At 29.3% G+C, this 72089-nt stretch overlaps 5 protein-coding genes and 1 long non-coding RNA gene across 6 annotated transcripts; 4 read left to right on the forward strand and 2 right to left on the reverse strand.

Annotated features, from left to right (window-relative positions):
- Positions 1–216: 216 nt before the first annotated feature.
- Positions 217–3041, forward strand: LOC137818563 (uncharacterized). Its single transcript, XR_011082086.1, has 3 exons — positions 217–2450; positions 2527–2642; positions 2784–3041. It is a non-coding gene; the product is annotated as an uncharacterized lncRNA (long non-coding RNA).
- Positions 3042–12001: 8960 nt separating this feature from the next.
- Positions 12002–12355, forward strand: LOC137818046 (auxin-responsive protein SAUR32-like). The gene has a single exon (XM_068621266.1). It carries the CDS (start codon positions 12002–12004, stop codon positions 12353–12355), a length of 354 nt encoding a protein of 117 aa, XP_068477367.1.
- A 22303-nt stretch (positions 12356–34658) lies between these two features.
- LOC137818428 (auxin-responsive protein SAUR32-like) lies at positions 34659–35626 on the forward strand. The gene has a single exon (XM_068621863.1). It carries the CDS (start codon positions 34942–34944, stop codon positions 35266–35268), a length of 327 nt encoding a protein of 108 aa, XP_068477964.1. The 5' UTR covers positions 34659–34941; the 3' UTR covers positions 35269–35626.
- An 8705-nt stretch (positions 35627–44331) lies between these two features.
- Positions 44332–51769, reverse strand: LOC137818521 (CDPK-related kinase 3-like). Its single transcript, XM_068621993.1, has 11 exons — positions 50961–51769; positions 48469–48599; positions 47919–47960; positions 47728–47836; positions 47510–47588; positions 46898–47194; positions 46212–46321; positions 45560–45667; positions 45236–45298; positions 44858–45025; positions 44332–44746 (listed from the first exon to the last, which is right to left on the reverse strand). Exons 1-11 carry the CDS (start codon positions 51480–51482, stop codon positions 44609–44611), a joined length of 1767 nt encoding a protein of 588 aa, XP_068478094.1. The 5' UTR covers positions 51483–51769; the 3' UTR covers positions 44332–44608.
- A 10957-nt stretch (positions 51770–62726) lies between these two features.
- On the forward strand, positions 62727–65210 carry LOC137818047 (uncharacterized). Its single transcript, XM_068621267.1, has 5 exons — positions 62727–62888; positions 63068–63258; positions 63361–63458; positions 63666–63886; positions 64722–65210. The coding sequence occupies exons 1-5, from the start codon at positions 62727–62729 to the stop codon at positions 65208–65210; spliced, it is 1161 nt and encodes a 386-aa protein (XP_068477368.1).
- Positions 65211–68260: 3050 nt separating this feature from the next.
- On the reverse strand, positions 68261–70623 carry LOC137818564 (large ribosomal subunit protein uL18). The gene is made up of 9 exons (XM_068622062.1): positions 70493–70623; positions 70150–70219; positions 69971–70062; positions 69686–69812; positions 69518–69597; positions 69328–69444; positions 69113–69247; positions 68846–69015; positions 68261–68564 (listed from the first exon to the last, which is right to left on the reverse strand). The coding sequence occupies exons 1-9, from the start codon at positions 70493–70495 to the stop codon at positions 68459–68461; spliced, it is 900 nt and encodes a 299-aa protein (XP_068478163.1). The 5' UTR covers positions 70496–70623; the 3' UTR covers positions 68261–68458.
- Between the last annotated feature and the right edge of the window lie 1466 nt (positions 70624–72089).

Genomic DNA, 72089 nt, shown 5'->3' on the forward strand with positions numbered 1-72089 from the left:
TTGAAGAAAACATTTGGTACATTTATGAAATACATTTAAGGGTGGATTGACCTAATAAAGAGAATTTATAACTCCTCTCACTTTATACAAATATCGCACTGCGTGTTCTTCCGCTGACTGAATTGGCACCTTGGTATTCTCAAAATCCTACGGTCCACAATCAATGTCTGTGTCTGTGATTAGTATTTTAGTTTTTGTTTGTTTATATCTGAAAACATTGAATTGAATGCAAAGCTAGGATGTGAGGGTGCACATAGATCCCTCTCTGGATGACACCATCATCCACATCACGCTCAATTTCACGAAATCAGATGGTCGGTCTCGGTTTTGTGGAAGGTCAGTGCGGTACTATAGGTGCAGTGAATGGGTGTAGCAGCAGGACATAACACCAGAACACATGATCTGGCATATCCAACGGTGGATGTGGATGACTTCACCACACTTCACAATTGATCCACACAGAAAACACAATAAAAATAAAAATGTTTTGGCATTAATATTAGAAAGTAGTAATTTTGGAAATTAAGAAGGGTGCATGGGGTCGTGGTCATTTCTGGAAGTGAGAAGGCAGCTGGTAGGGTCTACCTGCACCAATTCTTTGTCTTTTTTGACGTTGCCTTTCTTCTCCTCCTTTATTTTTACTCTTGTTATAACCCCCTCTCTTCTTTCTCATATCATTCTCATTCACCCATTCATCATCACAACCACTCTCTCTCTCTCCCTCTCTCTCTCAATCTCAGACCCCCCTTGAAGATAGCCGAAACTCATGGGGGACACACTGAGAAGAGAGTAGAAGTGGTGAGGGAGTGAGCCATCAAAACAAAGCCTCTCTCTTTCTTTCTCACACTCTTTCTTTCTCACACTCTTTCTCTCCCTCTTTCTTAGCAGTTCAAGAAGAAGGGCCATTCTTGGGAAGCTTTGTCTTTTGAGGGGAATGTTGTCTGGCTCGAGGACCCTTCATCTTCATCTTGTGTATCTGCATCCCTCTCTTTCTAGAGTGATATGCTTGTGCTCAAGGAATGTATAGTGTTGTCGGACCAGGCTTCATTCCCCCCAATTATATGCTTCCAGAATAATTTTCCGGCCAGAATCGAGGTATCTTTATGTAGATTCGTTCACAAACTGGGTTTCTCAGCATATGTTATTTCCTCGAGATCGAGCCGTGGCAATATAGTAACATAAATTGTGTCTGTTGCATCTGCTGATGAAATGCTTTATAGGTTTGTTTGCTTGGTGTCCTCCTCAAATGTTTTTTTGGAACTACGGATTAGTGTAAAAGTTTTGTTTTTTTCTTAAATATAGGTAGATCTTAGTCGTGGGGTTGGGTTTTTGGATGAATTAAAGATGGTGGTAGTTTGCAGATTGGTGTAATGATGAACATTTTGACCCGGTTTTCACTTGGCAAAAGTTTTTCATCATTACCTCCTTTTCGTTTCTTTCTTTTTCTCTGATCAAGTTATGATGGTGTTTTTGTTGTCAGGAAGCAACTACCTTTTTTTTTTCATCTTCATCATTAGCCAGATCTTCTCCCAATTATGTTTTCCAGTATCCGATCTGTCTGTCTCTGCCATGTTTTCGCAGATCTGGCCACCTTTGAAACTCAGTTAGACATTCTCCTCTTTTTCAAGTCCCCCTCCTCCCTTTTTTTTCCAATTTTTTCTTTCTCTCTCTACCTAGTTCCTCTCTCACCCTCTCTTTAGGGTTTCCTTGCCTATGTTCTGTCTCTGATCTCTATCACTTAGCTGGCCCAGGAGTCTTTGATGAAGAAGAACCAAGTGGATGACCCCTTTTCTTAGTATTATTATTATTATTAGTCCTTTCACCATTGTAAATCGGTGTGGTCAAATCGAGGCCTAATTTGGTTAAATGTGCCATGTGTTACCGGCATGCATATGACTCAGGAGCCTTGTAGACTCCGCCCTCTCTTTATTGGCTTCTTGTGCTTCTGCTGGTCAAACATTTCTTTCTTAATTCTCCTTTTATGTCCCTTAACCATTTTTCTATCATGTGATTTTGTTTCATCTATGTTCGATTGTAAACTATCCTTGTTATTGTGGATAGCATTTAGCTTCCTTCTATGGGTTCACTAATGTCACAGATCTACACTTTTCTCTGTTTGCTTTGTCATTCTTTTTCATATCAATTTGTAATTAAAAACTAATAGATCTGAGCACCAACAACACCCAATAGAATCAACTTTTACAACTTTGGCTGTATTTTCTTGTGTGTGCTGCTGTACCTTGGAAGTTTTTTCAACGCACAACTTTCCAATTTCCCTGTCTTTTAATATATCTCATTTGTTAGCTGAAACCCTAATTTCCTGCACAATCAAAGACACAATGTACAAGATACTTCCTTTTGTATTGCTCTAGTTTCAATGTTGTAGGCAGGGAAGAAGAAAGACAAAACGAAACTCCCATCATCAATAGTTTCAGTTCTTCAAGGAGAAGGTAATTAATTTTTTTTTCATTAAGGATAATGAATCCTGATCATGAGTATAATAAGCATTACAATTGTGCATTTTAGCTCTCCCTCTAATCATGTAGAAGCAGCAAAAGAAAGTGAATGCTTCTTTAGGAAGCAAAGATATGCAGGTCAGTGTTTGAGCAACTGTACATTGTCCCAGCAGGCATCACTGCAGTGTTAGTAAGCTTTTTGATTTTTTATTATATGCTTGATAATTTGCAAAGATGGGAATCAACGATTATTTAATTACTAACAAAGGAATTTTGTTGGGGTCTCTTTTGTTTAACATTTTTTTATTGTTTTCCTCATGTGCTCAGGGATTTGGAGGAGACTAGAGCATCATATTAAGCTTGATTCAGAATAGAAGACAAAAAGAGTCTGCACATAGCAAGGGGCATTGGGGAATACAAATGACATAATCACAGTGCTCAAAGCTCATACAGCTCTATTTTTCTTTGTTACAGTTGTTGTTCATACATTCATACTTGCACGCAAATGTGTACACTTTATTATTTTCAACGCAACTCATGTATCCAAAGTCTCTTACTAGAATATTATTTGAATTTTCATATCAATTTGAAACCATGACCTCGAATTGTCATAAAATACAAAACACCATACTATGCTTGGAATACACTGTCCTTGTTTTTTTCAAAATTCATGGGGGTAAAAGGCGTTCATTTGACTATGCATGATCTCACTCTGTACCTTTGCTTGTTTTTTGTGTGTACAGAATTCTCAAGCATAAAAAGTTGTGAAAAATTGAGCTTGATTTTAATGTTTAATGTAATGGTCATTGTGATTAAAGGGATTGATTGTAATTCCACTTTATGTATATGTGAATGCTGTCTCATAAAGAATTGCTTTTGGGAAATTGAAACTTTTTGACCTTTTGTAAAGTAGCATAAAGTTGAAGCCCTGGAGGGTTTGCTTTGTGTTTTCCCATGCATGATATGGTTGAGAGGGAGAAAGAGAAACTGCTTGCTGGGTCATGCTTGTTGAATTCCCATACAGCTAGCTTTTATGGTCACAGATATCTTTTCCATGAATAATTGGAGAGCGAATAAAATTATGTAACCCCAAAAACTTTTTGGAGTCTTTGTACTATTTGGATATGAAGTTGAGGACCTCGTAGTCTTTCCATGCATATATACACACACACATAGATTAATTAGGTGTACCATCTAATGAAGTGATTGCCACAGGTAGGGTATAGCAGAATTAGACCCCTTTGACACATTCTAGTGGGATCCAGAGAAGACTTTGGATCTCCCTTTTCAGCCATTCATCCCTCTAACTTGGAAACAAACATGTGCCATTGCTACCTCCCTCAATCTGCTAACAACCATTTTTTAACTCCTCACTGCTACTTAAGTTGTTAAAAACTCTTTTGTCACCTAATGGCTCCTTGAAAAAACTACAATTTGTATCTTGCTACATAAATCTTATAGGATCACCATGATATGATACCATTCATATATAACTTTGTCTTTTACCTATGTAGTCAGAGTCTTCTATTTCATTTGTCATCAATTCCTTAAATACTTCACAGTATCTTGAGAACTTAGTTTTTAATTAACTCTTTCACTAGATGATATTCTAGACTGACAAAAAAACCTCAATAGATTCAAATACAGAAAGAAAACAAAGATTTCTTCTTTCCAACACTACTACCATGGTGTCCTGGACTTGCTAAAAAGGGGACCAAGTAAGCTGGCAATCCCTTATCAGAGATCCCGGATCCTCTTTGCAGACAAGCTAACAGTTTTTTTTTTTCTCAGTAGGCAATGCTGTGAAATGAAACTGTCATACATATGTTAGTGTTTTTAGGGGAGACACTATATACTAATGAGTAATAAAATCTATATGAGAATATTTTACACCAAAACTCAAATAAAATATAGGATGTGATGTTCTATCCAGAAACTTAACATGATAAATTCATAGATTTTTTTTTCTCTTTTGAACAGATACATTCAAAACATTCAAGTTCAAAGGATTTGTTGTGTCATGTGTGATGTATGATAGATGATAGGGAGGTTATTATTTGTGCCCTTGAAAATGCTAAATGTCTCTTTTGAAGGAATTTATAGATGGAGTGTGAACCTCAACTTGCTTTTCTTGCTTTTTTCGATAAAGATAAAAATATTATATGTTTGTATTAGAGAACAAGATAAAGATACCTTTAGAGAAAACAACTTCTATACGAATAATTGGGCTAATTTTAATTTTTAATGGATTTTTCAATGTTTGACAAATAGATAAATCCTCCAAACGACTTTCTATCATGCCGATGTTATCATAAAAAAAAATTGCCAAAATACAAAGATTTAAAAATGATAATATTCTCATTTACTTTATTCAGATAAAATATTAAGAAGATTTATAAAAAAGTTTTAGCATATATTATTCTGATAAATATGTTGATATTTATTGTTAGCAGAAATTGACTAAAGTTACTTAATTTTAAAAATTAAATTAGTTAATATTAAAAAAATTATTTATAAATTATTATCATAATTATTTCTAATAATTTTTTTATTATTATTATATTAAATTAATATTTTCATTTTGTTATATATTCATATAATTTAAAATGATTATTATTAATGATAATATTACTTTAATTATTATTATTATTATCATAATTATATTAATATTTTGAAATTTATCAAATTTTTAAATAATATTACAATCCGTATCAAATATTATTAATGAGTATTGATTTATGTTTCTTTATCAATGAATTTTATTGATGGATGAAATATAATGATAATTATTTTTTATATAGTCATTAATTCTATCCATCGATAAAGTTATCGGTAATTAAAAAATTATTGATAAACACAGCTCTGTTGATAATATTCTGTCAATAAATTAATGTTTTGTATTTTGGTCTTCTCCGTTGCTTCCTACCTACGCTTCAAAATATTAGAGGCTTCGATAAAATATAGATTTCAAATACTTATAACTTTTGGTAACTTAATAAAAATTTAAGGATTTATAATTTACGAAAATAAGGTTTCAAAAGTTTTTTTTTTTTGGTGAAATGAGTTTTTTGATCAGTATGTTTTGACAAAGGCAATTATTTCAATAGAAAATTATGCTTCGAGAGTCTTACGAAGATGGAGAACAATAAAAGAAAAACCAAATTCACTTTAAAGAATATTAGTTTTTATGTATTATTCATTTAAAAAATCTGTCAATTAAAAATTAGTATGCAGAAATTTAAATAATTATAATAAAAGGAAAAAAACTTATAACACATACCATTTTATAACCAGAAGGAGTGTCCAACATTATTCATACAATCAATAATTACACTATTTATTGTACCTTTAAAATAAAAATCCAAATAGGTAAAAAAAATAGAATGTCAAAGTCTCATGAACAAAATCAAAATATGGAAAATGTGTATGAAATCTTCTACCAATAATTTATATAAAAATTAATTTTAATTTTTATGGAATTTGAGTTTTCTTTTTTACATGTTTTTGTGAGAATTTTTTCAAATATATTCTCTAGGTAACAAAACCTAACGATTATTGCACTTTTAACCAAATTTGTTTAACTCATCAAATCTTAACCCAATAAAATATACAGAAGATATTATGGGCTTTTATAGAATAAATTATGATGGATCCAAGCACCTCCATAGGTTCTTCTCATTCTTTTGTCACCTCTATACATAACGTAAAAATACATTTTTATCCTTTCTGTGTCACCCCCATAGAGTATCTTCTGGATTATGTAATTCGGACAGAAATTTTAAAAAAAAACTTCTGGATTACATAATCTGAAAAATAATCACACATATGAAAAAAACTTCCGAATTATGTAATCCGGAAACTAATTACGAATTTGAAAAAAGACTTTCAAATTATGTAATCCAAAATATTACAAAGGGTATTTTTGGAAAAATAGAAATTTATGGAGTGAGAGAAGAATATATGGAGGTGCAGGAAGAAACAGATTGGATCCAATGTTGTTGGATCCCAAATAAACGAATGAGTTTGCTTCCTGCACCTCTATTATAAACAAAAAGGACTACACTACTATCCTAGCTATATCACACCATCCCATCACCTTTATTGGTGCTGCTATAGCTGTGGCTGTATCATCGTCACTGAAAAAAGAAAAAGAGAGGGAGAATACCGTAGAAGAATAAGAAAGAGAATGCGTTTTGAAAAAAGTTTTTTCTAGAAAATTGATTTCAGAAAACTTATTTTAGAATGTATTATATACATTCTCAAAGTTTATTCTGAAAATTCTAATATAAAGTTTGTTACAAAATGCATTTCATATTTTATATTTCAAAAACTAAAAAAAAAAAGGTTTCGGAAAATATACCAAACATGTGCTATTTTTAAATTAATTTTAAAGATAAAAATAATTAGTTATTATATTAAACATATTAGATTTTATAGAGACTAGAAAAATTATTGGTATCTAAATTAGTTTCTATTATTTATAAAAAGTTTTTAAATTAGTATTTAATTATCTACCTAGGTTTTGACTACCAATTATATAGATTTTAAAGTTGATATCTAAAACCTTAGTAGTTAATTAGATATCAATTTATAAGTTATTTTAGATACTGATAATTTTTTTAATCTTTAAAATTATATAGTGTTGGATAGAAGGAATCAAACCTAAACTTATAGGTAAACTATTGCTAGAACATATTCACCATGCATCTGTCTAAAACCACATGGTGGATTAATAGCATTTTGAAAGTGTTCGTTATGAATTCAGATTTTATTAGTCTTAAATTATTTACCGTTAGTATTGCATTAGTGGTAGGAGTGTTAGTATTCCTATTTTATAGCTTCTAGTAATTATAATTTTATTATTTGAAGTAAATCAAAATGAAAGTATCACTTCATCAGTTTTGCAATTTCGTGCAATTACATTCATTCCGTTTCTACAACTATTTGTCTCCTGTTATTTTTTTCAATTATTGTCTACAGAAAAGGTGATGGTTGTGATTATAATTAATTAATTTCTTATAAATAATTGATATATACTAAAAATTAATTAAATGTATGTATATCTAGTATGTCATATTATTAATATAAATAGACTATATTATTCATATAATCTATTTAATTTATTAAAAGGATATTTTATATATATATATATCACTAAAAATAATTATTAAATAAAAATTAATTTTAGAATTTAAATATAATTAATTACAAATAATAACTAAATTAAATATTATTTTATAAATTCAAAAAATATTATTTTCTATTCTTAATAACAAATTATAAAATAATTTTTAAATTTAATATTAACTATTAAAGTAAAATTTTATATTTTAAATTTATATTTAATTAAATTAGTGATTTGGATTTTGTTATGTAAGGTTTTGTGGATCCTTAACTGGGTAAGGAAACTTGTTTGGTTGGATACCCTAAAGTACCTTATTTTATTTTATTTATTTTTTGCTGATAAAAAAAAATTTAATTAAATTAGTGATTAATCAATAGTAGTTAGTAACTATAGTTACTTTTATTTTTTAATTTAAAAATTTTTTGAAATTTTTTTATTATTATATTTTAAATATCAATAATTTTTTAATTTATAAAATAGTATTTAATTTAAGATAGTGATTAATTATTTTTATCGTTAAATTAGTTGTTATGTAATGATTTTTATTGTGTCATGATTTAATAAATAAATACTACAATAATGAAATTTTATTAAAAATTTAAAAACTAAAATAATAAAATAAATATATTTAAAAAATTTAATGATATATTTAAACTTTTATAGATGGTTGATTTCACCACTTTTTTTATCGATATTACGTCCTCTATGTCGTCATGCTTTCTAAGAAAAATATATAATATTTCGTTTTTTATTTTCTAAATTCTTAAATTATATGATTTTTTTTCAAAAACGAAAATTTTATCTTCTTTTTCTTTTCTATAAAAAATCCCTCCCTGCATGTAAATAACTGGCACTTCAAAATGAACTAATGCACTTGTGATATATTTTCATTGCACACTAAATTGGATATTTGGTGGATGCACTAAATTACGTATAAAACAACACAAATATTAATTGTGAGTCGTTGATTTAATGCTGAAAGTATGAAGTCAACTTAGAATGTAAGAAACATGGTATATAGTATTGGAAGATTAATTAAATTGGATTTGTAATTCTGAATATTCTGAGTTGACAAAGTGTTTTAGCCATTACTAGGTGAGATTTTTATTTTGTTATTTCAATTTTTGCTGGTTTTATAATGGGAAATGACTTTAATGAACATTAATACTCAAGTCAATCCCAATTTTGAACACAATATAACATAAAGTTACCAAATATCTATCTATTTTATATGGATGCCCTTGGAGTCCAAGTTGCATTTCCCACTTCATATAGGCATAATTGTGAGAATTTTCATGATACAATGCAACTTCAAAATTTCTACCCATCTAAGCAAATGCATCAAATATTGGTAACATAGGTGGGGTGAGTGAGTGTCCCATGCCAAAATATCTTTGACAACTAGTGAGAAAATTTAAGAAAATTACTTAGTTTAGTCTACCATTTATGCTAAGTGCCTAACTTAAATACAAGTTGTATAAATTTATATATATATATATATATATATATATATTATCAAATTGGTATTTTATTTTGATAACTACTATTATATTTCTTGGTAAGTAAAATTGTAGATTAATTTTATGTATTAGTAGAGTAAATTTCCTTACATTATTAATCAATCTTATGTATAATGATATAAAAAAAGTAATGTATATAAAGGAGGAAAGTTCTTTATTAAGAATTCAAGATGAGTTTTGAAAGTAAGTATTTAATAAAAATGAGTATATAATAGAAATGAGGTGAATAATATATAAGAAAAAAATATAAATCTCATTTTATCAAAGATTATTGTATTATAAGATTTTATTCCGTATCAATATAAAAAATAAAAAAAAGTCTGTTTGAACATATTAATAGTGATACGATTGATCTTTTCAAGTTTATTAATTAGATAATTTAATAATATTTAAAAAAAAAATTTGTTAGATCAAAATTCAAGAAATTTTTTAATTTATTTTTAATAGTGTATGTAACAACAAAATATAATTTCATATTAGTGTTAGATATTGTCAGATGAAGACATATTACTGTCATGTCATGCCATGTGACCGATCAAACACATGTTTATAGTTTTATTGGACTTGATTATCAACATGACATGAATTATATGTAAATTAAATATAACAATGTTGATATATTTTCATACGAATGACATATTATTGAGTTTGATGCTCAACACAATCATGGACTTCATTAACAAAAGACATATTTTCTACCTCATATTGCACCATTACTACCTCATATTGCACAATTACTAAAAAAAAAGTGAAGATCATATACATATGTTGAAAGATGAAGGTCTTCTTATGCATAAATTATGCATGTGATTGAGTTAGAAAAAAAAACATTCATGGATATATTTCTTTTATCCCAAAAGGACCTCTATAATTTGTTTACTAATATCCATAATATTGAAGAAAATAATGATGTTGTTATCTGTTACACAAAGAAAAAAAATATAACTTTCAAAAACACTTATAATTTGATGGAGAAACAAAATTAGAACACATTTTTTATCACTAGCTCGTTGTTTTGATTGGTAAAAAAAATCTAGAGATGTTATGACCTGTGATATCATATACAAAATGCATATGATATGCCCTTTGGCATTTTTGTTGGGATTGAAGGAATCATTATATGGCCCCAAGTGATTGAAGTTTTTAATAGACAAATAATAAACATGTGTTAGATTAGAACTTTATGAAATAAGGCACAATTAGGTTTACCATGTACGTTCGTGATTTTTTTTTTTTTCTAGAATGACAACAACAAAGAGATATGAAATGTCAATTGTTTTATGAAATGATTCACTAGTTTTCTTTTTTCTTGAGTCGATTCATTAAAAAATCAATATAATTTTGTTATATTCTTTCTTTATATTTGTTTTATTTACTTTTATATCATAGGGAATTTATTTATCTTTTATATTGTTGCAAACTATTTCATATAGCCATTTATATTGAACAGAATCAATTGCATATGATACTCTTGGATAAATATAGGGATCTTATGAACTTTATTTCCTTTGGAACATCAAGATGTTGATATCTTCATTACTTTGCAATTCAAAAAGTTTGAAGAGAAATTTAACAAAATTTCTCAATATTTAGTGTTTCTTAAAGTAATTGGTGATTTTATAATGCATTATTATAAGGAATATGAGACTAAAAAGCATAAATTTTATTAGGATAGAGAAGTACAAGGTTGTTAATATAAACATTTTGAGTTTTAAGGTACTTTTTATTGTAATATATTGAGTGTTTTCATCTATGAACATGTATTTAGAATTTATTTTCAATATTTTTCATCATGTTAACATAGTCCAGTGTCACTTATAAAAAATGTTTATTCGAAACAAATGAAAATAATATAAATAATATAGAAAAAGACATATTTCACATTTTATAATGTCCTCCAAAATCAATGAAGGGTGCCGATAATAAATTTTTCTTAAGATTGTGTAAAGAATCATTCATCGATAAACATGAAGAAATATCAATTATATAAACATGTTAATTATAACTTCATTTTTATCCTTTTATAGAGGATATGGATCTAACTTTAAATGACGAAAGAAATATAAATTATGTAAACATGTTGACCATAACTTCCATTCTTATCCTTATATAAAAAATATGAAAAGAGTTTCTAACTTTCAAGAAGAATATTCAAGCAAATAATATAATAAAAAATAATCTTTAAATTAATATTTCACTTAAATTAATAAATATCATTAGATATTTTTATTTTGACAACATTTTATCTCTTAGAGTTTATTTGATATCCATAAAATTTTATAAATTTAAGATTATTATATTATTTAACACAACTTAGTACTGAATTTTATTTATTGTGATGACAAAAAATAATTAACCTAATTCTTATTAAGAAACAAGTATAAACTGATATAATTTTTCAAAATTTCTTAAATCCATGTAAAGAGTAAAAATATAAATTAGGAGAGATGATTAAAAATAATATAAAAACTAGGGTGAAAAACAACTTGTAATAATGATTAAAATATACTTAATAAAACCAACTATGAAAAACATGTATAAATAGTGACTTTAACTAAAAAAAAGGAAGATAATGCATCATTAAAAATAAAGACTTTTTTGTAGCCTAGCTAGAATCAATGAGGTCCTCTCCCACTTGTAATAGGAGCTCAAAGTCCTACTCATTCATATTTACCATTAAATAACCGACTTAATTAATTTGGCAATGGATTGTTCCACTTCACCTCATCCTCTTCTATCAATCATGACGTTTTTTGCCGCCATATACGCCAATAATCTACCGTTTTCTGACGTTGCTACATTTAGAGTTGATTCTTGAAAATAAAACCCCCTTCAACATTCATTGTTTTCCACGAAAAACTTCAGAACAAATATCTAGCTCAAACCTTTGTTCTCTTCTGATGTGTGAGAGTGAAGAAAACAACTTGGGAGAAGTTCCAGTGGCAAATCGTCCATGCCCTGATCATCACCCGCAGAGAAAGAAAGTGGTGTTTAAAGAGATTCCAAAAGGGTTTTTTCCAATCAAGGTAGGGCAAGGTGAAGAGCAAGAGAAAATTGTGATGCCTATTATGTATCTCAACCACCCTTTGTTTTCTCAGCTACTGAAAGAGGCAGAAGAAGAGTATGGTTTTGATCAGCAAGGCACCATAATTATCCCTTGCCATTTGAAGGACTTTAGGTACGTTCAAGCCCTCATTGATAAGGAGATTTCCACCCAACACCATGCCATTAGCTGTTTTAGGTCTCCACGTTAGCAATTTCTAACTCACATATATGCATCTTTGTTCATGCTATCGCCAAGTATAATAGTTATATCTCATGAGAACAATCATAAGAACTCTCTTCCTTGCATTTCTAATTTTTGTGTGTTGTTTTAGCAAATTTTAATGTGAAAAGTGAATTATTGAAGATTTCACATCAATTAAAGATTATGACATTTCATTATATATAAGTGGATGCAAATCTCATTTCATAAGTCAGTTTTATGAAACAATCTTATGGGATTGAATTAGGATTAAAGTCTACTTCATAATATGAATAGATAAATTAATTGTTTTTTTTTTCTTTTTTTTATTTTACGCTTTCTTGTAAAGAAGAATTTGATGATGACAATATACCTTTTGTTAGAAGCTAAAACAATTACTATAACTTATTGATAATATATTTAAAAATGAAGTCCAAGTGGTGATGATCAATTTGATAGCAGTTTATATGAATTTTTTTTATGTTGTTATTATCATTATTATTCTTTTAAATTGTCTTATGGTACACAAAATGCAAAGCATGTATCTTTCTTCTGGGTGAAGTAATCGGAAAAAATATCAAATTAAAGAATGCTTCCATTCGTACATGGCGTAAATCATTAAAGCGAATGGCTCCTATTATTAAATATTAGATGTGAACCATTAACGTTTGAATATTTTGATTTTTGAAATAGAAGTGACAATGAAGTATGTTGATGGAAAACTCAAAATGTGCACAACGGATTTTTAATTACACGCCATTAGTTTTCGTTGTTGATGTACAAATTTTATAGTTGCCAACATGTATTAATTATTTTTCATTACAAATTTATTATATTTGTTAAAAATTATATATTACTAGTATTACCTAATTCCAAAACTGGTGTAGGAGAAAATGAATAGTGATTGGAGTACCATTTTTTCAAAATTATAACTAACACCACCAAGTTTTTGTCATTCACATAAGTACAAAATGAGTCTTCACGTCATAGGTTTTATATTGGATCCAGAAGAAAACAAGAAAAGAAATGTATCATAACATTTTCTAATTAAATAGAAATTTTTCCGTTAAATTGTTTGGTGTACGAGGTAAAATTCGACATTTACATTAGATTCACATACAATCCGACATAATCATCCATTTTTCCTTGTTATTTTCCCCTTTCTTGTTTTTTTTTATGACGTTATTTGTTGGTTGGAGGGTGTTTTGCTATTTTGAATAGGTTGGTGTTGGTCGTTTATTGTGGTGGATATTTTTCTCTGATTGAATTGAAGTTTTTGTGGGGGAAAGTGCATCATTATTGAGATATGTGTTTTATATATTAATTGTACTATTAAAATTATTATACCTGGAACTGAGGAAGTAATTATGTTACAAACATAACAAATGTGTATAAGATGTTTGGCTGTTAATTGTTTTTTATTACTACAAAACAATTCATAGCAATTTTTATCATAAGGGTATGGTTTAGGCCAACTTTTGGACCAATTTGGAATGTGAGATCCGGAGAACTTTTTATTTGAAAAGATTACTCATCCTATTTTATATAAAAATGAAATATCTATTCGGTTTTTTTAAATAGAAATTTTTATGTTAGTCATTGATATATGAGTTATGCTGACACCTCAAATAACAACAATCATTTGTCATCGCATGAAAAAAATATTATTAAAAAAAATACAAAAATATGAAAAATTAGAGCAAAACTCATATATTAAAAAAACTATACATATTTAATTTGAAGCTATGATTGTTTTTTTAATCTTGATCACAATCATGGACAATGCATGAATATATCTATTGAATTTTTTTGTTGGTGTAATTTTTTTTAATTTAAATTGTGATACTTAGTTATATCTAATTATTGAAATTACTTTTTTTTAAAAGTGAATAATAGTATATGATGAATAAAATTATACAAAGAAATTAAAGAATAGTAGATTAATTATTTTAGTTCTTAGGAGCAACTTTATATTTTAATCCTTTAAAATGATAGGGATTATTAAATTATAGAAAATTTATCCATTATTATAGTATTATAAAAAGATTAAAAATATATGGAGAAAAATTTAGGAATAGAAAAAAATATTGGTACTAATGAATTAATGAATTATTTTAGTGTTAATGACTTAATATTTTAGTAATCACTATCATAAAATGATAGTGATTAATCAGGTTTAGGGTTACTTATATTTTGTGTGAATGAAATGTGTGTGCTGATAAGTTGACTAATTTAGAATTTATTTAGAATCATTTCATTGGTATAATAGATTTTCTCTTAGAATTCTTTATGAATAAGTTTAACTATGTATCGATGTTGTTAACATATGGATTTTGGCTTATTTCACCCATATTTTTGTATTTTTTTTTCTTTTTTTTAATAATACATTTTTCATGTGATGACGAATGATTGTTTTTACTTGAGGTGTCAGTGTAGCTGAGATGTCAAGTTGCATAATGATGTCTAACATGAAAGCATTTATATAAAAAAAATTATAAAAAATTTATTCATAAGTATAATACTATATGATGATTAAAATTATAATTTAAAATTTAAAAATAGTAAAAATTATACGGATTGATTAATTATTTAAGTCCTATTAACGGTTTCATATTTTATTCTCTATTTTGTTTAAAATGATAGATTTATTTTACAGTTTAGCTAATTTTTAAGTTAGATTAGATAATTTTTAATTAATTTTTTTACAAATATTTTATATATATTATATATATATATATATTGGTATTTTTTCTGCATTTTACATTTTAGATTTAAGTTAAAACCAATTTAATTAAAAGAAATATTCAAAATTTACGTCGATCAGTTTATAATTGTTTTGGGTGTAAATTTTAGATTTTATTTGAATCCTTTTATCAGTTCACGTCACATTTGACGTAAATACATTTTTTTACATGGAATATTTTTCTGCATTTCACGTTTTAATTTTAAGTTAAAACCAATTCAATTAAAAAAAATATTCAAAACTTTTTTCGATCAGTTTATAATTTTTAGATGAAAATAAATAAAAATTATTATATGAAAATAACAAATAAGAGAAATAAGATCGAAAATGAAAAAGCAACAGAACAGCAATAATTAGTAAGACTTAACTATTCAATGATTTTACGGAATGGTTAAAATTAGACCAACTGGTTATGCTTTAAGAACTCATTATTTATAAGGGTTAAAAATTATAAATTAGTACGATTATTTCAAAAAAATTATGAAATAAAAATTACTTTTAATTAAAGAAATAATTAGTTGTTATAGTGATTAAATTAGTTAAAGATATTTTAGAGATAGAAAAAAAATTTACTTTTTAAATTAGCTTTTATTATTGTTAAATGATTTTTAAATTGATATCTAATTAACGATCAAGGTTTTTGCTATCAAATTTAAAATATAAATAATTGGTGGTAGCTAAATTAGATACCGATTTAAAAACTAATTAACAATAATATAAACTAATTTATAAACTAATTTTTTTTTTGTCTCTAAAATATCTTTAATTTAATCATTATAACAACTAATTATTTTTTATCTCTAAAATTGGTCTCTATTTCATGATTTTATTGTGGTTGATAATCGTATAGCTCTTTTTAATAAATTCAATAACTTATATTTCCATAGTTTTATAATTATGTTTTTAATATTTAAATATGCAATATGGATAGAGATTTGATGTATCATGATAATTAAGTAGATCTTAAATAGCTAGGTTTAACTTGTTTTTCAAATGTTAGTTGATATAGACCAAACAAATTAGGTTAAGTTACACTTTTGTTATATCATGATAAATAACTAGACCTTAAATAGGCCATAATATAGACTATTGGTGGACACCTTTGACCTACTCTAACACTATGCATGAGAGTAACATTTTTCTTCTACTTTATGTCTTGTTCAGCATTTTTTCCCCATATATGAAATCATCACCATGATATTGACAATCCAATTTATTCAAAATAAGAGTGCTTGTGTGATTTATTGTTAATCATATGTTATATCATATGGTTAGTTTAGTTCTTTTGGTTTTTATAAGTTTGTTTCTTGTAAGTTTATAGTTTGGTAGAAGATTCTCTTTGTTAAACATTTGTTGTATAATAAGGTTAGAGTAACTCTTAAGTGTTTTATAATTTTTTATTTATTTTTTACCAATAAAAAAATGTCATATCACATATATATATTTTTTCTCAATTTAAACGTAATTAACTTTATTTCCTTTTTCACATTTATTGTTTTATTTTACTTCATACCCTAAATAAATATTTCTTTCACATGAAAGCTTATTTCGAAAAGACACATCTTTGTTTAAGGTCAAAAATTGCCATCACTGCTTGAAATATTTCTGAATATATTATGTTCCGTGCCTACTTTATAATTTCCTACATTTCAGTTTTTAATTTTCAGGAAAAATAAAGTCGCCTATGTAATGATGTTTTTTTTTAAATAGACTATATAATTATTTAAAAAAGGATATGTTAGGAAATAGCATGTAAAAGATTATATTCAAACATATTCATTTTTTATCTATTTAAATTAAATTAATTTTTAACTTTTTTCCACTAACTGAAAAACTTAATTTTGCTAATTAATAATATTTAGTAAGAAAAATATTTCAGAAATTTATAGTTTTTAAAGACGTTATTCAAGTAGTAATTAAATACTAATTTATAGTTTTTTTTTTCATTTTACGTATTATAATAAAATAAAATATCATATTAATTCATACGATGGTAAACTAGTCTTTAAAAAAAATCACATTAAGAATTCAAAACTTTCAACTATCATTAAAACAAACATTAAAATCTTTCAACTATCATTAAAAAAAACATTAAATTCAATCTTGACGTCCTCAATAATTATAGAACCAAACAGAGTAAAAAATTAAAAAAATTAGTCAATTAATAACATTTTTAGCTTCAATCAATAATCTATAACAAAATGGATTTATCATATCAAAATGATTAAAAAAATTGTTTTTATTATAATAATGAGTGTCACAATAAAAAATTATCAACATAGAAAATAATAAATAATTTCTTATATATTTATTTTTCCTTTATATTAATATTTTCAAATAGTAACATATATTTTAGTGGTACTACTTTAAATTTTCAAAAATTACATCCAATTAATATAATTTATTTCATTAATTAATTAAATTAACTAAATATTTAATATTTTTTATAAAAAACAATTTAAATATATTTTGCTACATTAATACTTTAAATTATCCAAAATACATTCAAATACCATATAATAAATAATTAATTACATTATCTTAATTTATAAAAATTAAAAACATAAAATAAATAAAAAAAAAAAATATAAGTCATCTTAGTAAACACGAGTTCACAAAAAAATGCTACTACTAAGTGTAATATCCCTATTTACCATATTTAAATACTATAATATACATGAAATATTAATATATATATATATATATATATATATATAAATAAATAAATAGTATTGTACAATCATCAGAGATAAAGAAAAATAAACACAACACAAACAACAATATGGTAGTTAAATTTTTTAAAAATTTCAAATAAAACTTTAATTTTAAAAAAAATCATTCACAAACATATCACTCATGATATATATACTCTATTTTTAAGGTACTACACAGTCAAATGTCTACAATAATCTCATTTCTGTTGAAGATGGATGAAGTCTCTTCTCTACCTAGTGTTGTGTGTGTTTGATGTAGAAAATAGCTAGTTTGTTGTAAAGTTTGTAATAGGTTTAGATGATCTTGTATGTAGGCTTGTAATTGTGTAAGGTTGCCTTTTGCTGTATAACCCATCCTAGATGCCTAACCAAGCCTAGATCAAGCACATGATGTGGTTAAATGGTTTTTGAAAAGCTTTTAAATGTGCTCTTAAAAGATTTAAATCAGTACAAAAATAAATCTGTTTTATGGAGAAAGAATCGGTTTATTTCTTCTCTGTTAAAAGGCTTTTCTAAAATTCTGTTAGGGCATCACAGGTAAAGCTTAGTTAGTTTTTTTCAGTTAAAGCTGAGTTGGCCTGCTTGCTATACTTTAATCTGTTTCACCGTGAAAGAACAGGTTTATTCTTTGGTCAGTTGAAAGGTTTTTCACAAGTTAGTTAGGGCACCAAAGGTACAACTCAGACAGTTATTTCAGTTAGCTGAGTTGGCGGTTTTCACAAAATAAATTTGTTAAGTTCAAAAATGAATTTGTTGTTTTCATAACTGCTTTTCAACTGTTTTTTGAAAAGAAGTTAGAAACTGTTTTCTATATAAAGAAAAGTCTCTCTCACATGAAAAGGTGCTGAGCAATTACGTTTTTGACAGAGATCAAACATTTTCCATGTGAGAAGAAGGATTGAAAGATTTTTGAAAGGTTTTCCAAAGAGATTTTTCAAGTGTGCTTGTTCTAGGAAACCTTTGATCTCGGTGAAGGTGCTGGTGCAGTTCTGCAGCAAATTGAACTACTGGTTTTGAGTTCTTGCATCTTCTTTTCAGGTGTAATCTTTCCTTTATTCTGGTTTGTAAAGGTGTAAGTGTCAGTCACTCCTTGATAGGGTTTCTTGGGGTGCAAGGTGTGCTGAAATAAGGTTTTTCAGCATTGATTGTGTTGTTCTTGTAGTATTCAAGAACTGCTGTGTTTGTAAGTAATTGATACTATTTTTAGTGGATTCCACCTTGGGGTAAGGTGAGACTGGACGTAGCTCTGTATGAGTGAACCAATATAAAAACTTGTGTGCCTTTTCTTCTCATCCCTGCACTCATTTCTGATTTTGCTTAATTCTATCAAGAACTAAATCTGTTCTTTTGAAATTGAATCTGTTAATTATGGGTTTAAGTAAAAACTATTCTTCCTGATTTGTTAAAGTTCTCTAATCACAAACAAGACAGTTGTATATGATGGTTTAAGTGATTTGTGAACAAACAGTCTAATCATTAAAATATGAGAAAGAATCAATCTCCTTAAAACCTTGTGTTGAGTAAATTTGTTTGATTTCTAAGCATAGCTGTATTCTTCATCCTCATAATATTAAGCTAATCTGATTCTGGTATAATTCTCTGTTGATCACAATTTTATTTTGAACAAATTCAAATTGTGCTAGATTGCTCTGAAGAATCAATCTGTTTCATGTAAAAACAATTTGTTCTTTTTGCCTCTGGTATACTGAAAATTGTGTGTTCTTGCGAAAATTTTATAAGCTCAATTCACCCCTCCCCTTTTGAACTTAGACACTAATAGACCCAACAATTGGTATCAGAGCTAGGGCTTGTATTTTGCTCAAGTGTGTGCATGATGTCTGAGTTTAAAATGCCTTTTGCTGAAGGTGCGTCTATTAATAGACCTCCTATGTTTGGTGGTGTTAACTATGCTTTCTGGAAAATCAGGATGAAGATCTTTATGGAGTCTATTGATATGGGAATCTGGGATGCAGTGGTCAGTGGACCTTTTATACCTATGCAGGTTGTCAAAGATGAAACAATAAAGAAGCCTTGGTCTGAATGGAGTGAAACCGAGAAGAAGAAGGCCCAATATGACTCCTTAGCCAAGAATATCATCACCTCTGCACTGAACATGGATGAGTTCTTTAGAGTCTCTCAATGTAACTCAACAAAGGAGATGTGGGATGTACTAGAGGTGACTCATGAAGGAACTTATGATGTGAAACGGGTAAGGAAGCACTCACTAATTCAGGAGTACGAGCTGTTCAGAATGCAATCAGAAGAAAGTATTGCAGATGTGCAGAAACGATTTACACACATTGTAAATCACCTCACTGGCCTTGGTAAAGTCTTTGACAAGGAAGAGCTTAACATAAAGGTACTAAAATGCCTTGATAGGAGCTGGCAGCCTAAGGTAACAGCAATCTCAGAATCCAGAGATTTATCCAAGATGTCCACTGCTGCACTTTTTGGAAAGCTGATAGAGCATGAAATAGAGCTGAAAAGATTGAAAGAACAAGAAACAGTGGAGAAGAAGGCCAAAGGAATTGCTCTGAAAACTACCATGGAACATAATACAAGTGAGGAAGAAGTTGATCCTGAACATGATGAGACCGTGAGTCTGCTCACCAGAAAATTCAGCAGGTTTCTTAGAAAGAAAAACCGTGACAGAACTCAGCAAAGAAAGAGGTATTCCAAACAACCTATTGATTCAAATTCTTCCAATTACACGTGCTTTGGATGTGGTAAACCAAGCCATATAAAAGCTGATTGTCCAAACAATCAAAATAAAGAAAAATCGGCAAGCAAGAAGAGTGACAAAGGCAAAGGTAGAAGAGCATACATCTCATGGGAAGATAATGATGCATCCTCATCTAGTAGTTCCTCAACTGAAAGTGAAGAAGCAAATCTGTTCTTCATGGTGAATGATGAAGGATCGAACTCTGACTCAGTAAGTGATTTTTCCATTGATTCTGAAAACTATGATCAGCTGTTAATAGCTTTTAAGGAAACACATGATGAAGCAAACAGGTTGGCTATAATTTGCAACAGATTGAATAGAATAAACAGGGTACTTGAACCTAAGGTAAAAGCTCTTGAAGAAGAACTACACAAAGCTAAAACTGAATTGGTTAGCCTTGAATTAACATGTCTGCATGCATCAATTAAAACCTGTGATAATTGTAAGAAGCTGGAAAAACAGGTTGAATATTTGTTAAAAACGCTTTCAAATTTCACTAAAGGAAGAGAAAATCTTGAAACCTTATTAGGTTCACAGAATGTTGTTTTCAATAAAAATGGTCTAGGATATAATCCTGGAATGAAAAGTAATGGGAAAAAGCTGTCCAGTTTCTTTGTTCCTTCCAAAACAGGTTTTTCCTCTTTTAGTGATTCACAAACAATGCATACTGCAACATGCTTTTATTGTATGAAATCTGGTCATGTATCTAGAACATCTAAAGCTAGGAGGTACCTTGTTCTTAAAGGATTGACCAAATGGCTTCCTAAGGAAAGGTCTTAATCATACTGGACCCTACACTAAAGGGGTACCATATGTGCTAAATCTGTTTTGTTGCAGAAAAACAGCAGGAAAAACCAGTGGTACCTAGATAGTGGCTGCTCAAAGCACATGACTGGTGATGTGACTGAGTTCATAAATTTGAAACTCAAAGCTGAAGGGCATGTCACATATGGAGATAACAATAGAGGAAAAATTCTTGGAAGAGGAGATGTTGGTACTAAAGACTCAACCACTATTGAGAATGTCCTATATGTTGAAGGGCTAACACATAGTCTTCTAAGCATTAGCCAGCTGTGTGACAAGGGATACAAGGTCAATTTTGAAGCCAACACTTGTACAATTTCAAATGAAAATTCTGGTAAGGTGTTGTTCACTGGAAAAAGGGTAAACAACATCTATCTCCTAGACATTATAAAGAGTTGTTCTGAAAATGAGTGTTTGTTATCTAAAAATGATGAGTCATGGTTGTGGCATAGGAGGCTAGCTCACATTCACACAAATCACTTGAATAAGCTAAAATCTAAGGAACTTGTTTCTGGTTTACCAAAAATAAAATTTCAAAATAACAGATTGTGTGATGCTTGTGTAAAGGGAAAACAGATTAAAACTACCTTTAAATCAAAAGATATGGTTTCTACAAATAAAGCTTTGGATGTTTTGCATATGGACTTGTTTGGACCATCTAGGACTGCTAGCTTAGCTGGAAATTACTATGCTTTGGTGATTGTTGATGACTTTTCAAGATATACATGGACTTTGTTTCTTGCTTCTAAAAATGATGCATATAAAGCCTTTAAGAAACTAGCTAAGGTTCTGCATAATGAAAATGAAAATAGGATAAAACAGATTCGTAGTGATCATGGGAGAGAATTTCAAAATGCAAAGTTTGATAAATATTGTGAAAAACATGGGATCATACATAGTTATTCTGCTCCTAGGACAAACCAACAAAATGGTGTTGTTGAAAGAAAGAATAGATCACTAGAAGAGTTAGCTAGGACTATGCTAAATGAATTTGGTTTACCTAAATATTTTTGGGCTGATGTTGTATACACTACTTCTTATGTGCTTAACATAACATTGATTAGACCAATTCTTAAGAAAACTCCCTATGAACTGTATAAAGGAAGGAAGCCTAGCATTAGTCATCTTAGGGTGTTTGGCTGCAAATGCTTTGTTTTAAATAATGGTAAAGATAATCTGGGAAAATTTGATCCTAAATCAGATGAAGGAATACATATTAGTTATGCTATAAATGGTCATGCTTATAGAGTGTATAACAAAAGATTGCTTGCAGTTGAAGAATCTATACATGTGGTGTTTGATGAAACAGATTTTTGTGTGCCCAAATTTGTTCTGGATGAATATGGTATGGATGATTTAAGAACCATTTTGCAAAAGAATCAATCTACTGAGCTTGATGCTACTAATCCAAATTCTGTCAAAGAATCTACTGTGAATGCAGGATTGCCTAAAGAATGGAAGACTCCAAGGGATCTCACTCTTGACAATGTAATTGGTAAAATTGAGAAGGGAGTCTCAACAAGGAATTCACTCAACAATTTCTGCAGAACAGTGGCTTTTGTGTCACAGATTGAGCCTAAAAGCCTGGAAGAAGCACTGCAAGACAACAATTGGATAACAGCAATGCAGGAAGAGCTGAACCAGTTTGAATACAATGAAGTGTGGACTTTGGTTCCAAGAAAGCATGAGATGAATATCATAGGAACCAAGTGGGTGTACAGGAACAAAATGGATGAACATGGTGCTATCACTATAAATAAAGCAAGGCTAGTTGCTAAAGGTTATAACCAAGAAGAAGGTATTGATTTTGGTGAAACTTATGCACCAGTAGCACGTCTTGAAGCTGTCAGATTACTTCTAGCATTTTCCAGCATACAAGGGTTCAAGCTGTTTCAAATGGATGTCAAGAGTGCATTTCTAAATGGTTACATCAATGAAGAGGTGTTTGTATCTCAGCCTCCAGGGTTTGAAGATCACAAAAATCCAGAACATGTGTACATGCTTAAGAAGGCCTTATATGGATTGAAGCAAGCACCTAGGCAATGGTATGAAAGGCTAAGCGAATTTCTGCTCTCTCAAGGATATAGCCGTGGCAATTATGATAAAACTCTCTTTATAAAGAAGAAAAGAGAAGATATCATACTTGTGCAAGTCTATGTAGATTATATTATCTTTGGATCCACAAATGAAGAGATGTGTGAAGACTTTGTGAAAACCATGAAAAATGAGTTTGAGATGTCAATGTTAGGAGAAATGAATTTCTTCCTTGGACTACAAGTTAAGCAACTCAATGATGGAATTTTCATAAGCCAAGAAAAATACTGCAAGGAGCTGCTTAAGAGGTTTGATATGGATCAATGCAAAGCAATCAGCATTCCTATTTCAACAAGCTGTTAGCTGGATCAAGATTCTGCAGGAAAATCAGTGGATCAAACCAAGTATAGGGGTTTAATTGGTTCCTTATTATACTTAACTGTCAGCAGGCCTAACATTATGTTTGCTGTCTGTTTATGTGCTAGATATCAATCTGATCCAAAGGAATCACACTACAATGCAGCAAAAAGAATTCTGAAATATTTGCAAGGATCTAAGGATGTTGGATTATGGTATCCTAACAAGGTATCTTTAAATTTAACTGGTTTTTCGGATTCTGACTTTGCAGGTTGTAAGGTGGATAGGAAAAGTACAAGTGGAACTTGTCACATGCTTGGATCAAGTCTAATCTCTTGGCATTGCAAGAAACAAGCTTGTGTTGCTCTCTCCACAGCAGAGGCAGAATACATAGCTGCTGGAAGTTGTTGTGCTCAAACCTTATGGCTAAGGCAGCAGCTAAGTGATTTTGGAATTTTGTTAAACAAGATACCTATAAATTGTGATAATACTAGTGCCATAAATCTGTCTAAGAATCCTGTCATGCACTCAAGAACTAAACATATTGAAATTAGACATCACTTTCTAAGAGAACATATAGCTAATGAAACTTGTGATATACAATTCATTGGTACTGAATTTCAACTAGCTGATCTATTCACTAAACCACTTGCTAAAGACAGGTTTTATTTTCTTCTAAATGAATTGGGTATTATTAGCTTAAATTGTCCTCTGCAGCGAAAATTTCAATCTGTTGTTTTATGTTTTAACATGTTTTGTTCCCTGTTTCAGAAATCACAGCTGTGACTAGGAAAGAGAAAGATTTACTTTCTCTCTCTCTCACTTTATCTTTGACTGCTTTTTCGGTTATTAACCAGCAGGTCTGTGCCAATTAGTGTGTGAGTATCCTAACTGATTGGATATTGTGTAGGTGCAACAGATTTGATGTGCCAAAATCAGGTTCCAAGATATTCTTACGTGAATCCACACCTGAACCTGCTGCACTATTGGAATAAAATCTGTAGCATATCTGATAGATTTGATTTTCCTTCAAAACCCATAATTCCTAAAATCTGATCAAATTGTCCTTCGTTAAAATTTGTGATTTTCAAAATTTGGTTTAATGATTCTATATAAACCTAGCACAAATCAGCTTTTCTCTCACCCCTTCTCATCTGTGTTATAAGCTGTCCAGGTTCACACTTGCTTCACCACAAGTTTTGGTTCTGTTCTGAGTGATAATCTGTACTGCATTTTTTTTTTCTAGAATTGTATATTAATAAACTGGTGCAGGGAAAAACAGATTGAGCATGGCATCCTCATCACACAGAAAGAAGAAATCCAAGGAGCAATCCAGCAGCAACCAAGGTATTCTGGAGAAATGGTTTGCTGGAGACTCTAAAGCAATGACAAGGTTCATTCATGAGACAAGCAGAAAGCAAGTCAATGCGTCCAAAGTGCTGGAATTTTCTTGGTTGAGAGAAGAAAATCTGACTGAAGCAAAAACCTTGCTCAAGCATCAAAAGCTGAAGAACTTCCTAGAAATGACTGGAAATGTCTATCCAGACTTGGTGAAAGTCTTCTACAGCAACTTGGTTCAAGATGGCAAAAATTTGGTCTCCCATGTGAAAGGTGTGAAGCTGAATATTACAAGAGAAATATGGAGTAATGTGGGAGGAATCAAGTATTCTGGAATGAAGGTAAGCAAAGGGAACACTGCTGGAATTCAGGGATTCAACAAGATGCAGTTTTACAGAAGTTGTGTGAGAAACCCTGCTGAACCAGTGGCTAGATTCCATGCTGGAAATCTCACAATCATTCCAAGACTCCTTGCCTACATCATTGCTTGGCAGCTTACTCCAAGAGGAAGTAATCATGCAACTCTCCATGAAGAGGACTTGATTTTGCTGTACTGCATCATGAACCAACTCAAGGTAAATTGGGTGAGTACTATGGTGGAGCATATGCTCAAATCCACAAGGTTACCAGACTATCGCTTTCCATATGCTATTTTTGTGTCAAAGCTAATCGATTATTTTGAAGTTGACACTATAAATGAGAGAAATGACACCATTAAGGCAGCTAGTGAAATAGACAACTCTACTCTCTTGAAGATGGGGTTTCAAAAGGAGGATGACAGCTGGGTATTTAGAAGGAATGCTGCAAACAGAGCTGAAAATGAAGCAGCTGATCCAGCAAATGAAGAAGAAGAAAATGTTGATGGAGTGCAGCACATGGATGCATCACCAGGGCACTCTGCTGGACATGAAGATGTTGCTGCTACAAGCCAAAATGCAATGGTTGCATATGAGGCACCTGAGTACAGAGGTGAACCTCTGTTTATGTTTGAAAGACAAGTGCTAAGCAGGCTGGACACACTCACATATGAGGAGAAGGCACACTATGAAATGACTTACGCCAGGTTTCAACACTTGGATGACCAACTTGAAGGAGTTCAAGTGCAGCTAGCTGAGCTCTACTACAATGACAAGTGATCCTATATCTAAGTCTTTAGCTTTTATATGTTGTTAAACAATTTGGTTTTAATCTGTTTGACTTTATTCTGCACTGGTTTTTAGTTGATTTCATTGAGGTTTGTAATAGAACTTAATACTGAATTTATAGTTTGAATTGTGATGAATGGCTTGTATGTTTTTATCCCATGCTTTATTCTGTTTGATGAATCCAAAGGGGGAGAAGAACTGCTCACAGAGAAAGCTACATGGTACATGGAGGTAGCACAAAACTCACAACTGCTCTATTATGGTTTTCTGTCTAAAAATTCTGTGCAGGTTTTGGCAGCTAGTCTAATACAGATTGTGATCATCAAACTATGCTGTGCAAAAGGGATTTGTCTCCATCAAACAGCGGGAGATTGTTGAAGATGGATGAAGTCTCTTCTCTACCTAGTGTTGTGTGTGTTTGATGTAGAAAATAGCTAGTTTATTGTAAAGTTTGTAATAGGTTTAGATGATCTTGTATGTAGGCTTGTAATTGTGTAAGGTTGTCTTTTGCTGTATAACCCATCCTAGATGCCTAACCAAGCCTAGATCAAGCACATGATGTGGTTAAATGGTTTTTGAAAAGCTTTTAAATGTGCTCTTAAAAGATTTAAATCAGTACAAAAATAAATCTGTTTTATGGAGAAAGAATCGGTTTATTTTTTCTCTGTTAAAAGGCTTTTCTAAAATTCTGTTAGGGCACCACAGGTAAAGCTTAGTTAGTTTTTTCAGTTAAAGCTGAGCTGGCCTGCTTGCTATACTTTAATCTGTTTCACTGTGAAAGAACAGGTTTATTCTTTGGTCAGTTGAAAGGTTTTTCACAAGTTAGTTAGGGCACCAAAGGTACAACTCAGACAGTTATTTCAGTTAGCTGAGTTGGCGGTTTTCACAAAATAAATTTGTTAAGTTCAAAAATGAATCTGTTGTTTTCATAACTGCTTTTCAACTGTTTTTTGAAAAGAAGTTAGAAATTGTTTTCTATATAAAGAAAAGTCTCTCTCACATGAAAAGGTGCTGAGCAATTACGTTTTTGACAGAGATCAAACATTTTCCATGTGAGAAGAAGGATTGAAAGATTTTTGAAAGGTTTTCCAAAGAGATTTTCAAGTGTGCTTGTTCTAGGAAACCTTTGATCTCGGTGAAGGTGCTGGTGCAGTTCTGCAGCAAATTGAACTACTGGTTTTGAGTTCTTGCATCTTCTTTTCAGGTGTAATCTTTCCTTTATTCTGGTTTGTAAAGGTGTAAGTGTTAGTCACTCCTTGATAGGGTTTCTTGGGGTGCAAGGTGTGCTGAAATAGAGTTTTTCAGCATTGATTGTGTTGTTCTTGTAGTGTTCAAGAACTGCTGTGTTTGTAAGTAACTGGTACTGTTTTTAGTGGATTCCACCTTGGGGTAAGGTGAGACTGGACGTAGCTCTGTATGAGTGAACGAATATAAAAACTTGTGTGCCTTTTCTTCTCATCCCTGCACTCATTTCTGATTTTGCTTAATTCTATCAAGAACTAAATCTGTTCTTTTGAAATTGAATCTATTAATTTTGGGTTTAAGTAAAAACTGTTCTTCCTGATTTGTTAAAGTTCTCTAATCACAAACAAGACAGTTGTATATGATGGTTTAAGTGATTTGTGAACAAACAGTCTAATCATTAAAATATGAGAAAGAATCATTCTCCTTAAAACCTTGTGTTGAGTAAATTTGTTTGATTTCTAAGCATAGTTGTATTCTTCATCCTCATAATATTAAGTTAATCTGATTCTGGTATAATTCTCTGTTGATCACAATTTTATTTTGAACAAATTCAAATTGTGCTAGATTGCTCTGAAGAATCAATATGTTTCATGTAAAAACAATCTGTTCTTTTTGCCTCTGGTATACTGAAAATTGTGTGTTCTTGCGAAAATTTTATAAGCTCAATTCACCCCTCCCCTTTTGAACTTAGACACTAATAGACCCAACAATTTCACATCATTAAATCCAATGAAAACAACACATAGATACTTGACTCTACTTTTGAAAAACTCGTGTATTGACTCGACACTACCCCACTATGAAATCCTCTTAGTTTTGTGCTTATTAATCTCAATATCGAATCACCTCATATGACAGGGTTAATTCATATAACAAGTCAAGTAATTTATCTTTGAAACAATTGACTCGTTTATATGAACCTCCTTCGAATCTCACCACCCTAAATTACTTCATCTATATTTTTCCATTATATCAGTAGAATATCTCCTTCAAATCTCAACACAATATTTTCTTTCTTGAAAACATTATATCTTAATCACATTTTCATATCTCATATTACACATAATCAAATCATTAAATCATACCAAAACTTAGAAACCAAACAAACCAAAATTCATTCAAAAAATCACATAAACTACATGATTTTTAATTAAATATATAATTAAAATTTCACATAAATTTAATAAAAACAAGAAACAATAATACATCATTCTTTCAAGAGCAAAAACTGAAGTTTAAGTTTTTTTATGCTTGAGCGAAAATGAACCCTAGACCACTAAGAGAGTGAAACAAATACAGGACAAAATGAAAATTTCTCAAAGTAGGCAGAAATCAAGCGAGAATAGAATGGAAAGATGGAGTGCTCTCGGGTCCATTCTCATTCAAGTGAGAAGGAATCTCGCTCAGGCAGAAATGGGTTAAATTCTGGAGATGCTCTTGGGTTTACTCTTGCTCAAGGAAAAGGATTTTCACTTGGACGAGACCTATTATTGCCCAATCGAAAAAAATTTCACTCAAGCCAGTAAAAAAAAACTTAAAATTTTAATTTTGGTTTTGAAAGTCTAGCTTTTTATTGCTTATTGTTTTTAAGTGAAAATTCTAAGTTTTATTTAAAATATGATTAAAGAAACTTATATAGATGAAGTTATTCAATTGCTGAGAGTCGAATGAGATTCATCTGACTGAGTTTGAGGTTTGAAAGAACTAATCAGAGCAGATCAAATGGATTTACCCTATCGTATGAGATGAGATAATGAGACACTCAGATGATTATGCGCATGACTATGTGGATTTCACAGCAAGTAGTATAACAGGTGCAGGCCTCTGGATGCTAATCTCAATACACGAGTCTTTCGGAAGTAGGTTCAAGTGTCTATGTGTTGTGAGTCAGTAGAAGTCTCCCATGAGAAAGATGAATTATGATAGACACTTGATGGTTTGTGAAAATGTATGATAATTGATGGCTTTATGATCATATTTAAAGTTATAATTATATTAGAAGTTTTAAAAATAGCTAGCTTGCCAGATTCTTTATTTTCTGTTTGTTTTCTTTAATCTGTGATGATTATGTATTTACACGGAAGTCGATGATGTTATAGGTGATAGAACTCCTCAGTGAGAAGTTAGAGGATGAAAAAAATTATTTTATGTAAATATTTAAAATTCCTATGAAGAGGGATATGTTTTGAAACACTGTATGAAAGAGTTATATATTGCATATTATGCTTATTAGTTGTGGGAAAAAAATATCAGGATGTTACACTTGCTATACTGGATTTAGTATTGAAACATAAACAATTTATGCATTTCAGAAAAAAAAACTATTAAATATTAAAAAAAACATTATTGAATTTCATTAATCAAATTACCCTTTGACATTTTTCATTGATTTTTTTTTTTAATTTTGAAATGTGGAATTCAAAGACTTCTCAGGTTATAGAATTTGGAAGTTAAAATTTGTGTTTTGGATTGCACGATTCAAAGTACAAATTTGTATTCCAAATTATAGAATTTGGAATAGATAATTTTAGAATTTTTAAAAATATAAGATTGTGAGAAGAAATTATAGGGTGCAAAAAGAAATTTCTAAATTTTAAACTATGTGGGTTATGCAGGCTAATCCACCACGCAATTGGCCCGTGTAAAATACGAGTTATCTGGAACGAATCTAAGCGGACCAGCGGGATGAAATAAACAATTTGTTCCGCATTTTTTAGTAGATCACAGGTTAGTCCGCACAACCTGTCCTTCTTTGTCATTCCTATTTGATATCATGACTTTAGTCCCAATAAAAAAAAAATCACAACTTTACATTAGTTATATGAAAAACCTCAAATCAAAGGGAAAATAAAAAAGAAAATTACAACTCTTACTATGTAAAGAACATGCTACATGATCGGATTCATAACTATTCAAATTTACGTGTATTCTTGTATTTGTATAAACTGATTGAATGTAATTGTACGAGATTACAAAACTGCTGAACCGATACCCATATCTTCTTGATTTACTTCAATAATATATATATATATAATAAAATTACAATTACTGGAAGTTATAAAATAGAAATACTAACATCTATGTAAACTGACTATTAATGCAATAATATAAATAGTTTAAGTATAATAAAATCAGAATTAATAACCAACATTTAAGGCTAATAAAATCTGAATTAATAACTAACAAGACTCACCCCCAAAATATTTTTTAATAGAGTAAGTTATGCACTGAAAATAAGAATTTTTTTGGAAAAAAATAAATTTATATCACCATACAACATTCCATTGTGCTTGAGATAACAATTTCATCATCTGAATGTGTGTAAAAGGGTTGACGAGAAGATTGATTGTATTCAATGTTCTCAATGTTAAAATAATTTTCTTTTTAGTTTTGTATTTCATTTATATATTTTTTTTGATTTTTTTTTAGTTTTGTGACTTTTAAAAAAATACTAAAAATTTAGAAAAATAAAATACTTCTTTCACTTAAACTAAATAATAAAAACAAACATATTTTTTAGATATATTTCTTTTTCATTTGATTCAATTTTTCATTATTTCAAGATAAATAATTTATTTATTATTAACTAATATTTTTATGACACAAATTAACTCAAATAACTTAATAATTTTATTTAATTTTTCTTTTTATTTAAAAATAGACACCATCAAACAGATTTTTTTTAAAATAAAAAAGAATCCATTTAAATATGACATGTTCCTAACTTTGTTTTTTATAAAAAACTTTATTTGAAACATCTTGAACTTTTAATATCTTTTTATTTATATATATATATATACTAAAAAAATATAAGTTAGATATTTTATTAATTTTAATTCATATTTCAATTAAAGATTATTTTTAGAATTAAAAAATATATGAAAATAAAAAGAAAACATGGAAAATTATGAAGAATTTACCAAAAAAAATAAATATAAGTTTGATCATTATTATCTTTCTGTCCAAGAGAAATGGAGTTTAGAAGATTGTAAATTTATGTATCTGATAATGAAATTATCATTAAATGAACATTTTTTGTAAAATTATGGATGATATTTATTCCTTAAAAATGAAGAGGCGGAAAGAAGAAAGAAAGTACAAAGGTTCCGTAGAATGGAATGACACATTTGATCGCCACCTGACATGTTTCAGACCTGTTATTGGTTTGTCCCTCTCTATTTTCCCCATCCACCTAGCTGTCACCACCACAGCCATCACCCCGCTCCACGTGTCCTCCCTTCTTCACTCACCTCTTCTTCCCTTTCTACTTCCTTATTTTCTTTTCTTTTATTCTAATCACATCACAAATAAGTTCTACTTTTATTCTTTACTTAATATTACTTAATAATATTTAATATTTTTTTATGCTAAAAAATAAATATTTTATTCTGATAAATAAAAAATAACAATATCAAAGCATTCCAACTCATACTTGTATTGTTTGTACACGTATACAAAAGGCAAGAAGTTGCTAACTGGTGTGGTAGGTTAGCAGGCACAATGTCCCATATCAGTTTATACATATTAGTTTATAATAATAAAATAAAAATAAGATTAAAAATATAAGAATTTTTTCAAGGAAGGTGATATCGTGACAGTCTTTAAATAAATATAAATTCACTTGACTACTAATAAGTTAATATTTTTTTTAAGTGTTTTAATTTAAAATATCAATATATATTATTATATTATTAGAGTGAGTTGAAATGTGATTGATATTCAAAAAAAAAAATTTATTTCTTAAAAAGTCTACAGATAACACTTGTAAGAGAATAATTCTGTGTTACGCTTGTTATTAAAACTATTAAGAAAAGAAAAGACACCATGCATTCTGTGTTTAAAACAATTTAATGGAAGAAAATAGTTTTAAAATACTATTAACAATATAAATAAGTTTAAAAAATGTAATTACATTAACAAAATGAATATCTATGGAAAAAAAGGTTATATGAATAAAATAGAACATATGTTATAAAAGCATGGGTTATTATTAAAAGCATATTTATAAGCATTCAACACGGTCAACAGAATCAATTGAAGTCATAAGATAATGTATATCAGTTATTTAAGTTGGTCAATATACATTTATTTTTGCGGTTCAATTAATTGTGTGAGAGTTACCAATTATGAAAGATATTTCTTATGCGTTGTTCTTAAATTTACCGATCTTTTAATATTTATAATGATACCAAATACAATTTTTTTGTAATTATGCTAGAAAAAAAAATAAGTGTTTTTCTTTCATTAAATTGATGTATCCCATGCGATAATAAGGGTCATGTCAGATTGTGTCAATGAATTTTATTTATTTTTTTCTATTTTGATCAATGTTAAATTCAAAAACATAAATTTAAATGAAGTTTATTTTAAAAAAACATAAGTAAAAAACCTAATACTTAAACTAAATAAAATAAAATCAGTTGATATTTTTCACTTTAAAAACCTTATATTAACCATGTTTAATTTTGAAGAACTAAAATAAGAAGATTATTAAAAATATTTTTTTATTGTAAATTTTTAATTAAAAAACTATTATAATTACCTCATCATATAAATATATAACTTTGTGAATTGCAAGAACTATATCCATCTCTACTCGGCATATAGAAAAAATTGTACTCACGAATATTAATTATTAATTAAAAAGTGTTAAATATTCAATGTTGATTATCAGTAAATAATTTTGTGATCCCTGATCTTTTGATGGTGTATATTTTTATACTTACATTTGAAAATTTTGAAAAATACAGAATAAAAAAAAGGTTTTAATAACTAAAAATTATCCATTACACTTTCTTTATTTTGATTAAGTTTGTTACTTGGCGTTTGTAACTGTAAATCCTTTTAAAAGAACAAATAATGCTATTCTAAAATATATTTCAGTGTGAGGTTGTCCTTGCGACCACATAGAAGTTTTGTTTTTTTCAACTACATATATTCATATATATAAATTCTAAAAAAAAAAATACAAGATATACATTTGACGTATTGATTGTTTAACTAATTTTAAATTCAAAATCACATTGAAATCATAAAATTCAAAATCAGAATAAAAAATGTATATATGAATTTAGTCAACAACAACTATGTATGTCATATTTTTTATTTTAGTCATCAAAATTTCATAAATAAGTCATGGATTTAATCTTGATATATTGCCAATATAATGTTTTTTGCACTAATCAATTAAAATCATTATAAATATAAATTCTTAAAAAATTATTGTAAAAGTTGACTTTATCATATATATTAATTCATAATTAAATAATAATGTAAAAGTATGTTTGTATTTAACACACAAATACCGAGAATAATTATTCGTGTAGTTGGATTGATTTAATATTATTAATTTAATGCTAAATCATTATCGGTCATATGTATGATAGATATTTTTAGAATTGAACACAAAACTATTTTTAAAATAATAATTTTGATTATATTATACAAAATTGGAATTTGTTTATATTTAATTACTTTATAAATATTTGGTTCTCTTATATACGAGTAAGTAATATTCAATATTAATTGTAAACAATTTTTATAGCAAACAATAAATTCACTTTGAAAGAACTATTGTCTAGTTTAACTTTTATGTATTGACAGTATAATTTGAAATAATAACAATATCTCATTGATATACTTAACTTTTCCAAGTAAATTATTTTCTATGATACGAATATTTCATAAATATAAAATCACCTTTAGTTCCCAAGGTTTAAATATAGTAATTTTATCCCTCAAAATATCTTCTACTTATTTTGATATGAAGTTGGAAGAAATTCTTCACATTTAGGACAAAAAGAAATCAAAGCAACCATTTTATTTTTATAGTAAAAATTAACAACAATTTTGACCATGAGAAACATAAATAACAATTAACAAAAAAAAAATTGATATAACATATCCCCACTTATATATTTCTTTTTAAGAGTTAAAATATATTAATTGTGACATTTAATGATCTATTGCCAAATTTACAAGATCTTGATTTTATGATAGATATGATGTGATGATCACAAGTGTCTTTGATGATAGGTGGGCAACAAATTAGATTCCAACCAACCTTTCCTATTTTCTCTAAAAGACCTTTTAGAGTGACACGATCCATCAACAATGATGCCATCATCATCACCCGCCACGATCAAACGGTGGAGATCGAGTCACACTTGTAGTCTTTAACTTAGACCCAATATTCAGGAAAAAATTACTCTTTTTCTCTCTCTACGCTTTGTCCTATATATCACCAGGTTCCACCCTTTGGCATAGCATAGCATGAGTAGTTCTTCTCATTATCAACCATGTCCAACGATCCAAGGTCACTGAGTTACTCCTTTCTAACTCACTTCAACATGGCCATAGCAGACTCAGAACCTTGGTCGATCCTCACCCTTGTTTTCCTGTGACTTTTTCCTTTCAAACATATCCTCAAACTCACAAACTTTGGGCTCTTTTTTGTGTCGGTTTCCTTGTCTTTGTTGCTTTCTTGGTGGTAGAATGGGTATGGGGGAGAAGAGTCCCAGGAGTTTTCAATTGCACCATCGTGATGGGAAGAAGCAGGAGTTCAGAGGGGTACCAAAAGGGTGCATGGCGATCAAAGTTGGTCAAGGAGAAGAGCAACAAAGGTTCGTGGTGCCTGTCATGTACATCAACCACCCTCTCTTCATGCAGCTTCTCAAGGAGGCAGAGGAAGAATACGGTTTCGACCAGAAGGGAACCATAACCATCCCTTGCCATGTTGAGGAATTCAGAAACGTTCGGGGCTTGATTGACAGGGACAAGTCCCTTCACCACCACCACCATGTTGGTTGCTTTGGCTTCTGAATTCTGCTCCAAACCAAGGTTTTTAAAACTGGTTTTTTCTCCCAACATCAAGTTTTTTGGGATCTTGTCCACAGTTTTGTAAAATGTTCAGAGTTCTGAAGAAACTGTCGCGACTTCAATTAGAAACCTTGGGTGAAACATGGAGAAAGAATTGATCTTGGGCTACAAATCACCACCCCTTTAGTTTTTTTTAATGATTATCTCAGTGTAAATTTGGTAGCTTTTAGATTTTTTTTTGTAGTGTTTGGTTTATGCGAAAAAAAAGGCCTTAGGTAGGTGATGGTGAAGACAACAGAATGTTGCTTCTTCCAATTGTACTTACTTTTTTTCTAAATTGTTAGGAATCGTTATGGAAAAAGGAGATGCTTTTCTTTTCTTTTCTTTTCTATTCCTTTTTTCTGTGAAGAATTTTTCACGCGCTGGAATAATTGGTACACCACTCTGAAAAAGAAGGAATTGACGGTAAGTAGGGCCGAAATTTTGTTTCTTTTCCTCTCTTTTGAGTCACTGAATTCCCCTTTGGTGTCTCACTGTAACAGATGGGGTTCAATTCTTAATTAATCTCTGATTATGAAAAATCAAGCCTTTCTGTCACTGTAGTTGATGGGGGACCTTGAATTGGGATTACATTCTTGATTATGATCAGATTATTGAAATTATGTACAGAATTGTACTGGGGCCAATTTCTTTACCTCAATGATTCTGTAACCAATTGGAACCTTTGCACTGTAATTCATTCTAGTTAGGTGTTTTTTGAGGACTGTAATTTATGTTTCTGGACAGAGAGGTAAAATGAGGTTTGCATGAAAAAAATTGCGTCTGTGTGTCTGAAATCTGCAATAAACTGAATCACTGATATCACTCTAGGAAATGAGTGAGAGAGGCAGAGTGTTGAGATTTTTCTTTCTTTTTTTTTTTCTTATGAAAATGGAGAATTGCATTGTTGGTGTTTGTTTGGATTATTGCATTGAATAAGGGTAGGTGAAGGAGAAGGACAAAATAGGGTGCAGTGATATAAGGTGTGGGTGGGTGCATGACTTCCACGTTCCCAAAGGGTGTAGTGTTATTTTATGTGCATCATCCAAGAACACACATTTAATTCAGTTCAAGTCTAACCTTTGGAGTTTGTACCCCTTAAAGGTTTAAAGGTGAAACAAAAAGATCCAAACAGGGAACAGATTTTTTGGCTGGAGTTTATTTTATTTGAGACTATGGTCCAGGAATATCAAAGTTTTTTCACTGTCATCTTTGGCAGATACTTTCTGAAGCAGTCATTGACTCATTCTATCACATACAAAGAATACAAGACAACCTCAACCCCACACAAATTGTTGGCTATGCATGAAAGCAATTGTATCATGATTTTTCATTATCTTTAACACAAGAAATTATTGCTTCATTCAGAATTATTAATAATTTGTTATCTTAATTAAGACATTTAAATAATTACTTAATAATGTTTCTTGCCACACTGCTGAAAAGAACCACACCTTGGGACAACGAAATCATAGATAGACTGCATTAATTGAATTTCAATAGGTTTTTATTTGCGTTGAAGTGAAACCTTGAAAACTCTCTCGGGAATTCACATGCATGATTTCAAGGTACTTTCAATAGTACTTTTTAGGTACTTTTATTACAGAAAGTAAATTTCAGAATCAACTACGGTCAACTATAGGGAAAAAATAATAAACTTCAATTACAGATTCAAAATATGTATAGTATAAAATAAAATTATGCCAAAATTATCATTTCATACCTACATATATAAAGGAAGAAGAACATAAAAAAAGGAAAATAATAAATATAATCAATGATATTAAAAATTTAAATAAGTATGAAACTAAATTATACATTATAATGCACGATTTTGTGATTTTATTCTTTTATTTACTTACATCATTCATTACATGAATAAAACACCGCACTATTTGAGACTTATATACAAAGGATATATTTTAGATTTGTTTGTTTTTGTGATTGCTATTTTATTTTAGAAGATAGTATTAATGGATAAAAAAATATTAAAAATAATTAAAAAATTATAGGTGTTGCATTTTTCATCCCTTGTTTTGAAAGTGTTATAATAAATCAATCTCTCTGTTTCAAATTGTGCATGGTTGGTTTAGCCTTTCATTAATAAAATAAAAAGAATAAGTGGCAAGGAAAAAATAGTATTAAATTCTTAAAAAATGAATGAATGGATCATGATGTAGGGGCAAATAAAATGTAGGGGCAAATAAAAGGTTGGGTTGACATCTTATACTATGGTGTTGTTAGATGTTGAATGAATCCAATATAATATTGGCACTAAGGTAGAGAAGGAAGTTACTATACAATCTCCACCTCTTATTTATTTTATTTTATTTTTCTCCCAAAGAAAAATTTTATGATAAATAATTAGTTACATTTTCTTAAAATTACAAAATCATAACAAAATACTCGATAAGCTGCTACAATAAAGTTATTTTAATAAAGTAATTAAAATATTCTTCCACATTAAAGATGTCACTAAATGACAATGAATGGACTGTCAGCACTCTGAATTTCAGTTAAGCAATATAAATAATCTCTCACACTAGAAAAAATTAAAAACCCATCCAACACTATTTTTTTACACATGTCTTTCTTTGTAATATTTGATTTCAGCTCTTAATTTTTTAAAATATCTAGTTGATTAAGTTTATTACTTAGATCATAATTTAAAAAGGACATGTGAGACAAAATTAGAAAAGAAGAGGGAATATGCATACAAATAAAAAAAACTAGTTGAAAATATCAAAATAAAAAATAATGACAACATTAGAAATGTAAGCCATATTATTTATTTTATTTGTAACTAGTCAACTAGTTGACATTCATTTAAGTAATTACGTGTATAACTATATATACAAGACGGCTTTGGATATGCATAACAATCTCATCCTTTCTCCATCACAATTTTTTTCTCTTAATGTAATAAAAACACACACCTCCAAAAGTGACAAATTTTTGGGATTTCAGATTCTTCATGGCCTTTGTTTCTCTCATGGGTCAAAAAAAATGAATCTGAAAAATTCAAAAGTGATGGTTAATAATCCAAAAGGCAACATCTTGACACTTTCCTTCCACTTGGGTGAGAAAGAAAATGGTGAGAATTAAGAAGTGCATGTCCCTTCACTGATTTGTTTTTCTTTCTACTTGGATTATTTAGCACAATATTTGCAAGTGGAGTGCACAATATTGAGCACAAATTGGAACCACAGACACCAACATTGAATTATTTTGTCACAAAAATGTTAGTGGAAACATATAGCTTGAAAGAATCATTATAAGAATTTTACTTTGACAACAGAGAGAAAGTGTGTCATTTTCCTCCTTCACAAACCCTTTATCATCATTAAATATAACTTTTGCTTTTGGCTATAAAATGTGGTTTTTTTTGGTATGCATTGAAGAGGGTTATTCCTTATGATATTGACTTTTTTAAGGAATTTAATTTGGCGGTGGATTTTGGATTTTGTTTTGTCCTTTTAGGACTGTGTTCCGAAGGTGAATCGCGTGACACCTATGCAATTTCATAGATTTCTATGCGATTTGTTGTGCACACGATCCTCTTGTTATAAACAAAGCATGCATATTTATTTTAGAGATTTTTTAAGAAAACAAATTTATTTGTCTTTTTAAATAAAATAAATAAATCTATTTGTCTAAAAGATAAATGTATTTATCTAAAAATTAATTTCTTGATTTTTTTTAGTGATATTTTGAATGATATATATTTTATTTATCATACGTATAAGGTTTATTTTATAGTAATTATGAAATGTTCTAAAGAAATACTTAACAAATCACTAAAATATTTATTTAGATTAAGTATTTGTTTATTAAATAATTTTTAAATTGTTACACCATAAAAAAAAAATATAACAATCCAAAAAGTATATGTACTTGTTTACAACTGTAGATAATCTTTAAACATTCTTGGTATTCTGAACCAATTCATCACCATTCAATACCATGTCTGTTTTACAAATCCTAATATCGATATAATATTTCTAACTAAAAAGAATACTTCTTACTTAAAAAGTAGTAACTTTAATTTAGATGTGAAACCAAAATATTACGTTATAACCATTCCAATTTCAAAATCAAACTTACTAAAATTAATCATAATTATTCTCAGTCTATTAAGTAATTAATTCAGTTATATATAATTTTACATAACCCCATTACTCAAAATTGGAGTAAGACCACATTCTCTTTGCTGAAATTTAATTAAAATTATGTCTAAATTTAATTTTTAAAAACTATTTATAAAATAACTTAATTTATGACTTTAAGCTAATTCACAACTAACTTTATATATTACAAATGTTATTAGTATATTATTTAATTCTTTTAATTGACAAAGAATAAATAAAATATTTGAAGTTTTAAAGGGATATTCAAAGTAAGCAATTTCATCTAGCATTTTATTTAATACCATCTTGATTTTTATTTAGGTATTATTTTCATATTTGATAACTTTACTTTTAACTTTGAATTTTTCAATACATTATAGTTAATAGTAAAGATTGTTTTACAGTTTTTCAAATGATCCTATTCCTTTGCATTGTATTCGGAATTGATAATTAATATATAATTTTTTTTATTTAAATTGAATTAATTTATAAATTATTTTTAAAAATTCACTAAACTAAATTTACATTTGGAGAAATAGAACACAATTCATGTATTAAAATAGTTAGTAACCTTATCCCATTTACATATAATAAATTACTCCAAATAGAAAAGAATTTCAAAATCAACTAAACTCTAATTATTCTATAATCTGGTAAAGAAATATATATAAAGAAAATTTCCAAGAATGTTTATGAATAGGCAAAGATTAATGAATGAGATAAGAATAAAAGATTGCAGATAGAGTTGGAGAAACACATGCAAACAAACAAACAAATGACTGAAACAAAGCAAGCACAGTGCACAGATATTTTCTGTGTTGTTGAATACTTTTAAATCTTGAACACTTTACTAGGACTAACCATGATTATGTTTGTTAGTAATTTATATTATGAATGGACAACGAAAGAAGAAAATGCCATTTTTCTCTACTTTGGGAGCCTACAAATTCAACTAAAATCTGGTAAAAACGCCAATTCTGACTTTATTACTTTCGATGCATTTAATTTAGCTCACACTTCTTTCTTTCCGGAAAACCACAACTATGGATAAGTGTCATCCACAACTCACAAAAAATTCATTAATTGAATAAAAAAATTATTAAATAAAATATTTTATAAATAAAAATAATTTATCACTATATTAATTAAATTAAATACTATTATTGATATTTAAAATAATTTTTATTATTAATAAAATTTATAAACTAGTTTTTAAATTGATATTTAATTAATTAATTCATAATAAATTTATAAATACTATTTTAATTAATTAAATATCAAATTAAAAATTATTTCATAAATTTTTATTAATAATATAAATTATTTTAAATATTAATAATTTTTTAATTTATATAAAATAATATTTAATTTAATTAATATAATGACTAATTACTTTTATTTTAAAAATTAGTTTTTATTATTGTGTATAATATTCTCCTACCATTCTTTTATGCATCAAATCTCATGAATTGGAAACTCTTACTCATATCCCTTGTGTTCTAATTCAAAACGAAAATTAGTCTTGAAGGCCTTTCCCTCTTATTCAACAATTCCACTCATTTAATACGAAGGGTAAACTTTAATACATCAACTAAGTCTTAATTAATAATATTAAAAAGTATATATATATATATATATATATATATATAACAAAAAGTAGAAAAATTTATTTCAACCATTGACACAACATGTCTTGGACATTCTTTCAATAGATAGTGATGCATATATTATACTATAACTGTAAATTCACAAAATCTATTCCAACAACAATATAATTTCTATTATGCAATGATCCTACTAAAGAAAAATGATGTTAACACTCTGAATTTTTAAATCCAACCATAGATTTTATAATGTTATAATACACTGTATATGATCACAATTTTATTGATTAATTTTATGATAATTTGTTTATAAGGCAATATTTTATCGACGAAATTGTTCTCTTGCTTGATAAAAAGTCAACCCCGTTATCTAATAATGACGTTGACCTCACATTACTCAATTTTTATATCTCCTATGGCTGAAATGAAAACAACCCTAGCCGCCCCCAAAAGATAGTACATATAAACTCAAATCACATTTATAAATACCAATTTACTGATTAAAAAAACATATTAATTTGTGCCACTATTTGTCAACTTATTCTTTTTTAAATTTTTTTAACAAATTTTAGTCATGAGAGTGAGACTTTCTTGTCGACAGCAAATTATTTAATAATTAATAATGACGTTTCAAAATAATTATATTTAAATGGTAATGTAACATTATATAGTAAAAATATACTATTTTTAAAAAAAAAATTGATTCTCGTTTAAATTTACTTCTATTCGACCAATTTTTTTAAAAAGAATAATTAGAACAAATATTATTTTCCTTGAAAATTGACTTATTAAGTACAAAATATGTCCAAATCTTAATATTACTCATTCATACACTAAACAAGTAATTAAATAGAGATTAAATTTTTAAAAAATTAATTATTATATTAACTAAATTAGATACTATTTTACATAAAATAAAATTATTAATATTTAAAATAATTTTTATTATTGATAAATAATTTTAAATTGATATCTAATTAGTTAACAAAGTTTTAGTTACCAATTAATTAGATTTTGATAGTTGAAATTTTGATAACTAATTAAATACTAATTTAAAAATTATTTTAAATATTAATAATTTTTTTAATCTTAAAATTAATATTTAATTTAGTTAATATTGTAAGTAATTATTTTTTAATTTTAAAATTAATTAATATTTAATTACTTCCTTGTGGTGATATTTTTTCTATAAAGAAACATGACTAGACACCTTCCCAAATCAACAAGCTAGTGGGAAAATATGATAACAAAGTTTGCCTTCCACATCAGGAAAATGATTGTTCCTGTGGCAGCAGTTAGTTGAACTATGAACCTGGATAAACAAAAATGAGTGCTTTTATTTGTGAAATTGGAATTTTAGACACCCACTTTATCACCTATTTTCTTCTTTGTTTTTGGCGTATATATGGCATTAATGGTTGTGGAAAAGTTAGTAGGGTCTTTGGTGAGGGCAATGGGACCAGCATGAAAATGGCATATACGAGATTCATAAGATAACAGAAAGGAAGTTATCTTCTTTTTGTTGTCATGGAAGCTTCCCGTGAAACAGACATGAACTCTGTACAATTTCCAGTCACTATAACTAAACCAAAGCAGCCACTATAAGTTACTATGGTTGGTTCACTTCTTCTTGCAACTCGCTTCAGTGCTCCAAATGTTTTCTCTAGCTTGCTAAATATTGCCTCTAAAAGTATTTTACACTGTACTTGTGTTTATCTTTGAAGATTTTTCATTAATTAAAAATAAACATATTATATAAATCTCACATCGATTATAGATTAAAACATTTCATAGTAATCGATTAAAACATTTCATAGTATATAAGTGAGTACCAGTTTTATGATGTTAAGTTAAACTTAAAGTTCATTTCTTAATATGATATCAGAATTATTTCTTTATGTGTGTTAGAAATACCTTATCACATTTCATAGTATATAAGTAGTTGCAAACCTCATCTTATAAATTGGTCTTATGAGGTTTTTTTTTTTATCGGTCTTATGAGGTTGAGTTAGACTTAAAGAACACTTTTAAATAAAATATAAAACATTTTATAGTACATAAGTGGTACCAGTTTTATGATGTTAAGTTAAACTTAAACTTCTTAATATGGTATAAAGTCATTTCCTAAATGATGTGTGTTGGAAATACCTCATTACATTTCATATTATATAAGTAGGTGTAAATCTCATCTTATAAATAGGTCTTATAAGATTTTAAAGAACACTTCTAAATAAAATATAAATTTTATTTTATAAAATAATTTGTAAGATACAAAGAATTAGATTTAAATCCAATTGAGGGAAAGAACATTATCTCTTTGTAACATCTTCAACTATCAAAAATGTCCATAAAGCTATAGAGTCCACCACATGTACAAATACTCCATACGATAATAAAAATATAATTTTTACTTTAATAAAGTATTTAATACATTGATTTTTGTTTCATTGGGCAGTGTTTTGTTGACTTTACTTCAATTACATGCAATTGATAATTTTATTCTATTAAACTCTTACACACTTATGAACTGAGTCAATATTTGCTTTTATTTTAAAATATAGTTTATTCGGTTCCAATTTCAGGTTTTCACTTTAAGCAAGTGACGATAAAGTTTAATCACCTTAAATTGTACGTTTATTATGCATTAATCTTTTTTTGATAATATTTTTAGTCCTAACTATTTTAGAAAAGAGAACTTTTCTCTTTCTGCGTTCTATTTTCTTATTTCTAAAATTCAAAATGGTCCTCTAAGTCACGTTCACCCTTCGTTCTCACTCTTGAATTTTACTTTTCAACGTAGATATTGTTTGGACATAATCATAATCTCATTCCTTCAAGGTATGTTATTCTCGTTATTTTTTCTACTCTATTGTTTTAATTACTTTCTCAAGAAAATTTTATTTTTCCTTATCTTGTGCTACAATATAACTTGGTAAAAAAAACATGTGCCTTTTTGCTTCAGGTAGCCACTGTTCCAAAAGTGTGATTCTTATGTTGTTTAGTACGAGACTAAACGATAATAAAAACCAAACCTCTTCATCAGTGACAATTAAAAGACACGTTTATGATTGAGATGAGGGTCTATTTGCAAGGTAGATAATCTTATATTTGCAGAAATTCGCTTTTTACTTCAACAGGTAATAAGATTGATTATTTTTGAAAATTTAAAAGTTCAGAATCAAGTTGCAAAGGCACAAATGTTGAGGTATGTGTTCTTGTTGCTTAACGCACGCTCATGAAAATAAAGCATCAAAACAGATAAACCTATTTTCCTGATAATGACAGTAAAAGGCCAATTTGGATAAATTGCTTTAATTTTGACTATATGATTTTTTAAGGCATTCACAAGTTAATGAATATTCATGGGAGCAGACCCATATCATTTGCGAAATGGACTAAGGAACAAGCATTTGACATGTAATTCACTCAGCATTCCCTGTATTGACTTTGTAAGACATTCATTTACACAAATCCTATTTTTTCCACCATGAAAGAAAAATGAAGAAAAAAATTCTCTAGATCTACTTTTCTTCCCGCATCTTCAAACTATATGTCAAAGGGTCCAATCCAAAACTACCTGTGTCTTGGGTTTGAACTACGGAGAGTCACACCATGCAAAAATTTTGTATATCCAAGTAAGCTAAGCTTTCCATCACTATTTCTTATCCAGTCTTTGAGAATTGAATAAGCTGAAGGCCCAAGATTCAACTCCTGTGGCCATAAAGAAGATATAAAAAACATAGATAAGCATTGCAAAACAACATACCAAGTCATATATATGGTAGAACAGATTGTGTTAGAAAAAGAAAAAATTGTAATTACTCTGCCCAATTCTTCAACTGATATCAGACGGTTCCCTTCAGTCTCAAAATGTTCAAATGCAGTTGAGGCAATGTCTTCCCACCTATCAAGTGCTTCCAATTGGTATGTGCTAATTGCAGCTGCACAAAATTCTTCAAAGTCCATCTTTCTATAGGCAAGTGGCTCCATCTATACAATCATTCAACCAAGAAAATGTACACACTTAGCACTAGTACATGTAGGAACTTACATACAATTAAGTAAAAAATAGTAGATCAACACAATCTAATGTGCTATTAGTATAAAAAGAACATTTTGAAAAATGTATATACTGGCGTGTCAGGTTGAACATGACAAAGATATTTTCTCTCAATACAACTTTTAAGAATAATGGCTCACCGCATTTATGATGTCAACAACCCTTGACTCCCTCATTGCATCAGTTGCATTGTGTACAAGAGCCTGCAAAGTTTGCTTTGAAGCTGTGAATCATGGAAATTAATGGATTCTAAAGAAAGGGCAGGAAAACAACCAAAACCCTTCAAAGCAGGAAAAACACATCCATTATTTCCACACAAATATGAACTAAGACAAAAAAGGCAGGTTGTGCTGTGAAAATGACAATTTTCTAACACCCCTTGCCCTTCCCGCCAGTCACAGTTAAAAACTTTAATTTATCAACCATATGGATTCTAAGGATTTTATAGGGAAGCAGTAGAAAACCATTTTGAAATTGTCAAGGGAGATGAGTCCGTCTCTATTGGGTCCCAACAATCTGAATTGTGCCCTAAGGTAGGGCAATTCATCCTCTGGCAAGGCTTTTGAAAGTGCCTAGATAAAAGAAGCCACAAGATCAGTTAAAATACAGGACAGAAAAATATTCAATAGACAATAACCTAATGTCAGAACTGGTAAAAAATGCTAAACAATGTTTCTTAAAAAGAAGTCCATTGATGAAACTTTATATCAAATAAATAAGAACACAACTTGAGTTTCCCAAAAAGCATTAGATTTATCAACATCATAATTCACAATAGACCATAAAAAGCACATATTTTTCTTTTCATTCTTATTGAAAAAAAAGCATTAAGGAGGCTCTCCTCACCACACACCGAAACATCATGATTATATTCATTGTCAGTAGGGAAAATATCATCATGAAGGAAAATGCATGTGATATCAGTTGAGGGATGAAGTACTGCTAGTAAAATTAGAAGAAAAAAATGGCACAAACATACATAAATTCAGCACAGACATGTGCGAGAGATAGTAGTAGGTAACAAATGTTAAGATAGAAGTAAGTATTTACATGAAGTAAGATACTGAAAGCTAAACTCAGCATAAGCATATTCAAGGAAAAGGAACTAAATAATACCTTCACTGCTGCACGTTTGAGTGGTGTTGCAAGAAGATAAGCCTTCACTAGTTTATAAACTAATATGTCTAAAGGGATTGGACGGCTTTCATCCCTCAACCAAGGATGACCTGCATGTACAGAAGTATGCAGTAATTAGTTTAACAGATTCAATTTACCAAAACATTGTCAGTACCTTTATGCAAATTCATTACTAATAGGAAAAAGTTAGTGTCCTCCAGTCAAAAAGGTAGCAAGTACAATCTTACTCCTGGACTAAATGAAACCTATAAAAGATTAGATAGGCGCAGCGCAACCACTATCTGACCAATGTTACACATAAGTAATTCTTTCATGAGTCAGTTAATAGACAAGTATCAAAGCACTCAAGGAACCCAATCTTAAAGCTAGTCGTTAAGGAGGAATAACCAAATACTTAAATACTTCACCAAACATCTTATATTACCCAATGTTGGACTTAGGTAAATGTAACACCCAAGTCTCTATCATAGCACCACCCCAAATAACTACCAACTCATACTCTACAACACTTCACTTAACTTCGTCATTAGTCAGAACCTTCCATGTAGCCCTTTTCAAAATCTTGATAATCAACTTTGATACCAATTGATAAATACCCAACCAATGACAGATCTAGAAATTTATATTGTGCAAGCAATACTTATTTAATAGATAAGAGCACTTACTTAGAGCTTGGACAGCTGTCATTCTTTTCCTGTAGTCCTTGTTTAGAAGCCGTTTTACAAAGTCCTTGGCCTCTGCAGAGGCAGAAGGCCAAGGTAAATCATCAAAGTTAGGATCAGCTCTAAGCACTGCACGAAAAATTCCAGATTCTGTTCGTGCCCAGAAAGGTCGACTTCCACATAATAAGATATAGGTAATAACACCAATACTCCATATATCTGCTTCAAGACTATATGACCTGTGAAGGACCTCAGGTGCAACATAATACGCACTCCCAACAATGTCATTCAGCCGTTCATCTGTATATCAATCAAACACATGAAGGGAAAAGTTAAGAAGGAAGGTCTTAAATCCACAAATATTCGACCAATAATGAATGAAAGGAAGCAGTTTTCAGGTAATGAGTACATGGGGCACACTACTGAGACACAAATGCATTATTCTACTGACACATCATTCAAATTTTCCTTTTACATAATATACATCAAACATTTACAGAAACCACACTTATATCTTCAATCTCGATATTTGGTTTTAATACTTCTAATATGTTAACAAGAGAGTCTGCTTTGGAAGGAAAAGGGTAAAAAATATAGAACCACTATAATAATTACCTGGCCGGATGAAGTCAGATAGACCGAAATCAATAAGCTTCATGTCAGCATCTTCACTTCTTGAAGTGAAGAGGAAATTCTGTAAAAGCAAGCTCCGACAAAGGATGGACAACATTATTGATACTCTAATTCTTATATTAGTAGAACTCGAGATAGAAAAACAGAGCTAAATGTGATCATTACAAATTATTATGCGGATGAAGATTTAAAGCACAAACCTCAGGTTTAAGGTCCCGGTGCACAACACCTTGAAGATGACAAAAAGCAACTACACTTAGGATCTGCAAAACTATAACCTTGGCATCCTCCTCTGAATACTTTCCTCCCCTAATTTGACAGTAAGCATTAATCAGTAAGTAAAAAGATTATACCAAGTTCAAAATAAATAAAAAATAAATAAAAGGCTAACCTTGACAAAATTCTGTCAAGAAGCTCCCCACCTTCACACAATCTGGTAAGAAAGAAAAAATGGTCACTGTATGATGTAGTTACAGTTCTAAGATGCATGTCCCCCAACAGTTAAACAACTTAGCAAATATTCCCCAAAGAAATACATGCCATGTAGAAACTTAGAAATAAAGCAACATCTAATCTACATGCAGTTGAACTTGTTTAAAACTTTGGAACAGGCAAAAGAATGAACAAAAGAAATGAGAACCAAAAGTAAGAAACTGCATATTAATTGTAGTCCCAATAGAAAAATGATCTGCATATAAACAACAATGTCTTTTATAGTTCAAAGTGACTGCTCATTAACCAAATGTATAAAGAAGACAATACTGATTCAGTTCTCTAGCAATCTGACACCAAATTTTCATTATGGATGATAATGAATCACAAAAACAGAATAGTCAAGCTTTACCCACTGTGTGAGGTTGGTTATATGGATAAAAAACATACCATAAAGTTGTCATAAATCATAAATTAAATGATATTTAATGCAACAATAAAAGACATACTCCATTACTATGTACACATTGTTGGCATCTTCAAAAGCATCATGATATTTGACAAGATGTTCATGGCCAGATAGAGCTTTTAATATCTTCACCTCTCTGCGAACATCTTCAATTGCTATTGCAGTAGTCATCTGCTGAATAAATTTTATTAAGACTAGAAAAAAGTATAAAAATGCAGGGGCAAAGAATAATAATTTAATTCTAAGGTGATACAACCTTTATTTTTTTTCTTTTTAAAAATCTAATGGAACTATGAGGGAAAAAAGCAGGACTTAAAAGAATATCCTGTAGACTCCTTATTTGGACAAAAAAATTGGCTTGGGCATATGTGTGCTTCACAGTGATCAAACATGCCTTAAATTTCAAATAATGACACTCATATACAATAATTGAATTATTTGTAAAACATGAGTACAAGCTGGGGGCCTGCTTTAACTTACATACCGAGGTTGCCTAATATATCCAACTGAACTAGTTTTTTGGGAACTATTACAGAACTACTAGGAATATATATATTAGTTCATGTCTAAGTAGTAAACTTAAAGTAGTAAACTTGAAAGTGATTATGCAATCCAGTGAGGAGAAAGATATTGCAGCAGCATAATGAGCATATATGAATTAGAGAGACCACTAGGCTATGCAGACAACTATCACACTTTGTACATTAACTTGTGATTATCAGCATTAGTCTGCTGGACATACATTGAGTTTGTTGCTTCTAGTTTTATGTTTTTTTCACATTCTTTAAATTGAATTTTCTTGGTTGGCTTGTGTGTGCAACACAATTCCAACCACTGTCTTCGGACCCACATCCATATGTGAAAAAATGTTAATCTACCTTATGCTATTATGTTGCTTTAGTGTTAATGTGGATAAGTGACATAATTCCATACGCTGTATGTATTTAAAAGTATCTCATTAATGGTTAAAAACACAGTAAGGTAATATACAACCAATCTCCAACAAAGTGACTAACCCTACCTCAAATAGGGACAAAGAGAAACATGCTTTTAACACTAAATGACTGAAGCATTGATATACATCAATGCCTCACACATGTAAGACAATTTTAGCTTCCAAAACCTCCAATAAAGTGGCTAACCCTACATCGAATAGAAACACGCTTTTAACAATAAATGCAACTGGAAGTTACAAATATTATAAATCTTGCATAATAAAACGGCTGAACCGTTACCCAAGAGGACGGAGTATTGTAATACGCCAGTGCCTCACATACGCAAGTCGATTCTAGCATCCAAAACCGACAACAAAGTGATTAACCCTACCTTAAATAGGGTCGAATAAAACACGCTTTTAACACTAAATGCAACTGGAAGTTACAAAGAATCTAAAACTTGCACCATAAAACGGCTGAACCGTTACCCAAGAAGACGGAGTATTGTAATACGTCAACGCCTCATATGTAAGTCGATTCTAGCATCCAAAACCGCCAACAAAGTGACTAACCTACCTTAAATAGGGGCAAAGAGAAACATGTTTGTAACACTAAATGCAACTGGAAGTTACAAAGATTCTAAAACTCGGCACAATAAAATTATCGGGCCGTTATCCAAGAGAACGGAGTATTGTAGTATGACAATGCCTCACACATGTAAGACAATTTTAGTGTCCAAAGGTATCAATAATGGTTAGCATCAAACAATATCAAAATGGATAATTATTTCAACAGTTAGCTAACGAACACAATCTATATGATAAAAACGAATCAAAAAATAACAGAATGGATAGTCATTTCAACCGTTAACAAAACAATTTATATGATCAAAACTTCCATTCAACTGCAATGAGGGCAGGCTGCATGCATTTACATGATAATGTTTCTTATCAAACAACTTATTCTAGCACACTCAAACAAAGAGATCATTCTTTACCATCTTGGTTTACACTACCAATTTTCCAAATATCATTTTTACACATACTACACCACATGATCAGTTCAGCTAGGCAAGTTAAGAAATGCCATGCCATGTAAACTTACAGCTGACAACAAGCTAAAAACAAGTCAAAATGTCAAGTCAAATCGAACTACATAGAGTTTTTTTCTTTAAAATTTTACATTTCATTCAGTAAAATCCAAATGACTCTGACCACAGAACAGTGAATTTAAAATTTTGAAATGAAGCTACAAACAAAGAAAACAAGACAATGTCCCAGAACCATGTATTTGTCGGGTAACATTTGCAAGTACAAACTACAAATCTCAAAACCCCAATCCGTAAGAAAACTGAGTCTGACAAATTCCCAATCATTCCCTAGTCCCACTTACAGAATCTTGCAGAGCGTTCAATCAAACAACAGATATCAAACCCCGAATCGTCAAAATCCAAATGCTATCATAATTCATAATAACAAAAAAAAAAACACAATAAAAGACCAGACAACACAATGAAACACAAGTACAACCAACAAACTCAAATATCTCAAAACAAATTAACAAACTAAATTGAGAAGACATTGGATTGAAATTGTACCTTCGCCTTGGAAATGATCTTAACAGCAACAGGTTGGTCTTTGAGTTCGCCCTTCTTCCCCTTAGCATAACAAGTATGACCAAAATGCCCTCGACCCACTTCTTTCCCAATTTCATATTTCGCCCCAAAATTCTTACCGTACCCAAAGCTCTTATCCAGCGACTGTTCAGTCGCCACCGCCGCCGCTTCTTCCTCCGGGATCGGCCCCTCTTTAGGCGTCTTCCCGTGCCCAAGCCGCTTCGCTAGCGACGCCCTTATGTGCTTCGCCGGCGACGGAGGCGCGAACGACCGCCGAAAAAATCTCCTCGGCGTGCCTCTCGCCGGGGACGGCGTCACGCCGCCACCATGCGGGTAGGGACTCGGCCATGGACTGGCCCGCGCCGGCGTGCCCTTCACCGGCAGTGGAGAGAGCGGGGCGTCAGCGGATCCGGCCACCGCGACAACTGTGTCGACGGTGGTTTCCTCTGCGGCGGCGGCGTCATTTTGCGGCGTGAGATTGGACTTGCCGTAGCACTGACCCATGTGGACGTCAGCACATCGGAGGGCCTCACGCGGCGGGAAGTGGGGCGAATCTGGTCAGATGAGAAAACGATAAAATGAGGGAATTTGAGTCAGGTAGAGAGAGAATGAGAGAAGGGGTTTAGAGAGAGAAAGCGAGACAGTGCGCGACAGAGACAGACAGACACCGAGAAAGCATGGACAACCTCTGTTAACAAACAGAGAAAGCCGTGTGTTTGTGTGTGTGAGTGTCACTGTTGTATAATGTTTAGGGGTTCCGATAATCTGCTTCGCGGTGCACCCTGGACTTTTCTGCTACCCTGATGTCACCACTCATTAATACACCCTCTCTACCACATTTCTTTTACTGCTCTTCTTTCATTATTTAATAAATACTTAAATTAAAAAATCATTAAATAAATATAAAATTCACCAATTTTATAACTTGTAATAAAATTTTATGTTTAGCTCTAAGAATAACTTGACTTTATTTTATTATTATAAATGTTACTTTTTTGTCCGTAAAAATTATAATCTAATTTTCAGAATTGTTGGCCTGGGGTGTGGGGGAATTTGTGTTGTTGTGTTCCCTCATGCGTGGGATAATTTTTGTGTGGGGAGTTTATGTTTTGTCTTTAGCTACTTTATTTTTATATTAATGTCTCTCGTAACTTTTGTTGCCGTTATTAGTAATTTTCAAATGAATAAGCATGCGTTCCATTTTAAAAAAATAAAAATTCAAAGGAAGACTTTAGACTAGAACTGGAGAGAAATCATAAACTGATATTGGGAAAATATTAGGGAGACTCTCTTATTTTAATCACTCACTCTGCTAAAACTATTAGTACTTTTATAATTTAAATATCTAATTGATTATTTTGTTAATTAATTATACTATTAAATAAAAAATAATAATGCTTTAATAGAATCATTACAGAATTATTTTTAAAATTAAGTCTATTTAAATGTGAAGTAAATTCAAATTTAAGAAAATACGACTTTTTTTGTCAATTACAAATGATTTATTCTTTAGCTTTCAAATAAAAAATTAAAAAAATACTAAGAATCTACCGAACTTAAAAAGTTTATGCGGAAGTGGGTGTTTGTGTAGTTTAAGCATCAGTTTCAATACTTCTATGGAAACGAAAACAAACAAGAAAATAGTTGAAGGGTTCAAGTTTTTTTTACTGAAAGTGAAGTATTTGGATTTAACTAATACACAAACACACTTGAAAATGCAACCATTAGTCCTGACATAAGCAACAAAATATCATAATATAAATTTATATTTCTAAACTAATTAAGGAATATACGGTATTTTTTAAACCCTTTCTCCTCGTCTTTAATTCATCACTCATACAAGATAAAATATTAATAAAAAGTAATGATTTAATTGTGTATTTACATATAATGTTTGAATGATAAATGATAATAAAGATAGAAATATAAAAAATAAAAAATAGAAATTTGATTATTGAGATGTTAAACTCAATGGATTGCAAAAGTTTAACTTTGGATAGATTTGCTTTGAACGCTTGAGGATGAAATGGTTTAATGAGTAGGTATGCAATTTGAAAATAGAAGGAGATGGATAGCAAGTGAATAAGATTGTCTTAAAGTTCATCTTTGATTAAATGATAATATAATTTGTATGTTCATGAAATGTAAGATTTTTAGTTAAGTAGAACGACTCTATTATCACAGGAAGTTGTGAAAGACTAAAAATCAAGAGATTCAAGTTAGTTCATAAATAATTTAATCATTGGAGTTCATTGGTGAATAAGACTAATGTTCATACTCAACTTCACATTTCACAAAAGGATTTATAACCAATGTTTTTCATTTTAGACTTTCAAACAACCAAAGAATCCTATAAAAAAATACAATATCCTATCATAGAACATTTATTATCAAGACAATTGGTCAAATCAAGCTTGGATACTACAATTGTTTTTGTAAAGAAAAAATATACCAATATTTGGATATCCTTTTAAATGTCTAAGACCAAGATGGACAACACATTTGAAGTTGCCTTTGTTGAAAAATATATTGATTCAACTATTAGACAACAAAACAAATGTTTGGACAAGTATATTAATTAAATAAAGAGAACGCTTTTCAATAATAAAAGGTGTTATCAAACAATTCTCCTTCATCAATGTGCAATGAACAAAATGGATCCCTAGGAGATCATGTGGGGTTGCAAGCTAACATATCATTATGAGAGAGTAAGTCAATACAATAATTTCTTTGATTAAGTACCATACTATTAGTAGAAGGACAAAACTTCAATCATAAGAAAATGTGAAAAGGGGCAATGTCCTTGATCCTAATACTAGTATTAAGTCTATTCTTAACAACATTCAATCATTTTACATTGTTTCCCGTGAGTATCATATCATCGACGTACACAAAAAGGGAAAGCAAAGAGTCACCATTGATCTTTACAAACAAAGAGTAATTAGAGGTACTTTGAACAAAGTCCAAAGATACAAGGTATAAGTAAGTTTGAAATTTCATTATCTACTAGCTTGTTTTAAAACATAAAAAGACTTTTGCAATTTGCAAACTTGTTATGGATAACTAAGATGTAAACCTAGTGGTGGAATCATATATACCTCTTATTGCAAGTCACCGTGAAGAAAAATATTATTGATATCAAGTTGCTCTAAAAACCAACCTTTTTGTTGTTACAACTGATAGAATAAATCAAATAATATTAAGTTTTGCCACCAAAGAGAAGGTCTTAAAATAATTTAAACTCTCTATTTGTGTATAATCTTTAGCAACCAATTTCAATTGTATCATTAGACTTGTGCTTAATTTTATAAAACCATTTAAGTCCAATTGGGTTCATGAAAAATATTCACCAAGGACCAAGTTTGATTTTGCTAAAAAAACAAGTAATTCCTTACTCATGACTTTTTTTTTCTTTTCCAACAATCATTAACTCACAAAAAGAGTTTGAGACTTTTTTTTTGAAACAAGATGTTAGAGAAAGAAACAATATGTGACTAAAAAGAATGAAGAAGAGATAAATAATATTAAATTGGATATTTAATAGTTATGATCGATGGGTAGTGGTTTGAAAGAAAAAAAATGTGTAAAAATTCTTCAAGTACTTGTATTTTTGTCTTTTACAACTAGAATTACTTAAAGAAAAATTTGATCATTAACTCATTTCTATTTTCATTGGAGTAATAGAACTAGTAAATTCATTATTTGAATCTATTGAGACGTAATTATGTCCAATATTTTTCTATTTTTCTCTTTCTCACTTCAAAGAAAAATATCTTATTTCCTCTTTAGAAAAATTGTAGATTTCAAAATAGTAAGAGTAATCACTACAAGAAAAAATGATTTTAGAAACTAATTTATTAGTTTCTAAAATGATAAAATCAGTTACTAATTTAATTAAATACTAATTTAAAATTTAAAGTAATAAGTAGTTAAAATCTTAGTAATTAATGTAGATTTCAATTTAAAAATTATTTTATAAATTATGAGTAATTTTTATTTTTTATAGTACTTATTCTTTTATCACATGCAAGTTTATGTGTTTTTGTAGAGATTTGAAGTTTTGTTCTTTTGAGCTTTAATTGACAACCCAAAAATACTGCATGATTAGGGATTTGAAATTCTAAGCTTAATTCTTTATTTTTGGCATCCTTAATTTGTTTTTTTTTTTCAAGGATAAAAATTTCATTGAATCATATCCAAGTTAGATTGTTTGTTTAAAATTTGAAGTGTTTTTTTTTTGTATTAATGGGTTGTTGAGGCTTTGATTTTGAGAAATTATGAAATTCTAATGAAATGCAAAAAAAAAAAAATGGGAATAATTTAGCAAATTGGGGATTTTGTGTATATTGTATAACAAGTATTAAACTGGTTTGAATTGTGAGAAGTAAAATTCAGGTTTTTGTATGACATGCTAGAAAAATTATACATAAAGAATTGTTGGTAAAATATTAGTTAGCTATTTTAAAATGATTTTGGTACCCTTTTTACACAGTTTTGAGTTACAAAATTTTGCATTTTAAAATAGTTATTTTTTCTAAATTTCAAGTTGCGTAATATCTAATATAAAAATATTTATAAAAAAATATCTATTTTGTCTTTAGAAACAATCGGTCGTATTTAATCTAAATTGGCATTCAATATTGCATAACAAATCCAATTTATCATAATTATGTACGAAAAAGAATAACTGATCCATTAGGTATAAAAAAACCAAAACGAGAAATAGATAAGATCATTTTCAAATTACTTTTTATTTTAATATTGACTGTTATAATTATTCATTATATTTTTTAATACTTAAGTGTGAGAAAGAGAAGATAGAAGAGATGTGAAGTGATACAATATAATAAAAAGAAATAATAAATGTTAACATAGTATTTTATGGAAGTGTGTATAAATTTATTAGTTAATTTTTATGCACTTTTTAAATAGTTTATTAATGGTCATGAAATGTGAGTGTTTAAATAGAGCGTCCTTTTGAGTGACTACATAGCAATTTTTTCCCATTCAATTTGTTATTTTAAAAAAATATATATATATTTTAACAAGTCGTATACGTGGAATATGTGAAATCCTACATGATAGATAAGACATTGACATCAATTTAATATAAAAAATAAAATTAATAAATATAGTTTGCTCTATTTTAAAATATTTTTTTTCACATTTTAAAAAATATAAAATAAAATTACACCATTAAAATAAAAAAATAAAAAAATCTACTAGCTTACATAATCCATTCACAGTTTAGTTGGTATGGTTTCGTTATCACCAACTGCTTCATTGACCCAAACAAACTTTCACGATCAAAAAAACTAATAATATGACGTTTGGGAGTTGAGAGATGAGAGGTAAAATAGTGTGCAACTTTTCATTCATTCATTCATCGTCATTTTTAAATTCTATTATTTTAATACTTTCTAAAATCTCTTTTACAAAATTATATATTTTTTAAATTATATTATTTTAATGCAATAGAGATGCAATGTCTGTTTTAGCTAGTTAAATTAAATTTATACTTTCTTAAAAAACTTAAAAAAAATGGTTTTAAATTATTTTTCATGTAATCAATATATATATTAAACGTTCATTGGATGTTTCGTAATCGATGAAATACGTGTCTTATTTACTATGGGAAAATTAGGTTTAAGGTTACTCATATTTTTCATGAAGGGAATGTGTGTTGATAAGTTGTCTAATTTAAGATTTATTCATAAAGAATATTTTTATTGGTATAATAGGTTTTCATCTTGTCTATTCTTAAAATTCTTTATAATTAGGTATAATCTATCTAGGTATCGTTTTTGTTAACATATGAATTATGATATAACTTTTTCATTTTTCATATTTTTTTTTTATTTCTTAATAATATTTTTTTCATGTGAGTTATTACTTGAAATGTCAGCCTAGAAATTATTTTTCATGTAATTAATATATATAATGTAACTTTTTTATATAACTCTTACTTTTTTTATATATAACTGTCATTTAAAACGTTACACCAAGGAAGCAAAACATGCAAAAAAAGTTGTTGGGTTGATTTTTTTTAGGAGTGGTTTGCTTGTATAGGTGTTATTTAAGTTCAATTCTTATATTTTTTTTTATTAGTAGATTGCATCTAAACTTTACTAAAATTTCTTGTTGAGGTTGGTGGTCTTCCTAATCTTACATCTTTTCTTTTGATCTAAGTATTCATGCACAAGAAATAATTTCGAATCTTTATATATATAATTCTGGATAGAAATGTTCATTTTTTAAAAAAGGGAAACATTAAAAAAAATCTTACATTTTCAAAATTGTTTATTCAGATAAATTAGTTCAAATTTCTTAAACTTCAATTTGTAATCTCAGCATGTATATATATGTAAAGACTAAATTATATTGAAGTAAACTTTATGAATTAATAAATTTAAATAAAAAATTAATTTCGATTAAATAATTACTTTTGTAAAATTAAATAATGAGAATAAAATAATCATATATATATATATAGTCTATCAGAAAATGATCTTTCATTATAATGATGGAATTTAAAAGAAAAATTTCGAGATGTTCTAACACTCTGACTCAGATTGAGACCCAGCTAACAATTTATTGGCTGAAAAGGGGATATGAAAAACGTAAATATAAATGTGAAAAAGATGAAGTGTTATAAATTTTTTATTTATTTCACGTAAAAAATTAAAACTCTATAACTTTAAATAATAAATTACTTTCTAAGATTTTAGTTTCTTATAAAAATTGGTAACAAGACAACTGATTATTAATAAAATATTTTAATTTTTCTATAAAGGTTATTATGTAAAATTCCTTATTTAAAAAAAATATTTGAGTAATAAAAACAAGAGAGTGAAAAAAGGAAAGATAATAAAAAAATTAAAAAACTAAAATAGATGAGTGAAAATGAGTGGAAATACTTTATCTTAGTTTAAATAATTTAATTTTATTCTGATATTAAAATAAAAGATAATTTAAATATATCCTTTTTTTTAATTTTTTTCAGATATTAAAAGAACAAAAATTGTAATAGATTTTTAATTTAATAATATCATCTCAAGTTTAATTTTTTCCATTTTTACTTCTCAAATAAAAGGTTAATTTTTTTAATATTTTTTTAATTTGATTATATTAATAACCCATCAATTCTTATCTTATTTTCTTTTAGTCAACAAATATTAATGATTAATATATTAGTTTTTTTAACGAAGGACTCATCTTACTAGTCCTCCACTTTTAGGATCGAACCCACCTTCTTATTTATCTTTAAAGTCTTTAAATATCCACATAGAGATATTACAAACCTTGTACCTTGTAAATTTAAATTGGAGATTATTAATTAGACCAAAATAATAACTAAGGGGTAGATAGTTATAACTTAGTGTTGGGAAGGAATATAAAGTGTGTGAAATGTAGTTGATGACCTAATTGGACCCATTAATGGCGATTGCGATGGTTGTTGGTACTATGTGTTCCTACCATTAAATCCCCACTCTTAAGCTACTAAATTTGCAATTATTATAAGCCTTCTTCATCATTATCCAATTATCTTTGCAATTATTATAAGCCTTCTTCGCTATTATCCAACTAATTTATTTTTTTTGTATTGTTTGAAAATATTTTCATTAGAAAAAAAAAATCACTTTAACTATTGGTTGTTGATTATCTCCTTAAAATTATTTGAAAATTGTAATACTAAAAAATGAGCTAGCCATTATATTATAAACCTTTTCGGAGGGCCTGTACAAGTGTATTGTAATTCATAGACATAAACTTAAATATATACAATATATATAATATAAATATTTTCAAAAAAAAGTTAAAATTAAATATCTTTACTCTTTTTCTTGTGTAGCTCTTGTATCTATATTTATATCTATTTGCTCGTGTACATTGTATAGTCATTGTGATTTATAACACAAACAAGACATACATGGGTAAATTATTTTGAAATAAATTTTCAACATAAGAAAAATATATAAAAGAAGACATTTCAATCAATAGATCACAATCATTGAATATCCTTCAAATACCAATATATAACAATATATATCACCACATGGACTTATACAACAAAGATATTCACAAGTAGAATATCAACTAACACCTTCCGGAATACTTGTATTAAGTATGTCCTATTGAAGATTTACATCTGATCCAATACACAAGACTTAGATTTACAATTAAACTTATTAGAATGGATTAGGGGGTAAGTTAATTACAAATCAAGTTGTGTATCTACACATGGTCATGGTGTGTAAGAACTCCTCCCTCAGCTTCTCACCTTCTAATATCTTAGTTTATGTGACTTATATTATCAGTGAAGAAAAAAAATGAAATCTTTTACAACATAGACATTAATACTTAATACGAAAATCAAATAATAATTCACATATCAACCTAGATATGTGACTACCAATTCATATCAGTCACAACACCCATTTTCATATAATGTGCATCATTTAAACAAAAATAAAATGAATTGAATTTATAACTTAATATTAATTTCACATTAATTTAAAATAAATATTCATATATAATCTAATTAATCGAAGAGACAAAAATTAAAAAAAAATATTTTATTTTATTTATTTATTTTAGCTTGAGAAAGATTAGACTCACTTGAGTGGAAATTTGACAGAGAGCGTTATTTCCAATACTATTTTTGTTTGAACAAAATTTTATTTGCTTGAACGAAAACATGGTTGAAAGCAAGGTTGAGCTGCAAAACTATTTTCGCTTGAATGAGAATAAACTTGCTTGAACATAAATATCAGAAAATAAAATTCTACAACACAATAAACCCATTTTTAAAGTTGTACCAAAAAACACTTTAACAAATACAAGTCCCAAATGCAATAATTTAACACAAAAATGATAACACACAACAAATTGCATTCATTCAAACTACACAAATCTCATCTAAAAATCAAACATTAAAAACATGTTCAATAACACAAAAGCCTGCAAAAGGCTTAAAATGTTGTGATCACATCATCTTCACATCCAAATCATCTATCTTAAGGTTCTATCAAAACATAAATAATTTTCTTTACCTGTAATTTCAAGATATTTCAATTTAATCTAGATGCTCACTTAAAATATAGAGGCCTAGAACAAGGTATTCAAACATAACCAAATTTCATAACGAGTTTAACCAAGTTGAGATGATCGTTTTTCTATAAATATGATCGAATTGAAATGATCCATTACTTCTCACTCAATTACTATAAAGTGTGATCAAATTATGAGAAAAATGAAGTATGAAGAAAGAAAATTAAAGAGAATGTGCAAGAAGATTGTTTAGAGAAAAAAGTAGAAAAAAAAGTGAAAGTGGAAATTATTTATACATGCATATATTTATAACCTTTTTTTTTCGTTTCTAAATTTTAAAATAAGATTATTTAGAATTTACACTTTAAACGTAATTTTTATTTTATTTTAACACACAATTCAAATCAAATTACATCCTAAAATATTATTCAAGTAGGTGCACACCAGAATATAAGTTAAATGAAAATATTTTTTCTAAATTTTTTTTTAACAAGTCTGTGGTTAATTTATTATTACAAGTGTGTGGTTAATTTAAAAAGTGATAATTCAATTTATTTTATGTTCGAACCGTAATCTAATCGTGATAAGCGTGTAATGGGATAGATGTGTTCGAGTGGCGATACAATTAGTAAAAACATATATATTCGGCTTATGGACTTTAGTTTGTGTTGGGCCTTATAAAGCTTTAGAGGGTGGTTCCACCCCCCCATCAAATTCTTTATGTACCCTATCAAAATAGGTGAAATGATCAAAATGTTCTATTTAATTCACTCTTATTTTGGAAAGCTTTTTCCAAAATACATTATGGAAAAGTTATTTCGGTAAACACATTCCATAAATTATTATATGCATTCTGGAAAGTTTATTTCAGAAATTATTTTCCTTAAATTCTATTCCTTTCTAATACATTTCAAAAAATGTTTTCCTTAAATTCTATTACTAACAAGCTAACAGAAAAAAAGAAAAGAAAAAATAACAAACTATTGATTAAGCTAAACACCATAAAACTAAGAAGTATATTTGTTAACAAATACTATTACAATACAATTTTATTGTTGTTCTTATTAATAAATTATATTTATAAAATCTTGATTTTAAACAATATCATTTTATTATATATTTTTGCTTTTAAATATATTTAAGATAAAATATGTTTTTCTATTCCTTCAATTTACTCCTTTTTAATATTTTATATTTTTAATAAATAAATTACAATATTTTATTCAATATATTTTAAATTTTTGTCAAATTAAATAAGATATTTGTACATGTTTCTTTTTTAAAATTTATTATTTTATATATATATTTTTATATTTTTTAAATTAATTATATTTTATTTTATTAACATTTTCTATTATCTAGATAAAATTCTTCGTTGGCAAAAATAAAAAAATAAATAATAATATTTTGCTGAACGAGGATACTTGATACTGGTTTAGTTTTTACACTCACTCTTTAACCAAATAGATTATTATTTCATTATAATATAATATTTTACTAAAAAGTTAATTGGAAAGTATTTTTTTTTAAACAGTGATGTCAAAATATCTTTATTGTATTTTGCTACATCCCAGTAACAATAGAGTTATTAACTTATTACGATAACTATATATCTTAATCACGAAACCCATATTCATAAATAAATGTATCAAAAGGGTTCACTTTCACTTTGAACAGAGCATGGGTATCCATGAAGTAGCACGAGAGGTTTACTTGATTAACTTGATTATAAAGTTAAAAATTTATTCTTATACATTTTTAAAAAATCATTTCAATAATGTTTTTTTCTAACAATATAATCAAATATAATTAAAATTTTGATATTATTAATTGTTAAATAATTATTTTTTTTTAAATATTAAAATCTATCTATTCAATTTATACGAGACAAATGTTTAATAAAAAAATTTAAAAGATTAAAATTCAAAAAAATCTCATATTTGCATAACATTTTCAAAAACTTAACGTTTTCAAATAAATTTATGTTATGATTCCAAAAAATTATTTATTACAAAACATATGAGAATCTATTTTTTTCAAAAATAAAATAAAAATTTGAATAATAAATGTCATATATTATTAATAATATATTTTATCATTACAACAAATTTATTTATTTATAAAATTTATAATTTATGAGATTCATAATTTTCAAGCATAAAAAAATTTGCATACCTAATGTCTCTTTAAAATGATTCGAAAATTTAAAACCTTCAACAAGAAAGTTATAAACTTGCGAAATAGTTATATTATTAATATAGTAAAACTCAATAGTATTTTTTATTGATCATTTACATCTTTTTTTTTTTTTTTTTAGAATGTTAATAAGCGTTTTTTAGAAGTTTTTCCTAAATTTTTGCAAGAAATCCATAATAATATACACTAATTACATGCAATATAACAAAATACTATCATCAAAAGAATCACGAAATTTACAAAAATAAAAGAAGTATTAAAAATGTTGGTTATTCAGATTTTATTATTATTAATTCTGATTTTATTACCCTTAAACTATTTTACCGTTATATTGCATTAATGGTTAGTTTACAGCCTGTTATTTTATATATGATTGAGTAAATCAAAAGGAATAAGATCAGTTTTGCAATTTGGTATCAGAGGTAGTATGTTATCATGAATTCTACCAAATTATCAGTCCCTATCCTTAATGAAAGAAATTACAATCGGTGGTGTGTGCAAATGAGAGTTTTGTTTGATTATCATGAGTTATGGGATGTCGTTGAGAGTGCAGTGTCTGCATTAGGTGATAATGCAACTGAGGCGCATTACAATTGGTGGTGTGTGCAAATGAGAGTTTTGTTTGATTATCATGAGTTATGGGATGTTGTTGAGAGGTGGAGTGTCTGCATTAGGTGATAATGCAATTGAGGCACAACGAGTAGCGCATCGTGATCAGAAGAAAAAGGACAATAAGACTTTGTATCTCATCGGGGATGAATGACGAGACCAATTATAAAGGTGATGACAAGATCAAGAGGGTGCGTCTTCAAATCCTAAGACGCTAATATGAATTGCTGCAGATGGAAACCACAGAGACTATTGATGTCTATATAAATAAAGTTATTGCCTTGACAAATAAGATGAAGACCAATGGTGAAACACATTCGGAGCAGGCAAAGGTGGAGAAGATTTTGAGATCTTTAACTCCCAAATTTGAACATGTTGTTGTCGCAATTGAAAAGGCCAATGACATTTCAAAAATGACAGTAAGGTTATTGTCTGGTTCTCTACGAGCGCATGAGCAGCGGATGAAGGACAATAAGATTGAAAAACCAATTGAACAGGTTTTACAAGCACAAGTCTCAATTGGTAGCTCCTATCATGAACATGGTAGCTATTTCAGCAAAGGTCGTGGTGGCCAAAATCATGGAGGCGCTTGGCGCGGGGAACGTGGTCGCAGAGGACGAGAAGGTATTTATAATAAATCAAATGTTGAGTGTTATAGTTGCCATAAACATGGCCATTATGCAAATGAGTGCAGATCAAAATGTGATAATCATGCTGCCAATTGTGCTCAAGAAGAAAGTAATCACGAACAAGATGAAGAGGATCATGCAGTACTAATGGCAGCCACATCAAATGAAACTCCAAACAATCAGACTTGGTATTTGGATACAGGTTGCACAAATCACATGTGTGGTAAGAAGGAGTTGTTTGCAGATTTGGATGACTCATTTCACACAAAAGTGAAATTCGGTGATGGCAGGTTTGTTCCGGTGAGTGGAAAAGGGCGAATTCTTATCACATTGAAGAATGGTGATCACAGGTACATCTATGATGTTTTACCTGATATGAAAAGTAATTTGTTGAGTATGGGGCAGTTGGCCGAGAAGGGTTATGTGATGCACATAGTTGAAAATAAATTATCAATTTTTGATAAAAAAATGTAGTTTGATTCTTAAATCCTTTTTATTAAAACACCGCATGTTTCCAGTTAGATATTCATATGGGTGATTTCAAGTGCTTGAATGCAATAGTGAATAATGAATCGTGGTTCTGGCATTTACGCTTTGGGCACTTAAATTTTCAGAGTTTGGAAAATCTTTCCAAAAGAAATTTAGTGAATGGTTTACCCCTTATTCATCACCCTGATCAATTGTGTGAGACTTGCATTTTTTAAAAGAATCACAGGATACCATTTGTTAAGGAGCCTTAGCGTGCAAAATTTCCTTTGCAGCTTCATACAGATATTTGTGGCCTAATGAACATATCATCAGTTGGAGGTAATAAGTATTTTTTAACCTTTATTGATGATTTTCAAGGAAATCCTGGATTTATGTATTGAAAAGCAAGGATGAGGTATTCCACTGCTTTAAAATATTTAAAGCATTTGTTGAAAGAGAGACTAACAGACAAATTAAGATGGTGCGTAGTGATGAAGGAGGTGAGTACAAGTCTAATGAATTCAAGAGGCACTATGAAGAACTTGGGTTGCAACATAACATAACTTGCCCCTACACACCTCAACACAACGGAGTTGCTGAGAGAAATAATAGAACAATCATGGACATGGCGAGGAGCATGCTTAAAGCAAAAGGTATGCCAAATTATTTTTGGGTTGAGGCCGTAACATGTGCGGTATATTTGATAAACAGATCACCCACTCGGAGTGTTCCTAACACAACTCCGATTGAGGCATGGAGTGGATTCAAACCCAATGTGCAACATTTGAAGGTATTTGGGTCAATTACTTATGCTCATATCCCCAAGACAGTAAGATCGAAGTTGGATGATAAGGTAGTGAAGACTATTTTCATTGGATATAAGCATGGAGGATACAAATTGTACAATCCAATGACAAAGAAGGTGATTGTTAGTCGTGATGTTACATTTGCCGAAGATGAGGAATGGCAATGGAATGCAGCAGCAGCTGAAATAGATTCGAAAAAACGATATATTTATGTTTTGAACGATGATATGGAAGATGGAGTCACTCTTGAAGCACCTGCAGTTCAACCTGAAGTTGTAATTCAACCTGAAGTTGCAACTCCAATTGCAACTATGATGGAGCGACCAAGAAGGCAGCAGCGACAACTTGTACATCTTCAAGATTGCAAAGTAAATCTTGATGAAGTTGATGACAATGGAGATTTGGTTCACTTTGCTTTTCTTGCAGAATCAGAACCTGTGAGACTTGTCGATGTCATTCAACACCCCAAATGACCAAAGAATATGAATGAAGAATTGATGGCGATTGAGAAAAACAATATCATAACTCAAATTAGGAAGGTTGTTCCAATTCATAATTAAGGGAGGATGTTGGTTATTCATATTTTATTATTATTAATTCTAATTTTATTACCCTTAAACTATTTTACCGTTATATTGCATTAATGGTTAGTTTACAGTTAGTATTCCTATCTTATAACTTTCAGTAATTGTAATCTTATTATATATATGATTGAGTAAATCAAAATGAATAAGATCAGTTTTGCAATTTTGTGCAATTACGTTCAATCAGTTGCTACAATCTTCTGCCTTCTCTTATTTCCTTCCATTAGTTCCTACAAAAAACGAATTTCAAAATCATTTATTTATAAGGGTCTGTGTGCATTCATTTATATTCAACAACTCTTTTGTATGATTGTCACTTTCAGCACCACAACAAATCCCTCTTAGCTAAATATATAAGTTATATGTAGTCAATTCTACTCCAAGCAAATTTAACCAACTATATTTGAGGGTGTTCCTTGTTTCAAGAGTCTCATCAGGAAGGTAAAATTCAATACAAGGGCTACCACTTATGTAAACATGCGAGCTTTGTGTTGTTCTTAAGCAGGGTAGTGCATGAGTGTGTGGATAAAGTAAATGAGGGAAAAGGAAATCGCAAGAGGAAGGGAAAGCCTCATTTCATGCTCAATTATATAAAAATCATGCATTCCGACCGCAACACTTGAATTACTGTCTAATGAAGATAAAATGATCACACAAGGAATGAAAAAAAAATTGGGGAGATAACAAGGACTAAAATGTTGAAATTCCCAAATCATACATCTCTTGAACATTAAAATTCTGGAACTACTGACTAAGCTATTTTCCAAATCTCCAATATAGAAAGTCTTCAATCATGTCAAAGACTCGAGTTTTTGCATGTTGTGGTCTGCAAAGCAAATGTAAGAAAAGTGACAGATAAGGTTGAGAAGAAGAAGATGAAGAGAGATTTTTGTACTTTATCACTAAAACAAATTTGGAAAAGTAATTACAAATACAGACATGATGAAGCAGCGGATTGAGATTTTTTACAAACGCATTCTCAATTCTCACTATTGCCTAGTTCAAACACTAAAATATGATCAACTCACATTGCATCTATATTAAGCAAAATAAGCTAAAATTTTTTGATAGGGAATACAACTGGTATCAGTAAACTGATCACAAAATGTCAGAAGCCTTTTATGATCAACAACTGGTAGAGCATGTCAAAGATAAAATCATGTGAAGTACTTATTTCGATGATGAAGAATGGGTTGATGTTGAATTTGATACATAATATGAAGAAGGAATATGATGTTATGTTTGTAGCTGTAATCATACTCACGTAACATAGGTTATTAATTTATTAACACTATCTCATGTATTGACCAGATAACCTTCAACCGAGTCTCCGAAGATTATTAGTATCACAGGACAAGGTGATGAATTAAGCACGAAATGCTATATTGTATTCAATATATTGAAATACACATTATTAAATCTTAAACAATTCATGTGCTTACACCTAAGTATTGGCTTAAGCTTTTATGACAGTCAGTTCATACCATACATAATTTCAAAATGAAGCAAAAACTAGGAAAACTCAACTCATTAACACTATACACAACTCAAATAAGAAAAACGTCTTCCACAAAAAGATAAAGTCATATCATTAAGGAGGAATGCAACACCATTCTCATTGAAACTCTTTTCCATACTCTTATTATAGGGTGAAATCCTTTGTAGGACCCACAACAAGCCTTACCACATTTCTATCAGTCGAAAAGATAAAACTTTTAACAAATCTTCTTTCTTTTAGAGTATGATTTGAGCATTTGAGCAAAATGCCCAAAAAGACACCAAATCTTAAGAAACCCACTTCACCAAGTGCTTGAGTAACGAAACCAACACATTACAATACTTATTTATCTTAATTTCAACTAGATCCGAAATGTTATTTGAACAAAGCTCATTAATGTGAAAGACATGTATTACAGAGTACACGTTATTTTCCAAATTTCATTTTCATTGGAAGAACATGATTCACAAAAATCACTTATAATGGTAATGCAGGGCAAGAGAGGTTAGAGAATAAGAAAGGAAAGTTCTCACACAGAAACCACTCTTGATCTTGGATACGATTAAATGATAAATCTGATCTTAAATGAATGTCTTAGCTTTTCAGTTTTAATTGTTGCAGTTATAATTCAAATATGATTGAAATATACATTAATCAGGATAAATCAATTACAACCTATTAGAATCAATGATATTAATTCTGAATAAGCAATTCAAATACTGATAAATCAACTATCATCGAATAGAATCAAAGAGTTTTTGTATAATTGATCTTCTGTTAACGTCTATTTTTGAAAACTTTCAATACGTGAGATATATTTCATACTCATATTTTTCAAAAACTTTCCATACTCATATTTTTCAGACGACTGAGTATTATTCAGATTTCGAAAAGCTTCTGTTAGCATTTTGCGTTTTGGAAAACCTTCCATTTTGTATATATTTTAATCGTTGAAACATACCTATGTTTTAAGTGCGATATATTTCATTAAAAATTATATATATTTCATTAAGACAGAATCAAGATATATTAAATTTCGAAAGTATCTATTAATATTTGAATTTCGAAAACTTCTCAGAATGATTCAATTGACACATTGAAAGAAAACTTTGATTCTTCAAAAGAAATAGCTTTGAACAATGCTAGAATTATGGACATCACAGCGAATATAAAGAGCTTGACAAAACAATCCTAATCAAAGAATAAATCTAATTAAACCAGAACAAAAACAAAAAAAAAATGCACGAAGTTCTTGTCTCTGTAGGTGTTAATTTATGCTAATCGCTAGATATGTAATGTGTTAATTATATATCGCAAGGCTTTGAATAAGTTTCTGGGTTAAAGAATGGTGGATGTTTAACATTTCTTTATGGATACAGAATGCGGTGGTTAAACTATGATGAATTGCAATTTCAGATTTTTAAATTAACCAAAAAATAACTTCTAATAATAATCAAGTTTGAAATTGAAATTAAGCAAAACAGGGATCTACTGCCCAAAAAAGTATCTAACCAAAGTTTGAGATCAGGAAAATAAACAGTATAGAAGTAAATAAATCAATTTTTATAAGGTTTCTCTAAATGCAAACTTAAGATAGCTCCTACTAATGCAGCACTTAGACTCTATCAATAATGAACTTTCACTCATCATCTTCATCTTCATCGTCAGCAGCAGAGTTGAGAGCCTGCAAGCGAGCAACCAACTTGGCCTTCCTCTCCTCATAAGTAAGCTTCTTCAGGTTGTACCTACGAAACAATGGAAATGCTCTTAGAAACAGTCTACAATCAGCAAATAGTATGCCTAAATTACCAGAAGTCCAGACCAGATGTTCTAAATGCCAAAGCAAACAATGAGCACACACTACATAAAAAAAAAAACGAGTAACTTGAATATACTACCAATCCTGAAATTGGACCAAAACCACTTGACCGAAATCAAATGACAAAATTAATAGATAGATGTATATGTAGGTGCACATTCATCAATAGAATCGATAAGCTTTCTCAGAAATATCAATGATATTTACCTCTTGTGCTCCTTTGGTGCCTCTTTCGAAGATTTCTTGAAAGTAGGATCTGCTCGGATGGCAGCATGAACCTTCTTGTAGAGATCCTCCAGACCATCAGCCTCTACCCCGCGCTTGATATAGTCACTGAAGTGTGTCTGGTATTTTTCTGGCTCATCTTCCATCAACGTCTGCAAAAAAAATATATAATGGTATGACAAGATTAGTTTTTGAAAATTGCGCTAAAACATTCCACCAGCATTACGCTAATTAAAATATCCACAATACCTTCATATAAGAAGCAACATGTCCACCAAAGACATATTTGCGGTGAATATCAACATCAAGCTCCTTCTTATCCTTATCAAATCCAGCAAACCTTTTGTCACTGTGAGGAATATCCAAACCCCCATCCAAAGCACCCTGTCAACCATTACAATTATTCAATTTGTCCACTAATAGAACAAAAATCACAACAAATAGCATTGCATATGATAGATTACCTTAAGAGCACCAAAAACACGGTTTCCTGTTGTAGTCTTAATAAGACCAACATCAAGGAGAGCACGGAATGGCCTCCTGGTATCAGCAGGTTCAACTGAATAATCCTCTCCAGTGGCCTAAAAAGGAAACAAATTAACTACATAAGATGTGACAACAAATATAAACACAAAGCATAGCAAACTCCTATACCTCAACATTTCCTTCGTACTCCTCGTCCATTTCAAGCTTTTTAAGCACACGACGTGCCAACAAAAGCCCGGTGCAATAAGCTGGTCACAGACCAAAAATAGTGAGAAACAGTCACAAAAAAACTCGAATGATAAAAGGGTTGAGGAGACAGACTTTCTAAGAAAATACCTGCAGCATAGTTTGTAAGGCCTACTTCAAGACCATAGCGTGGCAGCTCATTTGCATATGCAGCAGCAAGGACAATATCGCCAGCAATGCTAGCAGATGTTATTTGGGCGATGATGTCCTTGTTGGTCTAATAACATGGTCAAGGTTTTCATAGAAAAATATATGCCAGTAAAATAACTTCGGGTAACCATGTGATAAGCCCAAGTATTTCTTACTATAAAAATAAGACGATAACTAAATTTTAAGCAAATAAAACCATCTCTTCATAACATAATAGTAGGATACAAATCGAACCACAAAGCGATATTTTGGGGTGTTGTACTTATTCTTATCCTGGTTAATCAACCGAATCCTGGCTCGGTAATCGGTTTTCCCCTCTGAAATGATTAAAAATCACAATCATGGAAATGTTTGCAAGAAACATTATAGACATTAAACAAAAAGAAGCAAAACAAACAAAACACCTCTTCTTCTCTTGAACTTCACTTGATATCTCTTGAAGTAGGCCCTTGATTTCTGAGCCTTAACAAACACCTTTTATATAAACCAAAAAATTGTTGATACAGATTGTCAGAAAAGAGGCATAGATAGCCACACACCAAGCAGTTTAATTCAAAATACATCCATTACAAGCTACAAAATCATAACAAAATACAAAAGCACAATGGATCGAAGGAAGCAAAACTCCACCATACTGAAACTTTCGCCTTGAACTATTAACAATCACAAACTATAAAACCAAAACATGGTAATGTGGCTGGATAATTGAAATTCAGATTCCGCAGTATAAGAAGACATGCCACTCACCATTGTCGTTAAGCTCGACCTCTTCCCTCCGAGTGTGACTGATGGAAAAGTGAAGAGAGATTTAGGGTTTGCGAAGTGAGTTTGCTTATAAAACGCTGTGTTTTGGGTGGGTATGTTAGTAGTCAGTTTAGGGTTTTGTAGGCCGAATATATTAGACTTTTGGGTTAAGCTGGTCTCATCCCTTCGATTTTTTATAATTTCTTCCTGCACCCCATAGATTTTTCATGCACCCCGTAGATTTTTATTATTCTATAAATCCAAATACCCTTTTGATTTGAATCCATTTTATTGTTTCATTCCTCGTAGTGGAATCCAAAGACTCTATATTACAAAATTTGGAATATATAAATTTGGATTTTATGTATATTTTATTTTGTAATTTGCAATACAAAATTATATTATTATTATATAATCCAAAATGTAAATATATTTTAATTGTACAAATATACGAGGAAGGTTTTTAATATTATTGCTCCAATATATTTGTATATTTTAATGATTTAACTAATTAATTGTTTACATGAAGGAAGATTTCATTGCTAGTACTTGTTACATTTGTTATTATATTCTAAAGTTTCAAAATTTAATTAGCAAATTCAGTCATCCAATATATGTATTTCGAAATAATAATTACACTGTAGCAAAACATAACAATAATAGGACCACTAAATCATACATGAAAAGTCTATCTTATGTGGCTAAATAAAAAAAAAAACAAAAACAAATATATTGGGCCAAATCCATTCTGCTTCAAACTTCAAAGAATAAAAATATCAATATGTTGTATTTAAAGTAGTCATTCATGAATTTTTTATGATTTCAATTTCAATTATTCAATTGGGTTAGGCAGTAGGGATTCAGCTTGGAGTGTTTGTAAATGAAACAAACTTTGAACTAGTATTATTATAAATTCCACTATTATTAATATAATACTATAAGTGATTGCCTTCATCTTATAAATTATATAAATTATGATTAATTATTATAATTTTTTTTTGCTTTTTGTTTATAATATCAAATGAGTAAATTTCAAATAAGGGGAATGAATATGTGACTTTTTCAAAACATTATCTGAGAGTAAGTGACCAATTTTTGTTTTCCTTGATTGCCATCAACCTACAAATCCGAACCCTTTTATCCATCACAATGCATTATATCTAAAAAGTACTTCAAATACTTTTTTTATACCATCAATTATCATTGTAATTAAAATTATAAGATTAAATTAGACTTAACACTACATGAAAATAATGAAATAAAAACCAATTTTAGAGACAAAAAATAATTAGTTGTTATAGTAACTAAACTATAGATTATTTTAGAAACTAAAATTTTTGGTTGACTTCTAAATTAGTTTCTATTATTGTTAAATAGTTTTTAAATTGATATCTAATTAGCTACCAAAGTTTTAACTACCAATAATTTAGATTCTAACTTTGGTAGAAAAATCCTGATTGTTAATTAGATATCAATTTATAAATCATTTAACAATAATATAAACTAATTTAGAAACTAAATTAGTTTTTAGTCTCTAAAATGGCCTCTAATTTAGTTACTACAGCAACTAATTATTTTTTGTTTCTAAATTTGGTTTCTA

Source organism: Phaseolus vulgaris, chromosome 10 (genome assembly GCF_000499845.2).
Source record: "Phaseolus vulgaris cultivar G19833 chromosome 10, P. vulgaris v2.0, whole genome shotgun sequence".
Taxonomy (NCBI): Eukaryota; Viridiplantae; Streptophyta; class Magnoliopsida; order Fabales; family Fabaceae; genus Phaseolus; species Phaseolus vulgaris.

Excerpts from the sequence above, each read along its gene's own strand:
- LOC137818046 (XM_068621266.1), top strand. The coding sequence starts at position 12,002 with ATGTGTGAGAGTGAAGAAAACAACTTGGGAGAAGTTCCAGTGGCAAAT.
- LOC137818428 (XM_068621863.1), top strand. The coding sequence starts at position 34,942 with ATGGGTATGGGGGAGAAGAGTCCCAGGAGTTTTCAATTGCACCATCGT.
- LOC137818521 (XM_068621993.1), bottom strand. The coding sequence starts at position 51,482 with ATGGGTCAGTGCTACGGCAAGTCCAATCTCACGCCGCAAAATGACGCC. Across the intron at positions 47,961-48,468 it reads AATGTGTACATAGTAATGGA|ATTGTGTGAAGGTGGGGAGC; the intron begins GTATGTCTTTTA and ends CTTTCTTACCAG. Across the intron at positions 45,026-45,235 it reads TTGTTGACATCATAAATGCG|ATGGAGCCACTTGCCTATAG; the intron begins GTGAGCCATTAT and ends ATGATTGTATAG.
- LOC137818047 (XM_068621267.1), top strand. The coding sequence starts at position 62,727 with ATGAGAGTTTTGTTTGATTATCATGAGTTATGGGATGTCGTTGAGAGT. Across the intron at positions 62,889-63,067 it reads ATGTTGTTGAGAGGTGGAGT|ATGGAAACCACAGAGACTAT; the intron begins GTCTGCATTAGG and ends GAATTGCTGCAG. Across the intron at positions 63,459-63,665 it reads TGGTCGCAGAGGACGAGAAG|GTTGCACAAATCACATGTGT; the intron begins GTATTTATAATA and ends ATTTGGATACAG.
- LOC137818564 (XM_068622062.1), bottom strand. Across the intron at positions 70,063-70,149 it reads GAAGTTCAAGAGAAGAAGAG|AGGGGAAAACCGATTACCGA; the intron begins GTGTTTTGTTTG and ends TAATCATTTCAG. Across the intron at positions 69,813-69,970 it reads ATCGCTTTGTGGTTCGATTT|ACCAACAAGGACATCATCGC; the intron begins GTATCCTACTAT and ends CCATGTTATTAG.